At 44.3% G+C, this 72,089-nt stretch overlaps 1 protein-coding gene across 1 annotated transcript; it reads right to left on the bottom strand.

The window, feature by feature from the left end:
* Positions 1–27,911: 27,911 nt before the first annotated feature.
* On the bottom strand, positions 27,912–46,409 carry LOC146801725 (uncharacterized). The gene is made up of 3 exons (XM_085621197.1): positions 46,281–46,409; positions 38,334–38,957; positions 27,912–28,647 (listed from the first exon to the last, which is right to left on the bottom strand). The coding sequence occupies exons 1-3, from the start codon at positions 46,360–46,362 to the stop codon at positions 28,637–28,639; spliced, it is 717 nt and encodes a 238-aa protein (XP_085477323.1). The 5' UTR covers positions 46,363–46,409; the 3' UTR covers positions 27,912–28,636.
* Positions 46,410–72,089: the final 25,680 nt, after the last annotated feature.

Genomic DNA, 72,089 nt, shown 5'->3' with positions numbered 1-72,089 from the left:
TCAACAAAACCTTAGAAACCTTCACAAACCTTTCAACCTGCCGATACCATTTAACTGTTTTTTCTCTTAACTTTGGAAAATCATTAGTAAATGACAAAATATCTTGTTGAGTCCATGGGACATGTACATATCCCCCTCCTGGAACTTCACTCATTGGACACAATCTTTATGCCTTTGCTGATTCTTTCAATAAAAATTCATATGTTGTTCGACTTGCCTGTGCTTCCTCCTTTTTCCTCATCCACCTAATTTTCCACTTGTCTAAGTCTCCCCATTTTTGTAAAATGGTCATTAACTCCGTAATCTGCAATTTTCTTCCAGACACAGTCATGTTTTCCAAATCCTTATCAATAAATTCTGCTCTATATGGCTTCTGTAGTACTTTTAATCTCCCTATTTTAATTCTATTTTCGAAGGCAAGATCTGTCAAATTCTCATGAAATATCTTTGCATTTCTAGTGATGCTTCTACAAATGAACAGTAATTCTTCCTTACAGTAAGCATTTAGCCTATCTAATCCCACGTTTTCAGCTATCATTTCTTCCATTTCCACTTTCAATTTGTAAATATCTAAAATCTTTGGTGGTTTGTCTATTCCCGGTGCCCATCTTTCTAAATCTTCTGGGGATACTATTGTTGCATTTTTAACTCCTGTAGATGTTTCTAATCGTATTTCTTTTCTTCTCGGGGTTTCCTTTATCTGTCCTCTTTTCAGCAGATCCATTAATGAAATTACTAAATCGCATTCACTGGCTTGTTCATCAATTATTATATTTTCTTTTCTAGGTTCAATTGTAGGTGTCGTTAAGACTGGTGCTTTGGGGCAGTTCACTTTATCCCCATACAATGGAACAACAGGACCTATAGTTACTGGCATAGTCAGTGCTTCAGGGTGTGTATTCAATTGGGTTATCTTCTGTATCAGTTCTTCTCTATTTTTATTTATTGCTTCTCTTTCCTTTTCCTGAAGTACCCTTTCATTTATTAGATCATGTATAACCTGTGGAACCAAAGGTGACCCCAAGATAGGGGCACTCGGAATAGTTCTACTAGGTCCTTCCTGATATAGTGGTGGAATTTTCATAAGAATGTCCTCCATAAATTCATCTTCCGATTCCCCACAACCTGTCATTGTTAAATGCTTTGTTTTCCCTGTGCACTTGCCCTCCTGACTGTTCCTCAGCCATTAATACAGGATACAGTCCTTCTGTGACCATTTCTTGTCTCCATTGTTTCATCTGACTTTCTCGTGATTTGTGCATCTGTTTAGGGAAAAATCCTCTATAACTTCTACTACTTCTGCATCTATGACTCAGTTTCCCATTCTTCTAGATGCCTCATACTGTGTTAATCTAGGTCTGGGTTCTAATTCATTCATCGGCATTCTCAAATTATGAAGGATTCTCCAATTGAACGTACTATTTTCTGGGAAAGCTAACACTCCATCACTTTTGGTGTATTCTATCCAATTTTCTAACCACACACAGGTATGGTAGCCTCTCTCCATCATCTTAAATGATGCAGGTGTCTTCGGTGGTGGAATAAGAATTCCCTCTCTAGTCTTAATGGGTTTATCTTTCTTGAAGTAATTTTAAATTTTCTGCATAAACAACATCTTTCTCTTTTCTCCGTACATTTTGGGTGAGGATCTTTTTATATATTCGTCTCTGGCGAATCCTAAATATCTTCTGTCTGGGCGATTCCTTATTAATGCTGGATCATATCTCCACATACAAACTCCACTGTACAATACTATTACAGCTTTTATTTTTGACAACCAATTAGATTCTTTCTCACACTTAGGGTTTCACCAATCCTAGCACATCTTCTATTCTTTCGACCAATCAAACTCGGACTCACGCTATTCGTTTAACCAATACTAGTGCAGCCTTTTTGTGACGTCAGTGCAAATCCGGCAACTGATCTTCCCTTCACAAGGTAACACGAAAACTTATTTTCTTACAACTTTGCATCAAATTTTCATTGATAGCAACGTAAAAACATTCGCTACTCTGTCTGGTCCACTAAAACCAAAGAATAGTTTATTTCTGTTGCTGCTGCTTACTTTTCATATACTGCAAGTAAAATCTTCTGCTTACCCTTCACTCAAGCTCAGATGTACCTGTTACTCCTTCTGTGATACCCTTTCTAGGTGATATAGGACCAAAGATTCCCCAGCGAACTCTTTTGCTATCAATCACTCTCACTTTTATATGAAAATAATACCTAATTTTGCACTGCCAGCCCTACATAGCTTCTCAGCGCTATTCCAACAGACGAGTAACCTCACTGCAGTGTGGCTTCCATTTACTACCCGCTACTCATTTTCCCGGGAATTTCCAGACAACATAAAACAAATACAAACAGGTTTGTTAAAACATAATCAATAACTCAACAATCAATACTAATCACCAAACTAGTCAATAATAACCATAGCTCTGCTACCAGAAAACTGATCCAGCGGGTTACCAGCCACAGATATTCAAATACCATATACTCTCCTGGGCCCATAAACACACACTTTCACTTAGGCTAGTAAATACCGCTGGGGGTCAATGTGTGTAAATGCTTTTTGTAGTCTAAGTTACCTGTCATTCTTAACTAATCTTTCACTGATCAAAAAGTTCTTTCCTCTAGTCAATGGACCTATTAGTTGGAACTAGTTGATGGTGAAATAACATAAATTGAATTACCTTTCTGGTTTTGAAATAACCACAGACTCGGGAAAGATTTGAAATGTTTATCTAATGAATTACATGAGAGCCAACATCAAATACAGTACGAACTCCGTTTTCCCAAGGAAGGAAGAATCAATTAGTCCAATAATCAATCATCTATATTAAACGAGATTTTCAATGACAGTAGTCAGAAAAGGAGAGGATAGAGCGAGAGCAGTACAATGACATACTACACAGAAGTATATTTACCTAGAATGGTGTGGAAACCACTTGGCCAAGGATCTGGAAGGGTCCCCTGGGAAAGATCAGGCGACAAAGGCTTCAGGACAAGAATCAGGACAGGCTATATGACCTCTTCTAGATCCGACGCCTGAGTCGCACCCCTCTCTGACACTATCTTCCTCCTCGATTCTTCTGCGATCTTTTTCTAATAATTGTCTTATTTCCCTCCTCGATTCTTCCACGATCTTCTTCTAATTAATTGGCTTAAATTCTAAGTCTGCAGATCTATTCTTCTTCAGCATTCATTCAGCTCTCGGACAGCATCTCAGTCTCTCAGCATTCTGGTCTCAAGCTCTCATCTAACTAACTAAAGCTACCTCAATTATACCTTTCTAATGGTATGTACCACCCCTTAATGTTTCAACCTTATGAAACTCCTAATTCTGATTGGACAGGCAAGGGGGATGATCATCACACCATGCTAAGTTTCAATAATTCTCTTTGGTTCTTTGTTTAATGTTCTCACCCATTAATTTATTTTCCCAAGCTTTATTTCCCACCCGTATTCACATCGTTATCAACAACAATGTATACATGTGGCATTTGTTTCTATTCAACATTGAGGATGATCATCAGGTTCCCAGGACATGTAGCAAAGATGGCCTTGGACGGGATTTAAAAATGACACCATGACTTCTGGCTTGGTAATACTGCGCCTGTGTGAAAGTCACGTGATGTATGGACTTCTGTCTTATCTGGAGGCCCAAATACGAACTAGTAGAGAGGTAAAAAATAAACATATTAAATTCAAATTCAAAATAAAATGATTTCACTGTATACCACCTATCTCTACTCTAACCCCATTTACTTATAATAGCTCTCCCCGCATTAGCATTTAGTAAATAGCATGTTTTAGTTTCAGCAAAGCAGATGCTTAACATGTGAGCTCTCAAGCGACCATTTTAGATGCGATTGCGCAGGTGCAGAAAATTACCTCCAAGTATTATTCTGTCATCCTGCGTAGATGCAATTGACGCATGCGCAGTATAGTTTCCAGCGGTAGCAGCCATTTTAAGATTTACACGGGTTACTTCTTAGTAAGAAACATGGGCAAGCGTCATCTTGCTAAAATATAGAATGTGGTGCATATTAGTTTACACAATACTCAATTAATACAGTGTTACGAGTTATATGAGAGGATTGCATCCGAGCAAGTTTCTTTTATACAAGTCTTTGCTCCATCACATCAAAGCAGTCCTATTAGGTTCAACAAAGCAGTTTTGTGGAGTACACAACTGGCCTCAGCAGCAGGAAGTCCTAAGAGAGTTCTTTTGCAGGTCTAGACAGTGAACAGAAGATTGGGTCGGTGGATACCCTTTCTATACATGGTGCCTTCTTTGAAGTAGGAGAATTTTCCAGAGGTTTTTCTTTAAAGTGTTTGTAATTTCCTGGCTGACCTGCCCTGGCTACAAGCTGACTGCATGAACAATGCAGTGGTGAAAAGTCCTTTGTGTGAAGGCAGGACACAGCCCCATGAGTTGCAAGCGGGGCTGTGCACAGCTGCCCCCTTCCCATCCTGCCAGTTTATTGCCCATTCAGTCATGCCTAATCCCTCCATTGTGTGACTGCCTGGGAGGAATAAACAAAGTTTGACTGCTATCTACACTCAGTCATGTGACCTACGACAGGCTGCAGGCACCAAATAGCAAGGGCAGAAAACTTTCTAAAAGTGCATTTAAAATTGCAATTTAAAATCTGACTTTACCATTGAAGAGGATTTTAATTTACAATTTCATAGATAAAAAACATGGAATGCTTACCTGTTTCTGATCAAACTTATTAAATGTATGCTATAACATTAATAAGACACACAACTGATGGATGGAATGCAGAACAAATCAAAACTTTCACCCCAGTTAAAAGATCTGGGTTAAATCCATCATTATTTTGCTCACCATGCCACCCCAGTTTGGACCTGGCCATATGCAAATCAGTCTTGACCCTGTGCCTCATGGGTGCAGGGTCAAGACTGATTTGCATATGGCTGGGTCCAAGCTGGAATGGCATGGTGAGCAAAAAAACGATGGATTTAGGCCAAGATCTCTGCACGGAGTGAATGTATGACATTGTTCTGCATTCTGTCCATCAATTGTTCCTTTTGCATTTGTCACCCCTAGTGGGATGGGTATGGCCAGACTTGGGTCCTGTGTTCTCCATGCCACTGGAGTCCAGCTATCCTGGCTGATGAGGAGTGAAATCCCGAAACCGGACGTAGGATGCTTGTTTCCAGTCCAGGGAGGACCTAGCCTGGCAGTTCGGGCTGACTGTTCCCATTGGGCGCCGGGTCAAGACTGATTTGCATATGGCTGGGTCCAAACTGGAATGGCATGGTGAGCAAAAAAAGATGGATTTAGGCCCAGATCTGTGTACGTGGGTTAATGTTTCACATTGTTCTGCATTCTGTCCATCAATTTTTCTTTTTGCATTTCTCACCCCGAGTGGGATGGGTATGCCCAGACGTGCTCTCCATGCCACTGGAGTCAAGCAATCTTGGCTGATGAGGGTTAAAACCCCAAAACCGGTCGTAGGATGCTTGTTTACAGATCAGGGAGGACCTGGCCTGCAGTTCGGGCTGGGCTGGGCTGTTCCCATTGGGTGCAGGGTCAAGACTGATTTCCATATTTCCATACGGCTGGGTCCAAACTGGAATGGCATGGTGAGCAAAAAAACGATGGATTTAGACCCAGACCTGTGTACTGGGGTGAATGTATGACACTGTTCTGCATTCTGTCCATCAATTGGTCTTTTTGCATTTGTCACCCCGAGTGGGATGGGTATGCCCAGACTTAGGTCCCGTGCTCTCCATACCACTGGAGCCAAGCTTTCCTGGCTGATGAGGGGTGAAGCCCCGAAACCGGTCCTAGGATGCTTGTTTCCAGTCCAGGGAGGACCTGGCCTGGCAGTTCGGGCTGGACTGTTCCCATGGGCGCAGGGTCAAGACTGATTTGTACATGGCTGGGTCACAACCTGGAATGGCATGGTGAGCAAAAAAATATGGATTTAGGTCCAGATCTCTGTACTGGGGTGAATGTATGAAATTGTTCTGCATTCTGTCCGTCAATTGTTCTTTTTGCAAACCATTAATAAGAAGCAGCAGTAAAGCGCTGTCAAGAATCGCACTAAATAAAAACAATCAGGCAGATCGCCATAAAATGTATTTGATAATTACTGACAAAGGAACTTGCAGCACAGTGAGAGCGCTGTCAAGACTTGCACTAAATAAAAACTAAAGGTGGCAATGAGGCAGAATGCTATGAGACACATTTGAAAAATACTGGAAAGAAATCGGCAGCCATGGTGAGAGCACACCCAAAAAAAATTGAGAAGCCACCTTACAGCTCAATTTTAAACTATGTGAGACAAAATTGAGGATATAAGTAATTGAACAGAACATGATAATCCCTAAACAGAGTGTACAATGGAAAAAAGTAAAACAAACGGACCTCAAATTAAAGAGGTCGAAACGCGTCGACTTTCTTCCTAAAACAAAGAGAGTTGTAAAGATTAAATATATTTCCTAAATGGCAACCAAAGGACTGTGACAGGTGCCTTATACAAATTAGTGGTTGTTACAACCCTTTAGCAGTGCGATGATTGAATAGTCTCTCCAAAAAACATTAATTGATTTTAAACTCTCTTCTTTATTGATGAATAATACAAGACTGGTTTTGGGGTTCATTTTGTCTGAGTGTAAATATATGTTTTGAAAAACAGGTCTTCATTTTGTAAAATAGTTGTGTTATGTGTAGTTTATGTCTCTTAAATGGGTCACATGAAGTGTTGAATTGATCAAAAGCCTAAAGAGCTAGGCAATCTCTGTTTTGTAGATCTAATGACTAAGATATATGAAAAAAAAGCTTTTGAAAGACAGAAGAGATTTGAAAATAAAAGTCAAGGTCCAAGGAAATTAATATCCTGAACCTAAAAATAACAAATCTATTGTGAATAATTTCAGCTAAGGCAAAAAAGTTATGTATACTTGTAACGTGGCCTAGCCTTGAGCTGAATTAAAGGACCAATCCTTATATGTTGAAATTTTCTGAAAGTGACATTTTCAAAATTGAAATTTAAAATCTGACTTTGCTATTAAAGAGAATTTTAATTGACAATTTCATAGATATAAAATTAGGCCTGGGCGGTGAACTCCGCTCCGTTTGCGGAGTTATCTCACAGAGTGCAGAAAACTCCGCTTCAAATAGTGCAGCAGAGTTTTTTCCCCGCTTGCACACGCGAATGGGAAGTTCGTGAGTGCGAGCTGCAGCTCGGGTAGAATTTCTACTTGAGCTGCATGAAGACCAGCGCGAACAGCAGTTCGCACTACACTCCGCCACTTGCAGAACTTCGCAGAGTTTTTTTGTAACTTTGCCGAGTTCCGCTTAGTAAAACTCTGCGAACTACGCCCAGACTTATATAAAACATGGAATGCTTACTTGTTCCCAATCAAAGTTGCACTTAACAATTGTAATAAGGCAACCTAGTGTTATGCTATAGGACAGGTAGGCCTCACAGTAGCAAAAAAGGCATGTAGGGGTTTTTCACTACCAGGACATATGAAATGTAAAAGTGCATGCCCAAACGTTTAAGTACTATGCACCCTTCCCTAGGGGCTACCCAGGGCCTACCTTATGGGTGACATCATATGCAATAAAAGCAGAGTTTAAGGCTTGACAAGGGGTTATATTGCTAAGTCAAATTGGCATTTTAAACCTGCGATCAGGCTGCAATTGCAGGCCCGGAACATGTTTTAAGACGCTACTTAAGTGGGTGACACAATAAGTGCTGCAGGCCCACTAGCAGCATAAAACTTACAGAACCTGGGTATATTGTATACCAGTTTACTAGTGACGTATAGCAAATAAAGATGCTAATCAGGTATAAGCCAATGTTACCATGCTTAGGAGAGAGAGCACAAGCACTTTAGCACTGGTTAGCAGTGGTAAAGTATACACAGAGGTAAAGTGCACAAATTCCTAAAGCCCACAAAAATTAATTCAGCAAATATTAGAGGGGTGAAGGCAAAAGATTTGGGGGTGAACTTGCAGAGAGGGTCAAGTCCAACACCCAGTCTGCAGGACAAGCCTGTGACATGTTTTGCAGAGCTACTTTAGTACGTAGCACAATGAGTGCTACAGCCCATTAGTAGCATTTGATTTACAGGCCATGAATACATGTAGTACCATATACTAGGGACCTATAAGTAAATTACCTGTCCCAATTAGGAATATGCCATTTTTTACCATGTTTAAAGGGATGGCACAATCACTTCCGGTTATCTGGAGAAAAGTGTGCTGAGTCCTCGGGCTAACAAAAACAGGCTCAGCAAGCAGAAATCTGGGAGAACATGACACAAAAGATGGTCATTTCCAACATACAATGAGTTCAAGAATAGATTTTTATTGACTAAGTTATGAGAAACAATATGGGGCCGATTCCGATCCTGGAAAAACGCTGTACAAATCGTGGTATGGAGCGTTTTCCCCTTACAACTCGTACTTGCAAGGAGTCCCCTACAACCTAGGAAGTACGATCCGTACAAATAGATGCTCTCCATACACAGTATAAAAAAGACCATCCAACTCGTATATACAAGCGATTCCGATTCGGATTGCCCTGTACGCGACGTTCACATGTATTCCCGACAGCAGTTTACAACCCGTCAAGTACGATTCGTACAAACGGCACTCCGTACGGCTCTTTTTTTACAGGAGCCAAAAAGTGCCGGGAAAACATTGTACGCCCCGAAAACAGTACGAGACGGACCCCCCATGTATGCGTCGTACACCCCATGAATACAGGGGTACGGTGCGTATGTACGGTGCATACCGATGACACAGAAAGTGGGGTACGGTGCGTATATACGCGCTGAAGGGGCACTGGTCGTGTACGCACCGTACCCCAAAATCGCTTGTGTACGCACCGTACCCGAAAAAAGTGCGTATGTACGGTGCGGACCCCAAAATCGCGTATGTACGGTGCGTACAAGCGCGATGTTGGGGTACGCTCCATACACACACCTCAAATGTGGGGGGACCCCTGTACGCCTCATACCCCTATACAACCCGTACCCCGGTACGAGTCGTACCCCCAGAACGATTCATACCAGGGTACGAGGCGTATAGGGGTTCGCTTCGTAGCCCGGTACGAGTCGTTCCCCGTATACAGGCCATTTTCCATACAAATTGCATGCTGACAACCCGGTACGAATCGTACTTGACGGGTTGTACGGCCTTTTTACAAATTGTATGGTCTTATTTACAAGTCCGTGTCGTACAGCTTTTCCCGATCCGATTTGTAAGGATCGGGCCGATCTGTATGTATTTTTCCCGTACGAATCGTACGACACGGGTTGGAAGGGACTTGTACGATTTGTATGGAAAAAAATACGGATCCGATTTGTGTGGAAAATAAAAGTCCAGGATCAGAATCGGCCCCTATATGTTAAACAACCATTGGAAAAGTCAATAGGTCTGGGTTTAATGTGTGATTGTATGCAGTTTAGGCACTTTAAAGTCAGACAAATAAACAGACACTTGTATTTGTTTAAGGCTTCCTTGTCTTTGATTCAGTCCTGTTTTTGTTTCTTTATCAAATAAAGGTTGATAAAGGTTGGACTGCGAGGATTTTTCATTATAGAATTTCTTAAGATTCTATGAGCTAGAACTACAAGAAGTACAGTAAAGACTTCTTTCAGCCAAACCTCCTTTTGACATTGGAATAAAAAGAAGACATCTTGAAGACAAGAGAACCTTCAACAACAGGGCACCTTTTCTGCACTAATGAGAAGGTCCTGGGAGGGAAAGGCTGGCAGGTGGAACAATGAGAGGCTGGCAGGGGAAACAAACAGCACACAGGCATAAGAAGGAGAGGCAGGATGGATGAACATGAGAGAGTAGTGAGGAAACATTGAAGCATACATGGGGATGGGGTAGAAGCACTGTTGGAAACGGGTAGCGTGGTGCAGAGCGGGTGGGCCAAACTCTGGAGGAAATGTGTAAAGCATCCACGCAGTACACACAGGCGACACACAAGGCACACTCCAAAAAGAGACGCTACACCAGTTTGTGTAAGAATAACTCTTGTATTGTCAAAATAACAAGGTATTAATAGCAATCTCTATACTGCGCCAACTGGCGCTCGGTCAAAAGTTACAGGGGGGAATTATATACATGGCAGGGCCAATCGGGCCCCTGCCAAAACCATTGCGACGTACAGATAAAATGAATGTACGTGAGGAATAAAGCTACAGTCCATCGGCCTCAAACCTGCAATAAAATCATCATGGCATAATATTAAGCATTAGGCCGGAACATCTGTAATAAAACATCAGGACATCACCCTAAGTGTAAACGGCATGAACACCCCCGAGGCATGAAAGCCATAAGGGGACAACATTAGGCACCCACCTGTGGACATAAACATAGCAGGCAGGAAGCATTCTTCATTAGGGTAAAACGCCACGCAACATCACATCAGGCATTAACAGAGGCATAAGGCATTACTCTCGAGCCTGAACCTGTGGACCCAAAAATTAGGCTGAGCTCCTGCGGCAGAACACCAACGCTGTGGCCCTAGGGAAAGGAACCCCTTCGCATTATAACCACAGGCATTTTGGAGACATCATGGCATAAAAAAAAACAATATGCATCTCATTAGGCGTAAAAGCACATTATGCCGTTCAACATTATGCATGACCCTGCGACTATCAGGCATACATCCGGGCAACCCGCCTACACATGCCCCAGGACGTTGCAGTGGCCCACTGTCCTGGGGGGCAGCTGAAGACAGTATCTCAGGCCAGTCCGGGGAACATGGCAGCCCCTCCTCTGGGACTCTGACGGGTAGGAAATGCCTCCAAAGCAAGTACGGGCCCCACGGGGCCCTCCGGGCAGTCACAGGGGGCGGGCACCGACTGTATGCCCCGACTTCACCCCTCAAGTGCGCCCCACAAGGTCCCCAAAACGTGGCCGCTGCCCTCTCCCAAGCGGGGCAGCGGGGAAGCCCACACAACCCCTTCGGTCCCTTTCAGAAGTATCACCGGGGGTGGGCACCTACAATGTGCCCCGTTGCCCCCTCCGTGCCACAGGTTCCCCCAATGCCCCACTCACCGGGCTCTTGGGGTCTCCGCTCCTTAGGCCACACTCAGGTCCCTCTGGCGGCAGCTCCGGTGACCTGCACAGGGACACGGCGAACCCCTGGAGGACTCTTCTCTCCCCCGGCTGGGGAGGCTTCCACGGCCCACCGGGGATGCAGCAGAAATCCCAGGCGGTGGGGGCAGGCGGCGACAATGTGCCTCGGGCCCCCCCGCCTCACTCCTGGGCAGCTGTGCTTGCGGGGCTCTCTTCACCTCGCGAGAACCCCATCCACCAAGACACCGTTCGGATCTTCACCCGGGCCCCCTCCTGGGACCCGGGACTCTTAGGCACGGCTCGCGGGGCTCTCCCTTGCTCTCGGGAGCCCCGCCGATGACAGTTCCTCACTGGGCTTCACCCGGGCCCTCCCTCCGGGGACCCGGGACTTCGTATGGGGCCGGCGGCCTCCGCACTCTTCCCCTCACCACCGTGGGGCTCTCCCAGACTCCCGGGAGCCCCGCTCGACCAGGCAATCTCTTCCAGTCTCGGCTCCGCCCACGCCAGGCAATCCGCAGACCTTCCGGGTCGACGCAGGCAGCGCGGCGGCTCTTCCTAGATTCGAAGTGCGGGGTGGGCTCCCGCCTTCAGTTCAAGTACACTCGCCCTCCTGGCATCTCAAACGCGGGGTAGGCACCCGCTAATCAATGATGCACGCAGCGGGCTAGGCACCCGCTGTGAGTTTTCAATCAGCACAAGGGCGGCATTACCGTGGGGTTGGCACCCGCAGTAGTTAGCAAAGCGCCTCCATTACACGGGGTTGGCTCCCGCGGCGCTTTTAAGTTCATATAGTTCCTCCTGGCCACACAGCACTACTGGGGCCGTAGATATAGCGCTTCCCAGGCGCTAGGCAGACTAGAGTCCATTCAGCGCAGCACCCACCAAATCTAGCGCTCACCTTGCGCAGGGAGCTTGATCATAGCGCTCTCTTTCTGCAAGGACTGCCGTCAGGGTCCCACGAGGCGCTTGCTGGTTCCTGCCCCCTTGGTTGAGGGTTTCTTGAGGGGGGGGTTGAGTTGGTGGCTAAAGGCAGGTTAATCAGTCTCTAACGGTCGTCCCTGGGTTCTCTTCCCACAGGGCCAGATCAGTGGGCTAGTCCAGTGTTCCTCACTCCACTTAGAAGGCAGCACCTAAGCCCTGTCACTCCCAGGGGTATAGGTCCCTAACTAGGCCCTACCGCTTAAAACTCCTGCGTAGGTTCCCCCAGGTCTGCGTCGCCCCAACTATAGCTTGCCCTCCCCCTGTGGACAGTAAGCTCAGGGCCCAGCACCCAGGCCCATGTGGCGGTAACCCCTGGCAGCAGGTCCCCTCTCTCTCAGGTCCACCCTCTGACTGAGCACATGGCAGCCCAGCTCCGCCCTTTACGCCCCTCACCCCACTACCAGACAGTGCCAGAAGCTTCTAGAAGCGTCTGGGGGAACTGGTTCTAACTGGCCTAGGGGGAAGGGTAGAGCACCCTGGGTTTGCTGGGAAATAACCACTAGACTGTTAACCCAGCTCAGTCAGGCGGCACAACCACACAGCCATGGCATCCATTTTAACAGCTCAGGTTTAAAGTGGGGAAACTCAGTCTGCGTGCACCATCGCACAGCATTCAATCTTCGCATTTATTTAACATGGAGTTTCCCATCAAAGCAAAAAATTCAGGGAAAAGGGCCAAGTCCAACAAGCACGAGGGACAAATAGGAAGGGATGGCAGAAAGGAGAAATGAAGAACGAGATATGGGAGCTGGCAAGCAGACAGAGAAGCCTATAGTTGCTAAATAGGTTGTTCATGCAATTCAATAGAAGTAGTGAACTGGAATCGGAAACATACACCCTAACATTCAATAGTGCCTGGTAAGAGAGAAATACTCCTCTCGGATGAGCTAAGATGCGATTAACAAAATCGTAGAGATTGGCTGAAAAAAGGCTGGTCAAAGAAACTAATGGTTGAAGGGATTGGACCCAAAGCTTGTATTACATATATTGTAATCTAACAGTCTTTTAGAAACTGCTCTGTCAATCCAGATCCAAAAAGAAATCTCCAGTGCACTAGGAGTCGCAGGCTACGAATCAGTGTCTGCCACTTTTGCTTGACCACGGGCTGGACAACATTTGTCATTTTCATATTCTAATTGATACAGGATATGTAATGGGGTCAAGTGCCAAGACTATAAGTTGAGCACATTCTGGTAACTTCAAAATCAAGCAAGGCTTGCCATTGTGGAGGCACAAGGAAAATATTAGTGCCAGTCAAGATCTTTTCTCTGTGGAACCACAATTCCACCTAATTCAATCTAAATCAGTTTCCAGGTCATTCCTTTTCATAAACACTACAAAGGTAGAAGTCAACTTCATAAAACCATTTGCTGTCCTGGCCAGAAGTGCTGCGTCATCTGCATAGAGAAGTGCAGGCATGGGCGTATTATCAATTTGCGGCACATCACCCCCACTTTCCCAAAGGCCTTTTCTAGATCATTGATTTACAGCAAGAATAATATAGGTGCAAGTACACACGCCACGTTGAACAGTAAATGAGGACGTGCACTCACCATGGTCCCCAAACTTTACAGCAGTTGATAAGTCCAAGTGGAGATGTCTTAGAAAGGCAGCCAAGTCTACCTGGAGGCCCAGAGAGACTAGGATGTCCAATAGTTTAGACCTGTTGACACAATCAAAGCCACTCGTTAAGTCCATAAATGCCGTCTGGAAAGAACTGTCTTTTGCAGATTTATATTTGGAGACAAGAAGATGTAGATTTAGACAATTCAGATCGCACCCATATCTCTTCTTCAAGATCTAGGACTACATTCTACATCACAATCCAGCATCGTTGCACCTGAGTGCCCAGCTTCTTCTTCTTAGAGTATGATCTCCTCAGCATCCTGCTGAAAAATCATTATCATTCAAGCTACTAGAGCAACTTCCACCACCAAAGTCTATTACCTCAAATAAAAACACTTCTGCATGTGTACCTCTCCTCAAAGCATCGATCCTCCTAAGATGCATCCTCATAAAGGCCTGTTTTGCCTTCCTCACCGAGCTGAGCCAGGCTTAAATCATTTATATTTTACAGTGCATCTGGCAGCTGTTTCTAGCACCAGATCTGAGACAGCCTCCTTTGGAAGTTCATTGGGGAGTCAGCCAAAAAATGCACAATACAAAGTTCTATGTTGATGAACGTTGTGCAACAGCAGGACTACTTATGGTGCTACAGAGCCAGATGTTGTAGGCATGAGTTAACCCCGGGGTATTCCAGTAAGGCTGAAGATAGTGCAGAATTGGGATCAAGTAAGTATATATTACATTGTAGAGTAATTGGAAAGGTGGTGTTGGGAGAATCGGTATAGCATATTTGAATGTAGTAAGCAAACTGGAATGAGATGTGTCATGTTCATATTAACTTTTTCAATTATTTGACCTTTCTTTATGCTGTGACATTTTAAGCTCAGTTTTATTTTCTTACCTACATATATGTATTTTAGAAACTTCTAGCTGCCTCTTGAAATGTGCCCTGTGCATCAGTGCTTGAAATGGTGTGATTAACAATTCAAGAAAGATGGTTGCAGGAGAGAAACTGGTTGGTGCTATGCCCTGCTAGATGTTAGAATTCTTCAATAAAATGTCTGTTTTACCTCACTTGAACGTTACATCATTTCTTTGATTGCAACAGTGGTGATGTACTAGCTTTGTAGCTCATACTGCAAAATCTGCATTTACCAATCTCATCTATACATCATTAATGTCTCAGGGTCTTAATTAGTGTTAGGTGGATGGGATACTCTGTCACACACACACACAGCAGATGTCCCTTCAACCATATTACAAGTGCATTAGAGCCTATGGCACCTGTTGTACGGGATACCTATCAAGTTTTGTCGGAGTATGCCATCCGCCAAATTCTAAATATGGCCCCATGTGAAATATTCAGGAAAACTGCCATTGATATTGTGTCTGTTCATAGAGACTGTTGAAGCTGCTTATTTTTCTGTCATTGGTATTTACATCATTGCTTTCATGACCAGTTGGAAATCAGCTCTGCAAAAAGTTTCAAACCAGTCCCACACTGCAATGGGTTCATCTAGAATGGGCTCAAGGGTAGGGGTTGTCAAGGTTGGACCTTGGCAGCCCATCCACCTCTGAAAACTGCCCCTAAACTGTGGTTATATTTTATGAAGTCCTTATTACAATGCCCAGTCAAAATTGTTGATGCAATCCTTTTCTGTCCTTCATTATTACCTATGACAATTCCATTTTTATCACACACATTTTAATCTCTCTAACTGTAACATAACCATTCCCCAACGATAAACCCCAACAGCTCTGAAATACCCCTAATGCTACCCTTCCCTGAACCTTAAAAAGTCCTTAATGCTACCCATACTTCAATCCTAAAAGCCCCTACATACTCAAGAATGCTACTAGTCCCTGAATACAGTTAACCCATTTTTACGCCTTAGCGTTACCTTACCCTGAACAGTAAAAACCCCTTAATACCCCTCAATAATAATCTTGCCTGAACCCTAAAAGTCCCTTATTATTTCTCAACACTATTTTTCCCTGAACCTAAATACCCCTTGATTCCCCATATTGCTATCATTTAATAAACCCTAAAAAAGTCTTAGTACTCCTTAACACTATCCTTCCCTGAACCCTAAAACCCATTAATAACCTTTTATGATACATATCCTCAAACTGTAAAAACCCTGAACTACCCCTTCATATTACCCATTCCTGAACCCTAAAAAATCCTTACTAACATTTAAAGCTACTCTTCTCTGAACCTAAAAACCCCTTACTTCCCCTTATTTCTACCTTCCTGAGGATCCAAAGACAACCCTTACTACCAATTCATGCTACTCTTTCCTGAAAAACAAAATGCCTTAATACCTCATGCTACCATCCCTGAACCCTAAGAACTCCGAACCACCTCTTAGTTCCACCATTTCCTAAACCCTAAAAACCTCTTACTACCCTTGTATGCAACCATCCTGGTACCCTAAAAACCCCTTACTATGCCTTATTGCTGCTCATTTCTGAATCCTAAAAAGTCTTCAGCAGTCCCCCGCCGCCTTCCCTACCTCAGTGCAAATGCTCCTATATTTTAGCAGTAGTAAGACCCACACCACTCCTCCCAATAGACTTACCAATTTTTGGGGAGCTAGAACTTTTATCATTCTATGCTACAACATTTTTCAAATTTTGTTTTTCAGTCTACTTTTTTCCCATTATATCTTTACTGCAAACCCACTCTGCAGCCTACCCGGAAAATATAAAGGGGTTGATTACGTTGCAGAATAGCAAATGTGGCTCCGGTTGGTGTTTGTCGCAAATTTTACAGTGATATGCAATCCATGAACTTTCTTCTGTTCCTCTTCCCTGAATGTTTTGTTCTCTAAGTTTCTTCGGGTCTTTGGAGGCAGGAAATCCCCTAGATTAAAGCCATGACCAAACCTCCTAATCGTTATTGAAAAAATATGATTCCTTTCCCTGCAATATCCTCAGTGCAGTAGGATAAAACAGCCTATTTAAAATCCAGCTGTCTCAGATGCGTGTTTCACTTCCATAAAAGAGAACCTTTGTCTCTGGACTGCTACAGTATAATCTGGGAAAATAAAAACTTTACTTTTGCCCAACTCCCAGTGACCCATTGCCTTGAGATTTGAGTACATGATCTCTGTCCCTGAAATTTAACAGATGAGCCACCACTAGTCTCGGATGGGATTATAGGTGCCGCTGGCCTTCCTGGCACTCTGTGCACTCTTTCTATGAAGAAATATTTGGGAATCCTGCCTTCCAAAACTATAGCTGTTGCCCAGTCCTCCAGGAACTGTTCTATATATGCACCATTTGTTTTTCCAGAATACTAACTACCCAAAGGCATCTTCAGCCCTTTCATGTAGATGTTTAACAAGCTCTTAAGTTACAAGTGTAGATGGTTAACTGAGGGTTGCATTTCTGCTTTTGTGGATTCATGTTCAGTGACCCTGTGTGCTAATTTTCTGTGGTCTGCTTTCAGACAGTCAACAACGAATGCCACAAAGTCTATCCTTGTCACTGGAGTATTTCTAGTATCGAGGATAGCATGCACAATTTTATCAACCATATTTGTGTGTTTTTCCAAAGAAGATTCAACTTGCTGCAAGCATCACCCTGGTTCCCACTTGCTTCGTTCACAACATCACCAGTTTCTCTTAACGACATTGTCTTTAATATTTTGGGGTTTAAATATCCCAACAATGTCTAAAGGTCATAAGATGTGGATGAAATCTCTCTGATAAACATATTGCCACTTAAATACCATTCTTTTGCCCATGTCAAAGCACTGCCTCCATCAACCTAAGTGGAAGCAAAGCAGAAAGGCTCTCTTCAACAATTGACGAGAGTAGCCTCAATTGCAGTCTCACAAAGCATCATAGAAATCAACTTGGTGCCCATTCCTGGGGTCACTAATCTTAGAAAAGTGTTGACCAATTGATTGCATTATTGATTCACTGAGCCAGAATGATTTTATTCCAGGGAGGAACACATTTTTAAATATTAGGGGGCCGATTCCGATCCTGGAAAAGCCGGGTACGAATCGTCGGACGGAGCGTTTTCTCCGTCCGACTCGTACCCGGGAAAAATACCTTACAAACATGCAAGTACGATTCGTATGGAAACATAATTTCCAAACGAATCGCAAAAACCACCGACCCACAAAACACATACCCACAATTCCGATCCGGGACACCGCGGACGTGACGTACGGACGGAGTCAGGCAGCGTTTCATGAACCAGCAAGTACGATCCGTGCCCACGTCACTCCGCACGGATTATATTTTACGGCAGCCAAAAACTGCCGGGAAATCAGGACGACGCGCAGAAGGAGCACCTGTACGCGCCGTACACCCAGCCCCCCGCATGTATGCGCCATACCCCCAGCCCCCCGTATGTACGCACTGTACCCCCAGCCCCCCATATGTACGTGCCGTACCCCCAGCCCCCCGTATGTAGCGCCGTACCCCCAGCCCCCCGTATGTACGTGCCGTACCCCCAGCCTCCTGTATGTACGCATCGTACCCCCAGCCCCCCGTATGTACGCGCCGTACCCCCAGCCCCCCGTATGTACGCGCCGTACCCCCAGCCCCCCCGTAGGTACGGAGCGTACCCCCACCCCACCCTGTAGGTACGGAGCATACCCCCACCCCACCCCGTATGTATGCGCCGTACCCCCACCCGTGTAGGTACGGAGCGTACCCCCACCCCACCCCGTAGGTACGGAGCCTACCCCCCCCCGTAGGTACGGAGCGTACCCCCACCCCCGTAGGTACGGAGCGTTCCCCCACCCCCGTAGGTACGGTGCGACCCCAGCGCATAGCGCTGGGGGTCCGCACCGTACCTACAGGGGTGGGGGTATGCTCCGTATCTACACGGGGTGGGGTGGGGGTACGGCGCGTACATGGGGGGTGCTGGGGGTACGGCGCGTACTTGGGGGGGTGGACTGGGGGGGGTGTTCGGCGCGTATGTGGGCACATGTTTGTACGTCTCCATGGTTGCTATGGGAGTTCGCTCCGTACGGTGTTTTTTCCATACGGTTGTGCATTCGGACGATCGGGACGGATCGTACTTGCGCGCTCGGACTTCAGTTTACCGATTCGTACGTAAAACTGTCCGGGGACGTGTCGGACACTTTTTCCGACCCGAGGACGTGTCGGGGAATTTTCCCAATGCGATTCGTATGGATTTTTCAACATACGAATCGTACTTGCCAGTTTGTACGGGACTTGTACGATTCATACGTAAATAAATCCGGATACGATTCGTACGGGGAATATTTTTATCGGATCGGAATCGGCACCCAGATGTTTATTCCATATTATGATTGTATCCCTGCAGAGGGTCCTACTTCTTGGATTGCCTTTTATTGGAAAAGGCACTTGATACACTAAGCTTAAATACTCAAGTACTCAGTTAAATGGGTATAGGAGTAGACTATGTGAGAGTCATATCTTTGCCATAGCCATATTCCTCCCCAATGGCTAGGGTCTACACTGGCCACATGTTCTCAGAACTCTGGCTGTTTGAGAGAGTAACCAGGCAGGGATGCCCTTTACCCCACATTTTCTTTGCTATATCTATAGAGCCACTGGCTTGTTTATTACACTATAAGGGCTGGGACTAGAGAATTGAATTGAACATCACATACTATATAGGCATGCCCCCTGAATATCGAACCCATAATATTAGAGGGAAAGAATATTGAGGACGAAGTATCGAAAACAAATATCAACAGGTAAGTAAGTCTAGGTTTTTTCTATACCTATCTCCACATACATGTATTCATCTGGTATTTTCAAGGTGCGTAGATGAGGAGTTAGAAATAATAAATCCATACTACCCTATATACACTTATCTTTCTATATATTGTTCCCCAATATTCTGTCCTCGATATTCTCTAGCAACACAAAAAGATGATTGGCGGAATGCTGAACATTGTCAAACATTCACTTTAAGTCACAGACCTGTGTTAAATCCATTGGTTTTTTGTTTACCATGCCATCTCAGTTTGGACCCAGCCATATTCACATCAGTCTTGACCCAGCTCCCCATAGGAACGGTCCAGGCTGAACTTCCAGGCCAGGTTCTCCCTGAACTGGAAGACAAGCCTCCTGGGACTGGTTTTGGGGTATCACCCCTCATCACCCATGCTAGCTTGAAACCAGTGGCATATCGAGCATGGAACCCATGCCAGTGCATATCCTTCCCACTTAGGGCAACTATAGCAACACAAAAAGATAATGGCTGGAATATTGAACTTTGCCAAACATTCACCCCCAGTCGCAGATCCGGATTAAATTCATTGTTTTTTTGCTCACCAGGCCACCCCAGGTAGGACCTAGCCATATGCAAATCAGTCTTGACCCTGCTCCCCATGGGAACGAACTGTCCAGCCCAAACCGCCATGCCATGTCCTCCCTGGACCAGAAAACAAGCATTTTGGGACCAGTTACAGGGTATTACCCCTCATCAGCCAGGCTAGATTGAATACAGTGGCAGAGCGAGCACAGGGCCCACATCTGGGCATACCCGTTTTCCTTAAGGCTACTATAGCAACATAAAAAGATTAGGGACGGAATACTGAACATTGTCAAACATTCAACCCCAGTCACAGATCTGGGTTAAATCAATTGTTTTATTGCTCACCATGTTACCACAGTTTGGACACCTACGTCCTTGTCAACTATGAGCTATTGTTTTTCAATGACACCTTTTTCTAGCCACTTATGTCTTCAAGTATGTAAAATTTGTATCTACATTTCCCATTATTAGAATATGATGATCTTGATGTCTTTTTGCTATTTAAATTGTATTGGGTTATGTTATTTACTTTAAATGTATAGTGCTCGAAAATAACTCACATTTCTCTGGGGATTGCCTGCTGCTTGTGCTGTAGGTACCAGGGGATGAGCAGATATTCTCTAAGAACTTTGCTTGACCTTACTAGATTGGGTTTTTTAAATTGATAGGGCCCACATCTCCCAAATTAATAACACAATTACAATTCTTGTGGTGTCTCTCGCCATGTCTCTTTGATGATTTCAACCTTGCTTCAGTGTCTAATATCTTCTATCACACATATCTCTGTGTTTCCAACTCTAAAGTTGATAGAACTTTGAGTTTGCCTGGAGCTGAAACACAATGTCATATATGAAATGTATGTCAAAAGTATTCCGTGCTATTGTGCTTGTCTTACTGCAGACAACTACCTTCTACGGTAAAGGATTACTTTCTTTGATTCAAAGTAAATTCAAGATGATGATTTCATAAATTTCAGTGTAGCAAATACGCATTGGAATTATAGAGTTCACCTGGCAAAAAGCAATCACCTTCTGAATCTATAATGATACATTCATACAATATGTATTTTCAAAAAGAAACATTTTCAAAGTCTTTCAAGGGATGAGGATACTTTATGCTCCTCAAGCTGTATAACAAGGTGTGCATAAATATGATTTTATAAATCATTAGATGTACAAACATAAATGGTTTTCTATGAACACTTTTCTATACCCAGATCAGTTTTCATTGATTCTAAGAATGATTTATTAAGCAGTTTAGCAGGTTTTCCTTAACTGTGACAACGTGGCTCTGGCTGCAGCAACAGTGAATTGGAATTGCCTAACAAGAATGTTCTGGGCCATTAGGAACTTATACTCGGGTCGCTGCCACTCACAAACCTAGTGGGAGTCCTGTGGCTTCACGGGACATGCAGATCTCTTGATTGAACACAGTCTGGCGTAGAGTGCCCGGCAGAGATGCAAAGCCTTTCTCTAAGTGGGATGCAAACCCTCCCTCCTAGTGGCACCAACACTGCCAGCATTTTCCCCTCCTGAATGTAGACACTACCTGGCAGTTCAGAGTATCCCTTTACTGCTCTCGTCAAGTGGGAAGAGGTGAGAGCAGGCCATGAATCATCACATTTCCCCATGATACCCATTATTATTATTATTAGGAGCTTATAAAGCGCATTTATACCCAAGGGTGTCCTGGTGCTGCACACCGACTCCCTGGAGCACGAGGGGTCTATTCCCTAAATAGCCAAGTCTTCAGCCCCTTTCTAAAAGAGAGGAGCTCCTCGGCATTCCTGATATGTGCCGGCAGGCCGTTCCAGGCTTTCGCGGCTCAGTAGGAGAAACTATTTCCTCCCCAACTGGCCTTTTTTATTCGCGGCACCGCAACTAGTCTGCCTTCGGAAGAGCGCAGCGCTTCTCCAGGCACATACCAATCGAAGCACCTACTCAAAAACTATGGGCCACTGCCCTTCAATGCTTTGAAAACAGAGCACAGAGCCTTAAATTGAGCTTGCCTTGATGCAGGCAGCCAGTGCAGCTGCCGGAGTCCCTCTCGTACGGCACATGGCACAGGTCCCCTCCTCTAGGCGTTGATTCACCTTGGTGTTGGGCTGCCTCTCGGGCTATCTGCTGACCACCTCAATCTTCTAGAATCAGAATCCTGTGGTGTCTCTCGCTGTCTCCTTTAGATAATCCTAAAACCCTGTTCCTGGGATGGACTGTCTTACAGCCTGGTCTTGCCTGTTCAGGCCTTTTCTTTCATCTATTATCCGACTCTGCTCTGGGCAGGCTTCCGTCCCTAGAGTAGGATTTACCCAGCCTAGTCTCTGACATGGGTCTACATCTTGCCATCACACATTCTGTTGCTGTTACCCATAAACTATGGATAGCTCTTCCGCCTTTCCCTCCTGAACTGTGGCTTCCCACTCCTACTGCGGCATGTAATCCCCACATTCCATGAGGCTCAAAGGATTAAGGGGCCTGAGGGTCTAGAGAGATACATCCGCCATCTTCAGTCTATTTGACTTTTGTGCAATATTCTCTTCTCTGATATACCTCATATGGAATGTAGTTACTTGTGATGAACACACAATATGAACTGCCAACTACAGCTTTGCTGTGCACACAAAGAGGAAAAGAGCATTGGATTGTGCCATCTTTGTTTATATCGGTGATGCTTATACAATATCTGACACATATTACACTGTCTAGACTGTGCACATAGGTACAGAAGTGATATTTGGACAATTCAACTTTAATGAGTTCTATGATGTGCACACTCTTCTGCTTGATATATTGTAACCAGGGGCATATGAAATTGCTTAATTCCTTTCATACATTGCATTTGTAATTCTGGAGGGAATTATGGTTCTACAGGTGTTCAGTGTGGGCCGTAATCTGTACTAAAATCATGTGCGAGGCATGCCATCAATTTGAAAAGGCATTGGAGATACCTGCTCAATGTGCTGGTCATACAGTTTTGAGAGTCATACAGTGAACATTTGATCGTCCTATTGCAGAGTATAATGCTCCATCATACATCCAGTTTTTACAAGACATTTTCCGCTCAAATTTAGCCTCTCGCAAGAGAAAATGACCATAAGCATGAGCGGAAGCTAGGAGTGACCTGCAGAAACCAATAACGTTCTTTCTCCGAGTAATATTAAAAAACTCCCATGTACTACTATAGAATCTAAGCAGTGGCGTAGCAAATGGGCGGGACTGGGGGTGGTGTGCCCCTGGCGGCACAGGTTTTGGGGGTGGCGGTCCCCCCTCTCTTCCCTGCGACCGTCATGGGGTGCTAAACTCAGGGATCGCCAGCACTTCCCCCCGCCGCTCTTACCTGTGGCCGTCGTGGGGCGGCAAACTCAGGGATCGCCAGCACTTCCCCCCGCCGCTCTTACCTGTGGCCGTCGTGGGGCGGCAAACTCAGGGATCGCCAGCACTTCCCCCCGCCGCTCTTACCTGTGGCTGTCGTGGGGTGCCAAACTCAGGGGTTGCCAGCACTTCCCCCCGCCGCTCTTACCTGAGGCTGTCGTGGGGTGCCAAACTCAGGGGTTGCCAGCACTTCCCCCCGCCGCTCTTACCTGAGGCTGTCGTGGGGTGCTAAACTCAGGGATCGCCAGCACTTCCCCCCGCCGCTCTTACCTGTGGCTGTCGCAGGGCGTCAGAGGCACGGCCCGCCACGAGCTGCATAAGGTCAACCACGCCACTGAATTTAAGAGACACTATGTAGGGGCACTTTCAATGTTTTGTATGTTTTGTCTTCATAATGCCTCAGTGGGACACCCCCCGGAAATGCAATGGTTGTGAAACCAGTTTTGGGGCAATATTTTTATTAGCTACTTTTTGAAATGTCTGTGATAAGCTGAAGATTTTTCTCTCAGTATGAATTGAAAGAAAGGAAACATCCCATCAAACAAACACAACGAGGCTTGCCAATCCATGTCTGGCAAGATTGGCTTACATGGTCAGGTACCATGATGAAGAAAGATGCTATTAAAAAGGTGGACTCTCCTGAGTGGTTTTCGCCTGCTGTTTATGCATAAAAGGGGGAAGAGCGGCTTGTATACAGGCACTGCAGTCTTACATGGTTGTAGATTCACCTGGTTTACTTAATGTTATTGGGGTGAGTATCTTTGTTGAAGGAGGCGTCTGTGCTTTCGACTCTCTGTTTCAAAGCTGCTTACCATCAGATTGAATTGCTTACACATTTCAGGGCACTTGAACTTTCATGGCTCCTAATGGGTCATTTCAAATAAAAACTTGCTATTAGGACTTGCTTCAACAGAATCCGCTTTCAGAGGGCAACGGGCTATATTGCACGGATATGGGCTCACATGGTAAATGTTTCAGGATGACATTTCGGTTTATTCTCCACATGAACAGTCACACTTCAAAATTTCGAGTGAAGTTTGCACCAGACTACGAAGAAAAAGGCTCACAGTCAGAGTGGAAAGGTGCTGTTTGTCTCAGGTGGAGTATCATGGGGACGCATTTTCAGAAATACGCATTATATACATAAATTGGCATTAGTAGTCACCCCTCCTGAGAAATTTCTCTTGTTTGCATGGTTATGAATGTATTATAGTAAATCTATGAAAACGTTACCAAAAGTCTGGAATTCATTGCATATTATTTTACAAAAAGGGTCTGAAAACCTATGGGGAAAATTGCATTTGAAAAAGTGTATTGTTCTCTGGATACATTATAAACCCTTGGTGTGGAGTATTTGTCTGGGGAGGTGGGGTGTCTTCAACTTAGGTATTGTCAGATTGAGTTCAAGGTTGCAAGATTAGCTGAAGGTCACTCGTGTCCCTGTAAGAGACACAATGCTGCTCATTGTCCGTCGAGCCCTCCGTATGTTGATGCCAGCATGAATGCCGCTAATGAAGAGGAGCCGGGTATAGCTGCCAGCTAAAGAGATGTAAATACATCAGCAAAAGGGTGGCTTGAAGATGAATGTCATGAAGATCTGTTGGACTATGCCAAGGACCTCCTTGAGAGCTGGCCTGATGTCTGATCGATGAGTAATGAGCTGCATGCATTCGCCCAAGGATCACAAGCACTTTGTGTTGCTGAGTTTACTCACAAATGGGTAACTGATTGTACAGTGTGTGCTTGTAGTGGCAAGGTGTTTAAAGATGAGATTGTTCCAAAGTTGCATGTGACTTGGCCCCAGTGTGATTAGAAGAAAGCCGCTTTTCACAGTTCAGGTCCTTTATCAATCCTGCCTCAGAAGTTTTCTCTTTCTTTGGTCATAAATTATTATCAATCAATACCACCAGAAGTTAGGTTTGTTCAAAGGAATTCCACACCAATCACGTTAGAATTCTTTAACGATTTGCTCAAGCAATTGCAACAGATAATGGTGGTAAACTGGTTTCAATCAAGGGAGAGGATTCATACAATATTAGAATGTCAAACTTATTACTGCAGTTATATCATTTAGAATCCACTCTCTTCACACCTGCTGTGCACATTTAAAAATCAGTCTGTAGTGTATTTGAGTAAATACAGAACAGATGTGTTTACACTTATTGAATATATTCACATTATAGTGATGATAGCTTGATTTTGTAGGGTTCATAGCGTTATATTGTGCTTCCATTTTGATTGACAAGTTAATGTAGCTTGTCAATAGTCCGTAGCCATATGTTACGAATCTTGAATCTGTCAGCATGCTGCGCGTTCAGTTATTTGCAGGTGCGTTCTCAAGCCCCTCCTTAGCCAGAGAAAGGCTCATTATTTTGTCCTAGACTGATAGTAATGCACAGAGATGAGAAGTTGGCAGCAGGGACTGAGGAATGATGATTAGTGGGGTCTCCTGCACCCAGTGTACCAGGAAGATGCGACACTCAAGGATGAGCGGATGTGGGCCTAATTTAGGGGGTTTCCATCTCCCGGAAAATGCCACCACGGAATTGGTTCTGAAGTTTGGGAGCAAGATAGGGATGTCCTGAAACTTTCGATTGTGATTTTAATCAGCGTTCCTTAGCAGTCAGACTGATTCTTGATTAGGAAGAGGGCAGACCTCTCCACCTTTCTAAATCCCTGAGTATAAAGCTTCATGCTAAACCCTCTCTCTGCTTTCTGTTCGTCTACTGGGGTTCACAGGATGCTGACACCGTCCTCTTTCCCCTTTAAAAAAAACTCCCCTTTACACTTTCATTTCTTGCTTTAGCTAGAGCTACTTTCTTTATGGAACACTCAATGTGGATAATTTGCATTCTTTACATATTGATTATTTCTATTCTGTGCTTTATATAATTTCGTCTGAGAGTGCACTAGCACCTTAACTTCCTGCCTGTCATGATATATTCTAATAATCCTTGTGAATCTGGATGATTCTAACGAACCAATAATCTGAAAATAAACCTTCATAGTTGCAGACCAACCTCTCTGTCTCTCTCTTAGAATTGCATGGGTTTATTGCAAAGCTAATGACTCCTGAATGCTAACTCTCCCTCAACGCGTCAAGCCACCTGCCAAAGGTCCATACACCGGCGGGGGTTCCTGTTTGATGACTGTGCAAAGAGACCACTGAGGTTGAGAGATCCCGCTCCATCAATATGAGCCATATTTCAATGGGCAGGTTGGGCACTTCAACAGAGTTTTACAATATTGCATACAGAGTTCTGTATTACACTGCAAGACTTCATCCTAAAGGAAATAGTGGTTGTATAGGAGGACACTGCACTGTATGGAGAGGGTATCTTTGAACTCCGTAGTGGAGTAGCTCCTGCTTGAAATATTTTTCCTTGATGTTTGAATGTGATTGTAGAAAGTGGAGCTCGGAAAGCAAACGTGGTGGTAGAAGATTGAAGATTGAATGTCATCCAAACAGATGACATTCAAGAAGTAATAGGCGAAGAAGAAACAGGTTGCTGTGCCTAAAGTTTCTGATAGGAATCGTTGGGAGATTGAATGCCTGAGGATTCAGTAAAGGAACCTCTCAATTTGGTAAACCTTTCAAAGTTGTTAAAGTCAATTGTTAATAGTGGTGGAAAGGTAAATGCACCTGCCAATGTAAGGAAGTGTGAAATTGGTGAGTAAATGCTGTGAACCAATCTTTGTTGCATGTCAACATGGGCTGCAGAGTGAGTACAAAATATCATTGAGAATGATGATACAGATAGTGACCTGCATGCTCATAAAATGGAAGGGAGGCTCTCAATAACAAGACATACCACATATGAATGAAATGTATTCTCTCTTCTATGAAACATGGGAGGATTCTACTGGGGCCAGGGGAAAACATAGTGTTGGAGCCAGGAAACCTTTCTGGAGATTGTTGAAGTGATATATTTATAACTCGTATTGCTTAGATATTCGTGTTTCCATAATATTGTTTTCCTTTATGGGAAATATATGTTGTATTCCTGTTCATCATTTCTGTTATTTTATGTTCCATTGCTCTATATTGTTATTCACATATGAGTATTTAGCTTCTTAAATTGTCTGGCCATCTCTTGAAAAGTGCTTTTGTGCATCTGTCCCGGTTGAGGTTGTGTCCTTCTAGACATCTACATTACAAGTCAACCCAGCCACATAATTTGGTTCACCATTTCCACATGATTGAACTGGCCTTGCCCATAACTCTCTAATAAAGCTTCTTTCTTCCCTGACTTGCAACAACCATCACTTTTCCTATTGTACCAAGATGGATACCTGAGGAATGACTGAACCGCTCCCTCGTGTACCACTATTCATTTTGTAGATCATACACGTTTTGGGGAAGAGTGTACCTAAATGAGCACCTGAACCATGACGAATTATTGGTTTGATGGTAATGTTAGCCAGTTATTTATAAAATATTCTTCATAGTTGTGATAAAATACTTAATTAGTTAAAAGGTGTAAATAGGTTCATCAAGTAAGAGTTTCAGTAGAAAATTGCCTCACAGAGCAGACTCATAATCAGGATTTTCATTAAATATGAGTTTCTCCAGAAGGAAGACCAGGATGCATTATCATTCCCATTAAATCACAGAGACACAGAAACGAAGATAAGACTTAGCAATGTATGTTGTATTTGTCTTATGCCGATGGCTACAGTCAAAGTGCAATTTGAACAGATGGAAGCAAACAAGCATTGAAGGAACACAGATGTCTGATGGATCTGATGAAATAATACATGAATGTTGACTTGGTGTTGACTCATGGACATTGATTCACCAAGATGGAACTAACATAACGTGTGCTCTGTCTCCAGAGGATATCACAAGGTTGATCTCCTCTTCTAGCCTTAGTTCCACAAGTCCCTAATGTCTTCTGGTGAGGGGCTACAGGAAGAGTTATGAAGATGCAATGCAGAAGTAAAGAAGACTCTACAAGCCTTGCTTGCATTCTGTTCCTGTTGCTGGTTTCATAACTTCTAACATTGGAGCTAGCATTAGCAGGATTAACTAAAGGTTAACCAGAGGTAGGAGCTGCTACTTCTACCTACCCCTAGAAGATGTCCATGTGGTGTTTCCAATTGCTTTTGAATGACACAAGTGTGATTGTTGTGTAGCAAAAAGCAGATTGACTATTACGTTGCAGAAGATATGGTGCAGCATGCGGCTGATAGCAAGCGAGTAAATGCCCAACGCTAAGATCCGGAATCTCCTTAGCACCACAAACGAGTCCTCGTGGCAGTGAGTCTGCAGCGCTTGATGTCTGTGCATGTAGGATACGTCTCGGTGATTGGTTTGTCTTCGGCAGAAGAGTACAAGTCCAGTGAAGGTGTTTCTCTAAAAACATTCTGAAAAATATAACAAAAGATCAACATTGGGCTTTGGTCCATACTGAGACTGTTGTTGCTCATCTAGCAGCCACAATTAGTAAAACATTTATTTTAGGTGTTTGATGTAGCACAGAATGAGCTCTCAGAAGCAGTGAGCCACAGTACACAGTTACCATGCTGCGTTACTGTACATAGTACTGTGCGTAGTGCATATGAGAACAAATTACAGAAGTGACGAGTGGTGGAGAGGGAGCATGTAAGTGGGACAATACTTCACCATTTGCTAATGTTTTTAGATCGCAAATGACACAAATTTATGTCTTAAAGCACAGGTAGGTGAAGTGATGTGACTAGAATTATACAGTTGTTTTGGTCAGGTCCCAAACCGACATAATCAAAGCACCCGACATCCAAGTTCAATAGTTGAACTTTAGGCCAGAGATATTACTAGAAGGTTATTTTCAATTAAACTTCCAGATAAATACATTGAGGAAGCTGAAACCCTTCCTTCCAGTCGATGACTTCAAGTTGGCAGTGCAAGCGCTAGTCATCCCTCCTGTGGATTACGGTAGTGTCTCCCTTTGTGGCCTCCCTAAAGCGACAACTGCACCCCTAAGAGCCTCAATAAATGCTGCAGCGAGACTCATCACTGGCTCGAAAAGAAGTTCACACATCTCCCCTGACTTAAAAGCCTTGAATTGGCTACCGCTTGAAGCCAGGATCCACCTAAAAATAGCATGCATGACGCATAATGCCTTACATCATAATACTCCCAGTTACCTCACACAGAAATTAACGATCTCTGGTGGCCTAAGATCCTCAAGGAGTGCCGTTAACCTATTATTGAAACCTCAAAGGTTCGACAAGAAGAAAACATACAAATGATCCTTCTCGGGGATGGCCCCCAGAATCTGGAACACTCTACCCCCCAAAACCAGACTGCATGCCTCTACCACATCTTTCAAAAAGGAAGTCAAAGCTATTCTCATGGCAAACTTCACATGAACACAATCCTATACGCACCGACTTTTACAGATCCTGTACGTTTATGCCCTTCTATTTTAACCCCTTCTGTGCCCATGACGAGATAGTCTCGTCATGGAGCGCGGTTGCGCTGTGCCCATGACGAGACTATCTCGTCATGGACCCCGCCCGCTAACGAAAGGGCCGGCACAGGAGGGGGAAAGGGCGGGGCACTCAAGGGGTTAATGTGCCAAACACCCCCCTCGCCCCGGACTTTTCACATTTGTGGATGCTTTCCCGGTATCTACCCTGCTGCTGTTTGTACAATATGTTGTTTATTTGACTGCTACCTCCTTTTATCATGTTTGCTAACTTAAATTTATATTAATGTAAAGCGCTCTGATATCTGCAAGGATCTTGTTCGCGCTCTATAAAACTCTCACAATAAATAAATAAATAAACAGAGTGGTTACTACTGGAGTTAATATATGTGTTGGTTTAATGACTACGTTGGTTGATTATTCACATCCAATTTTCACGTACAGTACTCACACTTAGCAGTACTTCTAGGAACTAGTGCTGAATTACTACTTTTTGGAATGTACTAGTATCACACTAGTATGCCTAGAAATTTGTATCCGGGGTGCAGATGTAAATGTATGTATGGTGCCAAAAGTGACTTTGTGAAACGAGCATATACTATGATATTATATGTGATTTAATTAAGAAAAGTTGGATATCACCACACGACAGACGACAAACAATGATGAGTGAAAATCACCTGGCACAGGTCTATTGAAAAGCAGTCATCATTTGTCAACAAGAGGTCTTTGAAACCCTTTTCATTGCAGTGACACAAAAGCATTTAGCACATGAAGCATTATAGACATGGGGTCTAGTCACAAACTAAAGTTTGTAGGACATTGAGTAGTTCCACAATAGTACCACTACTGTACTCCAAAACGCTAGTCACAATCTTACGTGCTGCAGTTATGCCCCTCCCCCCTATCTTTTTCTGCTCCGACTGCAGAGTCTCTGCCCAGGTAGTATACGTTTTAGAGTTTTGGTAGTAAATGTGGGAGAGACAAAGGGAAGTGGCTGTAAAATGGGGGCGACCTATGAGGGAGTAAAAAGAAGCTTGGGGGTTCCTCTGTAGACCTGTATTAAATAATTTAGCATCAGATGACCTAGCTGTCGCTGGGTGATTTTGGACGCTTACTAAAATTTAAAATCTGGTTTCAGACCAGAGTATGAAAAGGCGTGATTTGCATTGTTTTCAAGGCACGTACGGTATTCACGACAAATCTGCTCTGGTATACTGATTGGTAGTGCCTGTAATTGGTGTTCAGTGCCTTCATGATGCATTACATGGGGAGCTAGGCTGTAGGAATATAAGCATATAGCATTCCTGAACTTTTTGAAATTTTTGCCTGTTCATCATCCATTGAAATCCCTACCCTCCCCCCCACCCGGCCTCACCACTCTTACCTGCACGGGATAGTTGGACACTTTGTTTAAATTTGTGTCAGTTTTCATTTTTGCTAGAAACCAAAGAGTAGTGTATTGTTTATATGTGTCATGGGAATCGTTACCTTTAAAGAAATAACATAAAGATCTCACAATGCCAGAAAACCCCAAATGTTATATTTTTAATATTACAAAACAAAAAATCAGAGGATGCTGTACAGCATTGCTAAAACCATTGGCACAGTCATTGGGGCCAAAAGTCTATTGGCTTTGCTAATGCTTGTTCCCTGAGCTGCTTTACATCTTCAGAAATGAATGCCAAGGTTGATGCAGTATCTTCCAGCATTGCTGCAATGGCATCTTTATTTACATGCACTCTTTCGACAAATTGAGTGGATATCCTTCGCAATGTCACTGATCACCATCTTCATTTCCAAGTTGTCAGCTTTTTCAGTGAATACGCTGCACTGCTTGCCCAGCAGCTCTGACTTGCACTGTAGAAGCTCCTCCTCCACAAGCGCAGATGCCTCCCCCTTTTTTGCTGCCATCATGACTCACTGCCTAACGCGCCGCTTTAATTGTGACTTTGTTAGACCCGCCTTCATGCTAGAATGAACGGAGGTTGCGTTGCGACTTCTCCAATTTAGTCTTCATAGTATCAACTTACTCTTGTGTTCAACTAATATGGTCCTGAACTCTGAGTACCATAGTAGATCGCTGAGATCTCTCTCCGGGGGCCACATACCAGCTGTGCTTGTTAGGATCTCATTTTGGATAGGCCTCTAGGAAGTTCTACCCCTGAGAAGCAGTTTCCCCGTAGGCAGTAAAGGTTAGAAAATCTGTCAACTTAAAGGGAATCTTCTATATGTCCCACCTTATGGGATACCACAGGTTAGCTGTACGTTGGTTCATAGTTATTCCTTTGCCTTGATGCTCGAATTCTTACCTCTTGTCTCTAGTCCTCAGTTAGTTAGTTGTGGTACCACAAGTGTAGAGTAATATGCATCTGTCCACCTTTGCGGGCACCCTCCTGCCAGCAGCTCTCCCCTCGCCAGGCAGCCTACATCTCCAAGCAGGGCCAGTGGCTTAGCTCAATATCTGGTGTCCACACATTCCAAAATCACAGTCACTATCACCTGTCACTGTAGCATCCTTCATCCTCTGCCTCTCATCCCACCCTGCCCATGGGACTCACCCACTCTTCCCTTGCTTTTGGGTTGTGACATCACTGTCACAGTAGCGTTGCAGGTTGCCGTTTCAGGTAGACAACAGGCGCTAGTGAAGGCCACTGTGGTAGCTGGAACCCCACTACCCTCACACTGTGGATGCTAACTGCCTTTTTTGTTACCCTAATTAATATATGGCAGATTCATCATATCGATGCCTTTTTTTACCATTTGAATATAATTGTATGTCGCGATTGAGTAGAGTATGTTGTTTTGGAATGTTTGAAAGTATGATTGTTGTTTCCTGGATGAGAGTTGTGGGACAGAAACTTGATAGCCTTTTTGAATCGTGGATTGATGCATTGTAAAATATATCTGTACATATAACAAAATGTTATCTAAAAACATAGAAAAATAAATGTAATTGATTTGCTTTATCAAAATCTAGCGTAGTTGTAATTGTGTCCGCTTTCCCTTGATTTCTATGTTTACCTGCTGCGAGGGCTTGTTATTATCATTAGGACCCATATTAGGGCCTTTTTTTAATCATTTTTGGCAGGTATCATATTTTCTGGTTGTTTCACATGGCATTCATGCCCAGAGCTTCTCTATTGGACCAGGGCTGCCCCCACCTCTCATTGCTTGAGCTTGAAGATCTCCTTCCTCAAAAATACATTTTTGATGGTGGTTCCATCTCCACTCTGGTTCCCACAATCTGGAACAAACTCCTTGTCAAACCGAGGAAGCTGTTCCTCCTAAACTTCAGAAGAAGCCCAGAGGTCTGTCTCTTTAACCAACAGTCTCAAGGACTGTTAATATCTGCTTTTGTTTCCTCTTCTGCCTAGTGCAAACAGAAGCAACAGGTGAGTGTATCTACTATGTATCTGTTATAAGTAGGCTGCAGAGTGACATAATGAAATAGGTGATGTCTTTACCTTTCCCAATATTTCTGCTAGTAACCTAAGTAAGGATAGTATCCCTTTAATAATCTATTGCATGTCTAGCAGATTTTTGTTATGGCTCAATTTATAAAGAATTAGTCAAGTTTATTTCTTCTGTCGTGTCAGAGTTTAACAAGTGTTTCTGAACATGTACCATTCATGTTGCCCTAAAATAATATTGGATTATTGTTGGAAGTTGAGCTACTGTTTGAGGGGGGTGAAACCCTACTGAAGCACTATTAGACCTGTTTGCCTTAGGGTGGTCTTCCAAACGTTTTGCCGACTCCTCCATTTTTGCTGATCTCGTTTTTGTTGGCTTTGGGACTCATTGCCCTTTACCGTTGCTAACCAGCACTTAAGTACATGGTAACATTGGCTTGCACCCAATCAGCACATTTAATTTGCTTGTAAGTCCCTAGTAAAGTGGTAATACCTGTGCCCAAGGCTGGTAAATTAAATGCTACTAGTGGGCCTGAAGCACTGATTGTGCCACCCATCTAAGTAGCCCTACAAACATGTCTCGGGCCTGCCATTGCAGCCTGTGTGTGCAGTTTAAACTGCCATTTCGACCTTGCAAACAAAACGTTTTGCCAGGCCTAAACCTTCCTTTTTAATACATGTATATCACCCCTTGAGTAGGCCATAAGCAGCCCATAGGGCAGAGTGCAGTGTATTAAAATAGGTAGACACGTAGTGAAAAACTCTTACATTCATTTTTGACTATAGCAAGGCCTACCTATCCCATAGCATAACATTGAGTTAACTTATTACAATAAATAATAACTTTCAATTGGGAGCAGACAGGTAGGAATATCGAATTTGGTGTTTAAAGAATTGAAATTTAAAACCCTCTTTAATAGTGCAGTCAGATTTTAAGTCACGATTCTGAAAATGCCTCTTTTAGAAAGCTGGCATTTTCTTGTTAACCATTTGGTGCCTGCAGCCTGTTTCCTGGGTCACAGAACCAGGTGTAGCTGGCAGTTTGTATGTGTATATTACTCCCAGACAGTGAGACAAATAGGGAATAGGTGTTGGCAGGATGGGACTTCTCTGTCTTGATGGGGGGGTGAAGCTGTCACCTATCACACTTGCACATCACAAAGCCCTGCCTGACCACATTCACAAGGGGTTTGACAATAGTCAATTGTGACCAAAATAAGCTAGTGCCATGGCAGGGAGGCTGGAAAGTGCAAACACATCTGGGATGGAAACCTCCTGAACTGCTCCTATTTAAATGTGGGCACCTGGTATATATAGTGGACCCTCAGGCCCAACTCTTCAATACAACTCTGGGCCTGTGGAAGATTTAGGACTGCTGTGATGCTCTGCAAGAAGGACTGCTACTCTGTTGCCCTATTGTCCTACTGCACTGCTGCCTAAGTGAAAGAACTAGACCTGCCTCTTGAACCCAGGGCCACCTGAGTGACTCCAAGGGTAAGCTGGCTGGCCTCCTGATCAGACCCAGACAGCAAAAACTCCGACCACCTTTAACTGGACTATATCTACTGTGAGTCCCACCCCCAAGTGGTGCCACCCGTGTCTGGGACCCTTGAAATTGGGCCTGAAGGTGCTCTGCAAACCTAGCTGCGGTCCTGTGCTCGGAACCAATGTAGAGCAATGCAACTCCATGCAGCTCTGCTTCAGTACCGCCACAGAGAGAAGCATCCCTGATGCCAAAACTAGCATCACAGTCCTCAGCTTCCTTGGAATTGCTATTGTGCAACGCATCCTCGAGGCAAGCATTCGCATCGCAAGCCCCTCATCGATGGCATCCTCGACAGTGGCACAGAACTCTGCCTTGCAGCCCTGCAGCTTCTTCGGAACCCTGGTGTGCTATGCATTCTCGACGCAGGACTTCGAATCACAAGCCCCTCGTCAGTGGCATCCTCGATGATGATGATGCGGGACTCCGCATCGTAACCTTGCAGCTCCTCGAAACCACTGCTGTGCGATGCATCCTCAATGCAGGATCTCTCAATGCTCCTCAGCCAGGATTTAAGGCACTTTGTTCAGAGGGTGTCATTTGGTCTCTGTATATGGCTTGCGCTCCATCACAGTTGGCATGAACCTGTGACTTTGTCGCGGTCCAGCATGATCAGGTCACCACAGTTGGCACTTTTTGCTTTTAGGCACTATTTTTACTTAAACTTTGAAATTGCTTATCTCCAGTTCTACTGATTGGAATTTTGTCGTTTTGGCCCCTAATATTTTATTAAATTGCAATCTATTTTTTTAATTAGTACAGTATTTATGCCTCTTCTCTTTAGCACAACCTTCTCAAAGTCACATGCATGTTTGCCCTTATCTCTATAATGTATTTCTGTAAAGTGCACATAACTAATTTCAAAGATCAAACTTCTCCATTTTTGGAACACTACCTAATATGCACTAGCTCATCTATTAACCACACCAAACATCAGCTTGAACTCACATATCCCCCTTTCCTCAATAATGGTCACACCTAATTCCTATTACTTTAATCTACCACAAAGAAACTGAAGAATGGAATGGTTTGCATGAACACAAAATACTACTCCCAATACCAAAAATAACCAATTACACTGTATTTACCAGTAAACTTCGATTCTGGAAATGCATGCTGCCTGACATAAAGCACTTCAACACCTCACCAGGGGTAGTTAGCACATTAAAAATGCAAATACAACTGTGGCAAATGAGGGCCAGAATCACAGAACTCTCGAGTTTCCCTGTTCCATGTTTGAGTAGCTCTTCCAGTTCAGGTTTTAACTTGAATTCTGTGACTTATAGTCTCAATTATTCAATTATAAAATCAGGACTAGAAGTCCCAGAATGTAAAATTAAAAAACTGGATGGGATGTGCTACTCGTGCATGGACTTGTGAAACTTGAGAGTGCTGGGATTGGTAAAAGCAAAAAGAACAATTGATGGACAGAATGCAGAACAATGTCATACATTCACCCCAGTACAGAGATCTGGGCATAAATCCATGGTGTTTTTGCTCACCATGCCATTCCAGTTTGGACCCAGCCATATGCAAATCAGTCTTGACCCTGCTCCCAATGGGAACAGTCCAGCCCGAACTGCCAGGCCAGGTCCTCCCTGGACTGGAAACAAGCATCCTAGGACCGGTTTCGTGCTTTCAGCCCTCATCAGCCAGGATAGTTGACTTCAGTGGCATGGAGAGCACAGGACCCACATCTAGGCATACCCGTCCCACTCGGGGTGACAAATGCAAAAAGAACATTTGATGGACAGAATGCAGAACAATGTCATACATTCACCCCAGTGCAGACATCTGGGCATAAATCCATCGTTTTTTTGCTCACCATGCCATACCAGTTTGGACCCAGCCATGTGCAAATCAGCCTTGACCCTGCTCCCAATGCGAACTGTCCAGCCCGACCTTCCAGGCCAGGTCCTCCCTGGACTGGAAACAAGCATCCTAGGACAGGTTTCGGGCTTTCAGCCGTCAACAGCCAGGATAGCTTGACTTCAGTGGCATGGAGAGCACAGGACCCACATCTAGGCATACCCGTCCCACTTAGGATGACAAATGCAAAAAGAACAATTGATGGACAGAATGCAGAACAATGTCATACATTCACCCCAGTACAGTGATCTGAGCATAAATCCATGGTGGTTTTGCTCACCATGTCATTCCAGTTTGGACTCAACCATATGCAAATCAGTCTTGACCCTGCTCCCAATGGGAGCAGTCCAGCCCGAACTGCCAGGCCAGGTCTTCCCTGGACTGGAAACAAGCATCCTAGGACCGGTTTCGGGCTTTGAGCCCTCATCAGCCAGGATAGCTTGACTTCAGTGGCATAGAGAGCACGGGACCCACATCCAGTCATACCCGTCCCACTCGGTGTGACAAATGCAAAAAGAACAATTGATGGACAGAATGCAGAACAATGTCATACATTCACCCCAGTACAGAGATCTGGGCATAAATCCATTGTTTTTTTGCTCAGCATGTCATTCAAGTTTGGACCCAGCCATATGCAAATCAGTCTTGACCCTGTTCCCAATGGGAACAGTCCAGGGCTCAATGTGCCACTGGAATCAAACTATCCTGGCTGAAGAGGGGTGAAACCCCGAAACCGGTCCTAGGATGCTTGTTTCCGGTCCAGGGAGGACATGGCTTGGCAATTCGGGTTGGACTGTTCCCATGAGGCACAGGGTCAAGACTGATTTGCATATGGCCAGGTCTAAACTGGGGTGGCATGGGGAGCAAAAGAATGATGGATTTAACCCAGATCTCTTGACTGAGGGTGGATGTTGTGATTTGTTCTGCAATCCGTCCATCAAGTGTGTTTGGGGATTGGCAAAAGGCTACTCACAGGGAAAGGAAAGGGGAATTCACAGAGGTTTTTGTTTGGTGTGTATCATGTAAGTATGCTTCTTTCTTTCCTTTATGTGTAAATTCAGAAGTATACTTTGTACTGTTATTAATGTGTGCATGGGCTTACTGCGGTGCTGAAAACAGTTGTGTGAGATTTTCCATAGCCTCTGGACCTGTGCTTCACTGATGTGGCGTGGGACCCTAAAAACAATCACGATTTGATAAGAAATAAATTAAGTGTTTAGGATTAAATGCATTGATGATTGGAGTAACAAAATAGTTTTGCAATAAACTCTGCTCTTACTGAGTCTGCTGACAGCTCAGTAAATATATAAAGGCCTCCATCAATTGCTTTCAAAAGGAAATACATTTGCTTGAAGCACACATTTCACACTATTAATCAGTGCAAGTTGCACTTCACATTTGTTGTCGTAGCTGGAATAATAAATAGAAGAGTATATTACACTTTAAACTAGTTTTAGGAAGAAGATGTAAGAGTGTATGTCACCCTAGATGAAGAGACTCTTTGGCGCCCGGCTTTCCATGGATATTGAGAATAGTTGCTGTTTGTAGTCCAGAGATGGACCCCTTTGCAGGCTGTGCCCTGTGCATCTGCCTACATGTAAAGTGGCACAGATCTAGCCCTACTTGCAAGTTGTGTTACACTACCTTAAGTTAGATTATCAGTAGTCAATCAACAAAATGTCATCAATCACTAAAGTTTTTTAATTAGAATATTGTTAACCAATGTGCAAGGACAGGCCAGGATTCAGTGGGACACATTACCCCAAAGATCAATTCTCGTGACTCAAAATGTCAAAAATGTGGTCAAAACATTACCTTCGTCTGGTTGTTGATGACCCGGACCACGTGGAGGAGGTCCTGGAGGGGGAGCACCTGGACCAGATGGATCATAACCGGGAGGCCCAGGAGGAAAACCAGGAGGAGGGCCAGGACGGTAACCAGGTGGAGGACCGGGAGGAAATCCAGGAGGAGGGCCAGGACGAAAACCAGGAGGAGGGCCAGGACGGTAACCAGGTGGAGGACCGGGAGGAAATCCAGGAGGAGGGCCAGGAGGGCCAGGTCGAAAACCAGGAGGAGGGCCAGGACGGAAACCAGGAGGAGGGCCAGGTGGAAAACCGGGAGGAGGGCCAGGACGGAAACCAGGAGGTGGAGGAGGAGGACCAGGTGGAGGGGGACCAGGTTGAGGGGGACCGGGTGGTGGTGGAGGTGGTGGGGGAGGAGGTGGAGGAGGCGGTGGAGGTGGTGGTGCTGGGGGTGCTGGTGCTTTAGACGGTGGAGCTGGAGGAGCTGGTGTCTGAAGAGCAGAAGGTTTAAAGCACCAGATTGCATTGGAGATGCTTGAATCAAAACAGCATCCATTACTCTGGCATTCTTCTGCGGAGATTCCTGGAGGACCACAATTTATTCGTGCTCGTGGATGGACATAGCACCTGGCTCCATCTGTTTATCACAAAATAAAATAGAAGTAAAAAACAATATTGAGCTATAAGGAATGCGCTCACATGTTTTGGACTGATTCTGAACACATACAGGTTCCCTAGTATAACTCTGGACCCCTATTCGCTCAATGCACAGCAAAGGATGAGACGATTTTAGGGATGTCATCACTGTACCACCTGAATTATAACACCAGATGGCCCACAGCTGCTCACAGCTGAAGGGGCTCACCATAAACATAAAGCTCTAGGAACAGGAGATGAGCTTAAGTTGATGAAGTAAGGCGTGCTCTTCATCTATTTAATTATTTGGTTCTGTTAAGAAAATATGTATATAAAAAAGTACAAATGGCCCTAAAAGCCTCAGAAATGGCCCTAAAAGCCTCAGTGTTAACTGATGGCTTTTCCACCTGCGGACTATCCAATTGGTGGAGATTCAGATCTAAGAATAGGGAAAACATAGGTTTCATCTGACTAATGTTGCGCAAAGGCTTGTCATGGCACCAATGCTGTTGGCAAAAAATTGTGTTTATCTATAGGGAACCATGGGGCATATTTACAAATATAAACTGAGCAGGGAGCTGTGCTAAATTCAGCAGTGCTACGCTCTGGCGTTTTTCAAATTCAGGGAAGCGCCGGGTTCACAAGAATACAGTGTGGCTCTGTGTTTCCCCTAGCGCTGGCACAAAGAATGCTGCTTAGCACCAGTGCAGACACCCTGCTACCATGTTGCAAGGGTTGGGTTGATTGTTTATGTGCAGGAAGGTGCACCTCTCTGCGCATAAACAATCAATAATGACGATTTGCTCTTTCCATGTTTGCTGCAGAACTCAGCGCACATGGAAAGAGCTCAAAATGAGCCATTGTAACACCTGATAGTCCATGGCGTTAGAATGACACTATTTTTGGCTCTGCCTTGTACATCTGGGCAAATGCAAAAACAACAGTTGATGGACAGAATGCAAAACAATGTCATACATTCACCCCAGTACAGAGATCTGGACATAAATCCATCGTTTTCTTTGCTCACCATGCCATTCCAGTTTGAGCCCAACCATATGCAAATCAGTCTTGACCCTGTGTCTCATGGGAACAGTCCAGCCCGAACTGCCAAGCCAGGTCCTCCCTGGACTGGAAACAATCATCCTAAAACCGGTTTCGGGGTTTCACCCCTAATCAGCCAGGATAGCTTGATTCCTGTGGCATGGAGAGCACGGAACCACGTCTGGGCATACCCGTCCTACTCAGGGTGACAAACGCAAAAACAACAGTTGATGGACAGAATGCAGAACAATCTCATATATTCATTCACCCCAGTACAGAGAGCTGGACCTAAATCGATTGTTGTTTTTGCTCACCATGCCATTCTAGTTTGAACCCAGCCATATGCAAATCAGTCTTGACCCTGTGCCTCATGGGAACAGTCCAGTCCGAACTGCCAAGCCAGGTCCTCCCTGGACTGGAAACAAGCATCCTTGGACCGGTTTCGGGGTTTCACCCCTCATCAGCCAACGTTTGAGAACGATGGATTGAACCCAGATCTTTTGACTGGGGGAGAATGTTTGCATTGTCAGCATTCCGTCCATCATTTGTTTGCTGTAACACTTTTCGCCCTAAGTGGGATGGGTATAACTAGACGTGGGTCCCTTGCTCACTGTGCCACTGGATTCAAGCTAGCCTGGCTGAAGAAGGGTGACATACCCTGAAACTGGTCCCAGGATGCTTGTTTCCGGTTCAGGGAGGACCTGGCCTTGCAGTTCGGTCTGGACTGTTCCCATGGGGCACAGGGTCAAGACTGATTTGCATATGGCTGGGTCCAAACTGGGGTGGCGTAGTGGGCAAAAGAACTATGGATTTATCCCAGATCTTTTGACTGGGGGAGAATGTTTGCATTGTCAGCATTCCGTCCATCATTTGTTTGCTGTAACACTTTTCGCCCTAAGTGGGATGGGTATGCTCAGACCTGGGATCCTTGCTCACTGTGCCACTGGAATCAAGCTATCCTGGCTGATGAGGGGTGAAATCCCAAAACCGGTCCGAGGATGCTTGTTTACAGTCCAGGAAAGACCTGGCCTGGCAGTTCGGTCTGGACTGTTCCCATGGGGCACAGGGTCAAGACTGATTTGCATATGGCTGGGTCCAAACTGGGGTGGCGTAGTGGGCAAAAGAACAATGGATTTAACCCAATGTTTTGACTGGGGGAGAATGTTTGCATTGTCAGCATTCCGTCCATCATTTGTTTGCTGTAACAAATTGTACATCTGGGCAGCATCAAAAAGCAATGAGTGGTGCAGTGGAATGCCCACAGTAACACCCATTGTACGCCCCTGTGCCGCATAGTACTTTGGTGGAAAGGGTATATTTACAAGGTGGCATTAAGCATGTTAAGTGGCTTTGCTCCCCCTTGAAAATATGGGAAATGGTGCTATGCCACCGGCGTGTCAAGAAAAGTACTGCATGGGTGGTGAAAGGGGCTTGTACAGGTTCTATAGGAAATTGGATTCTTAAATTCTCTAGGAAAGAGGTTGCATTCTTGGTGTGAGCTATGTCTTAGCTCATAAGAAGTCCAAACAATCTACTTCCAAAAACGTGTACAGTTTCCTGTTAAAAAGTCCAAGCTCGTCCATGGTAGCTTGAAAGAAGCACCAATAGTTTAATCAGAGAAAACTGCATGTGATATATGACAAATACCATCATTACAATAATACTTTAAAAGTATAACATTCTCAGACCAACTTTGTTCAAAAGAACTGAATGAATAATCGAATGGCATAAAAAAGGACATAAATCTAGTGCGGAGATTAGGGATAAAAAAAAAAGACTGAAATGCTTTTTAAATATAAAGGCAATATTTAGTAGTAACATTAAAACCAATGTACTGACTAAGGCCCTGATTTATATCAGGGTGGAAGGTTCGCCATGGGGATGGAGTAAATTACGCCGTCCACATGTCGGAGGGGGCACACGTCTAATTCATAAATGGCAGTCAAAACACTGCCAGGAACTGTTGTCATGCCGGTTCCTGTCAATGTATTTGACTGAGCCCTGTAGCACAGAGTATTCTTTTTGTCTTTAGAAGAAGAAAAACCCCAAACTGAGTTTTTCTTTTTGTAAAGAAACATAGTAATCCCCACCACCCCCAACCGTGGGAATCTTTTCCCATTGCGGGTAGAGCATGATTACAGTGTTAGTGTCCCTCACCGCCAGGTTTTGCCTGACAGTGAAACACAGTAAAAAAAAAGATCACATGTCCACCTCAATTGGGCGGGCAGACCCGTATCCATTTGTCCGATGGCTCATACTCCGCAGGGCCATCGGATAAGTTTGCCCATGGCAAAGGCAGAGTTGTCTCCGCCGTGGCCAAACTGAAGGTCTGCCCATAGATAGGTCGGTCAATCGAACCACTATGTAGGTGGGGATGGAACAAAGCCCCAACCACAATGGAGTTCCCTTCCCACCAACATATAAATCAGGCTCTGAGTCTCAAAATTGGTCAGTAGTGGGTAGCACTGCATTTGTTTTTGGCTCTGAAAGGAGCAATGCCCATGGAAAATCAGTTTAAATGAAAATAGTTTGAGACATGTTTGTGCTCTTCAAATTTAGTAGCAAAATGTTTATTTTTTTTAAAACTACTTATGAAAAAGGCATAGTTTTACAGGGCGTGATCTTTAAAAACCAGTTGACAGTTCCCAGTTGCAATACATCCCACAACTCCTGGTGATGTTTGTAACTTCTTCCCTAGGCCTCTGAAAGATTATTTCAGGGAAGTGGTCGGATACACAAGGTCCTGCTTGGAATTGAAGAAAGGGCTTCTCACCAAAAGCAGTAAAAATCACAGTCGATTGTCGAATTACCACTGTTTTTTCCAAGTAGACCCAGCTGTCTCTTTTCTCAGAACCTTGCACATTTCCCAGAATTGAAGGCAGCAGAAATGATACCCTCTTCTGCTTTTGGGATCAGAAAGAAGCAGCTCCCTTAGCACTTGAGGTGGCTTCCACATTCAGGAGAGCCGGGCTAAATCTTTTGAGTCCTCTCTACAGCCCTTCACTCCGAATATGCAAGTCCATTCAATCAGGGAGTCCTCTCTTCTCGGTCTTTTTCAGCTTTCTACTGGGATTGTTGTTGTAACAGTTTTTAAGTGATAAACCAAGCTGCCATAGACAAATGTTCCTAAGCTAACCCAGCTAAACTATTTGCACATTACATTCCCTGCCTTTCCTGTCCTGCACTGTCACTCAGTTTCTGTCTCACGAAGCTGCTTGTAGTTTTCACTGGCTTTTATAGAGCATACACCACTAAGCACAAGGTAGCATGGAAACTCGGGGAAAAACGAAATTGGCACCTCCCATGTGCAAGAAAATAGAAAACATAACATTATTTTAATGCATATCTAAAGCATGTTACTCCACAACTAATAACTGGAGCCATAGTGGAGAAGCGTGGTCTAAATTGGAGGGGGGGAGGGGTAGACTAAACAATACCAAATTCCTAGACAACCCTATATTCATTTGAAGTCCTCCGAGTTTTTATTTCAGTTGTTCCCACTAGATTAAAACTCAGTTATGAAAGAAAGTCCCCATCACCTGCAGACAGGAAGAGTAACATCATATAGAATCCACATTTCATCAGTATTGAAGGAGACGCAGTCATGGGACTCTAGCTTCAGCACTGGCACCACCATCTCAGGACCACAGAAAGTCTTGTGATGCCTCCACTTGTGTGAAGCAGTAGCCAGCAAGCTTTGGCTCCAGCCATGCCAGGACCCACAGCGATGCGTCAAAGCCGTCTGCAACAAGCTCATTTAAACTGGCTGCAGTTCTTGTCTCCCAGTGTTTTTGTCTCTGCTCAAGTATGGAAACAAATGTGTTTCCAGAGAGTTAACCCCTTCGGTGCCACGCCCTTTCCCCCTCCTGTGCCGGGCGTTTCCCACAAGGGTGGGTTTCATGACGAGATAGTCTCGTCATGGGCACAGCGCGACCGTGCTCCATGACGAGACTATCTCGTCATGGGCACAGAAGAGGTTAAGGAGTGGGCTGTTTTGTCAGCTGCTCTTGCTATCCCTTCCCTCTGTTTAGTGCTTGTCATCTCTACCACCCGGGTCAAATCTGAGCCCAAGACCAGAGAGTGTACAAATCTCAGCTCTACACCTGACAGGTCCTCTTTGTCAATATATGATCAAGCCCTGAAGATTGTGAGGTGAATATTACTGCTGAATTCTCTAAATATTTCACCTTATTCTCAGGGTTTGAGATGGAGGCAACTCTCCTTGCATGATTCATAGACTTCTGCTGTGTCCTTCTCTTGAAGTATCCCTTCCTCCAACACTGGCATCAGTGTACATACAGTGTGACACACCTCACTCTCAGCTTTAGTTGCACAGTCTTTGACATTGTTCAGTACATCCTCCATGGTGAAAATGTGTATCTCAATTCTACGAGTCAATCTTTGCAAGTTCCTCAGTATTTATATGATCATGGACTCACCCTGTGTCAGCATAAACATTTTGGGGCATATTATCAAGGACGGCCTTAAAAATTATCGCCGGTTTAGTGGCAGAAAACTGCCGCTAAAGCGGCGATAATGGGCTTGATAATATGCCCTTGAGAATTCCAATAGAAGTCCGTGTTCTCGTGTTAACATGGGCTTCTATTGGAATTCTCACAGGCATATTATCAAGCCCATTATCGCCGCTTTAGCGGCAGTTTTCTGCTGCTAAACCGGCGATAATTTTAACGCCGTCCTTGATAATATGCCCCTTTGTGCTTTACCACATTTTGACCTGAACTATGGGGCATATCAGCAAGGCGAGGCGATAAAATTATCGCCGCTTCTGCGTCCGTTTTCGGACGAAAAGCGGCGATAATTTTATCGCCTTACTAGCAAGCTCACGCTGACGCGTGAAAACTTGCGTTAGCGTAGGAATTCCTAATGCCCAGCTTTGCATCTCTAATGAGATGCAAAGTGGGCGTTCCTGACCTGAGATGACAGGAGAAATGTCGCTAAGCGACATTTCTCCTATCATCAAGCCACACTCTATGAAGCAGAGCGGCAAGAAAAGTAGCGATAACCCCTGTTATCGCTACTTTCCTTACGCCTGCTTCCGGACTGACTTAGCTATGATATCCTATGGAAGGTGGATATCATGGCTAAGTTTGTGGGGCTCTATCATCAAGCTAACGCCACATTGCGTGAGATTATCACTGGGTTTCCAGCAATAATCTCACGTTAGGCAGTTAGCGTGAGGATTTTTATCGCTTTTGAGATAAGCGTTGCTGATAGCACGCTATCTCAGCGATAAGAAACCACGCTAGCCGGCGATAATTATCCTAGCGCTAAGTGCGCTTAGCGATAATTATCGCCGGTTGTTGCTGATATGCCCCTATGAGCCCTTTTTCCAGAACTTACTTTATATGTCTGTCTATTGAATACCGATGAGACCGCCCGAATAATAAGGGCGGGTGAAGTGAGCTCGAGCTGAGGGTCAGCAGAGGGCTGAGGTACTAGACAGGGGTGCCCTCTGTGGGTGATATTATTTGCCCTCGCCATGGAGCCCCTGGCATGCCAGCTGCGAGTGAAGGCTAGAGAGGAAGGGATTACAGCGGCAGATCATTCCTCTGTATGCTAATGATGTGCTTCTGGAAGCCAGGGATGACAATAGCGGGCAGATTCCCCAAGTGTGAGATTAAAATCCAAATTAGGGAAATGCTGCACTTTTCCCACTTTAATGGATGACAAGCAGTTTTAAGAATCTAGGGGTCCGAATATGCCACTCTCAGGATGTCCTGCTGACAGGTGACCTCCGCCATGTTCGGGAACACCTGGTGACCTCACCGTGACCTGTGACGGAAACAGATCTACTTCACTGTAAGATTACCAACCCTCCAGGTTTTACCACACGCCTGTAACACTAGCTAACGCAATGGAATGTTATATGTGAAATAAAAAAAAAATAATAATAATAATAGTAATAATAAAATGATTCCCGAAACTTGTTTATTCTTCACAACAAATATTTTCCATTTTTGCGCTATCTTTAGTACCAGCAAAACTTGGAAAAACAATGATGCCTCGGAAATCATGAAACTAAAAAGTCTATTTGTTGGATGCGTGCAAAGACAACTCAGTTAAGTCTAGTCGTTTTAACGCTGTTGTGACCCTCTGCTTCCTTTCTCTGGCAGCCATATTTAACTTATTTCTTTCAGAAATGGACTTTCAGATTCATGCAACACTAGAGAAATCTATACATCCAATAAGATATGTTTCTTCTTAAACTATCAGCTATTCCTTCAGTTACATGGGCTCCTATAGAATGCATAAATGCTCATACCTGGTGCCTGAGCTGCTATGCTGCTGCTGAGGCCCGCAGTCACCAGGGCAAGGCCCAGGAAGGCGAGGCGCCGGAGCTCCATTGTGAGGCCCTCACTCCTGCTCTGCAGCAGATATACAGGACTCTGATAAAAATCTCCCAAAAGAGTTTATTTATCCCCTCTGTGGTGTTTGTTTAATAATATGTAAGTAGGGAGGGATTTTTGGAGTCATTACTCCACCTGTGTACCTTTATGATTAAAAATGTGCCTAAAGTTAAAGGTCTACATTTCAAAGAAAGCGAACAATAACTTTGTTTGAACTTTCTAGCAATTTATCATGAGTCATCAGGGCTTACGTTTAAAACTTGAACTCTTGAAATCTCTACTTGCCTTGTGCTAACACCACCCCACACTTTCACCCCTAAACCCTAGGAACTGGTTAGGCAGGAAAAGCAGCAATGCAGCTGGAAAGTGTTTGTTTGCGTAGCACTTTTCACCCTAAGTGGGATGGGTATGCCCATACGTGGGTCCCTTGCTCACTGTGCCACTGGATTCAAGCTAGCCCGGCTGATGAAGGGTAATACCCAGAAACCGGTCCCAGGATGCTTGTTTCCGGTCCAGGGAGGAACTGGCTTGGCAGTTCGGTCTGGACTGTTCACATGAGGCAGAGGGTCAAGACTGCTTTGTATATGGCTGGGTCTAAACTGGGGTGGCATGGTGAGCAAAAAAAGATGGATTTAACCCAGATCTCTTGACTGGGGGTGAATGTATGATTTATTCAGCATTTTGTCCATCATTTGTTTGCGTAGCACTTTTCACCCTAAGTGGGATGGGTATGCCCAGACGTGGGTCCCTTGCTCACTATGCCACTGGATTCAAGCTAGCCTGGCTGATGAAGGGTAATACCCAGAAACTGATCTCAGGATGCTTGTTTCTGGTCCAGGGAGGACCTGGCTTGGCAGTCCGGTCTGGACTGTTCTCATGAAGCAGAGGGTCAAGACTTATTTACATATGGCTGGGTCTAAACTGGGGTGGCATGTTGAGCAAAAAAACCGATGGATTTAACACAGATCACTTGACTGGGGGTGAATGTATGATTTATTCAGCATTCCGTCCATCATTTGTTTGCGTAGCACTTTTCACCCTAAGTGGGATAGGTATGCCCAGACGTGGGTCCCTTACTCACTGTGTCACTAGATTCAAGCTAGCCTGGCTGATGAACGGTAATACCCAGAAACTGGTCCCAGGATGCTTGTTTCCGGTCCAGGGAGGACCTGGCTTGGCAGTTCGGTCTGGACTGTTCCCATGAGGCACAGGGTCAAGGCTGCTTTGCATATGGCTGGGTTTAAACTGGGGTGGCACGGTGAGCAAAAGAACGATGATTTAACCCAGATCTCTTGACTGGGGGTGAATGTATGATTTATTCAGCATTCCGTCCATCATTTGTTTGCATAGCACTTTTCACCCGGGTAGAGTTGGTCCTGTGGAAACTAACTCTCTCTACCCATGTAGCATATATATTTTCTATGGAAGCATCTTCGTGCATCAGTAATTTATGGACATTGCTACTATGTCTCACTCCTCACAGTCCTTACTTTGTGAGGTACCTATTTAAATGTGTACCCTGACAGACACCTTAGATATGTATGTACATATATATTTGTGAAACACAAAGGGCAATTGTATTGCCACTGAGCTATTCTAATGGCATAATGAATACATAATGGGTCTGAAGGACCGACTTGATGCTTTGGCTGTTTGGTGAGTGGGAGGGACTCGAAGTCCCAGTTCACATCACTCCTAGAACCGCCAGCACCTGTGTCGCCCTGACATCACATTCAAAACGCACGTAATCCTCCTGCAGCGCAGGACCTGCTTAGAGCTCGACCTTACTTAAGTTTACTTACATCTGAGAAAAAATAAATTCCTTACAGAATATTATGTCTGTTCTATTAGATATTTGCGTATTTGGATTCAGTCTGCACAGAAGTCTGTGTATTTAAATTGTATTTATAAATGAGCTCCAAGTGAACCCTTGTTCTCAATTGCTACATTTATACTCAAGGTCATGTGGACGTATTGGGTTGCTCTTGTTCCCATGAGTTGATCATTTGGAGGCCATCTATGATTTTGAGAACATTGAGGATCCGTATGGTAGTGGTTGAAAGGTCAATGGACTATGCTGTTGGTTGCAAGAACTGAAGAAAGCTATTATGTCTCCACCAAATTGTCAGGCCCTGGTCCCAGATGGGGTACCGGTGTCTGTTTGAATCTGAAATTGATCTCTGGGCCCCTATAATGACTCGGCACTTTAATTTGGCCAGTCGTAGCTCGCTACCCTCTAGCTGGCAACATTCAGTCATCATGGCTATGTTTAAACAAGCATTGGCATAGCCAATAGGTCTTGCCTTTGGGACCTTATAAGTATTTAGCCATGAAGCACGTATGTTATCCTGACTGCTACAACATCTACTGTTCTTAAATTGTTTGATACATTTCACCTTCGGACGGATGGTACTGAAACCCTAACTGCATGTGAGGAGGAAAAGAAAATTAATTTTGTAAGAGGCTGTGAAGTGTACATCTTGCTCACACAGCACCTAGGTACATATGCAGGACACTGACGTGGGGTCGCATGCAGAAAAGGACGCTCTAGAAATAATGACATAGAATAAAAAAAAACTATATTATCTGAGACAGGGAGGAGCGGTCAGGCACGGGACATAAACAACACAGCTGCAAATACCACCTACTGGCACTGAGAGGGGACATTGGATGAAGAACGGATGAAGAGAATAGAGGAGAGGACAGGAGAGAAGCGAGGGGTGAGATAGCAAAGAGGGAAAGGTCTGGAGAAGAAGAGAACTGATAGAGGCGAGAGTAGGAAAGACAATAACAGAAAGGTGAGAGGCAGTGGTGAATGAAGGAGAGGTAAGAATGGAACGACTGTGTGAAAGGAGGAAGGGAAAGGACGGGGACAGATGGTGAATGGAAGAGAGTGAAGGCGGGGAATGGGGTGGGGCGAGACATAATAAAGTAGGGAGAGGAAAATAGGGAGAAAGTGAAGGTGCAGGACGGCGCAAGGATGGGTGTGTCAGACAGTGAAGTGAAAAGAAGACACATGGAATAGCAGAGAATGGGAGGAGAGAGGAGACAGTAAATGGCAACGGAAAGATGAATCGGGGACTGTGAGGAGCTGCGCAGAGGGGGGGGTGATAGGAGCACACAGACATAGGAGGGGGTCTCACTGCTAATCTGGTTTGATTCTGTTGTGGGCCAGCCTGAGGCCTGTCTAGCTCTTGAGCAGGACTAAAGTGACGCAGGGGGACAGCCAGGGTCATAGGTCCACCCATAACATGGTTGGGGACACCAGCCTTCAAGTTCAAATGTTCAAAGTCTGTCTGATGACAGCAGAAGGAGCGCACGGGAGTTCAGGCAGCCGACGATGTTGTTCGCCAAAGGCAGGCAGGCTCTATTGGAAACTGATGTGGGAAGGGACCCGGATTTTCTCTGCACACTTATGCTCATTGCCAACATGTGTGTGTTTTCTTATTCCGTCTGTATGTATGCTCATTTCTCATTCTCACTGTGTGTGTGTGTGTTTTCTTACTCCGTCTGTGTGTGTTCATTTCTCACTCTGAACACGTGTGTTTCCTTACTCCGTCTGTGTGTGTGTGTGTTCATTTCTCATTCTGAACACATGTGTGTTTGTGTATGTTTACTTTTAATTCTCAGTGTGTGTAGGTTTGAGTGTTTGTGATGTGATTGTGTGTGTGATATCTGTGATTGTTTGTGTGATTGTGTGTGTGTACATTGTGTGTGTGTGTGTGACGTATGGGTGTGTGATTGTGTGTGTGTACATTGTGTGTGTGTGTGATGAGTGATGTGTGTGTGTACATTGTGTGTGTGTGAGATGTGTGACTGCGTGTGTGTGTGTGTGTGTGTGTGTGTGTGGTGTGCGGTGTGTGTGTACATTATATGTGATGCGTGATGTGTTTGTGTGTGTACATTGTGTGTGTGTGATGAGTGATGTGTGTGTACATTGTGTGTGTGATGCATGTTTGTGTGTGTGTGGTGTGTGTGTAAATTGTATGTGATGCATGATGTGTGTGTGTGATTATGTATGTACATTGTGTGTGTACATTGTGGGTGTGCTGTATGTGTGTGTAATTGTGTGTGTGTACATTGTGTGTGTGTGATGAGTGATGTGTGTGTGCACATTGTGTGTGTGATGTGTGTTTACATTGTGTGTGTGTGATGCGTGATTGTGTATGTGTGGTGTGTGTGTATTGTACAGTGTGTGTGCGTGTGTGTGTGTGTGTGAGCACACTCACATGCTCGTTTTTTGGGATTGGCATGTCCAGGCAGCTTTGGCGTAGGAATATTTGAAGGACTTTGGTGGGCAGCTTCAGGATACATTATTTTCAAGGCGAAGTTCAAACATCTTTTTGGGGTTCAGGAAGATGTGAACGAACATTCTGATGCCTGTAGCCTGACGTCATCCATGCGTGGAAGAGCTTGGCTGAGATGTGTGCGGAGCAGTGTCCGTTTTCAGAAGGATCTGAGCGCAACCTGTGGAGAGCTTTGAAGTGACAGCCATGGAACAGCAGAACGGCAAGGAACAAAGAAACGGAATTAAGCTTTAAAAACAAGCGCGATACGCGAAAGTGAAAGCAACCGCGTTTGGAACAAGTGCACGCTGTGCTTAATGAGCCACGACGAGGGAGGAAAGCCACTGCTCGCTCCCGATAGCATTAGGCCGTGGGAGAGAACTTTTAGCAGCAGGCACAGTGTGGGGCCACTGCTGGCCAATTGCGTACTGTCTTTCTTAGAAAGACAGCAGGCAAAGCCCAATAGCAAGTGATTAAAAAAAAGCACACGCAAAAGCATCTATTTGGAATTTAAAAGCCCTAACTAAATGTCTCGCAGCGCAATGCATGCGCGCTGGCTCAGGCGAGACCTAAAAAAGGACTAGAATTGCCCCCTCCGTTACCAACCTATCTCTCTGGTGGACAGGGAGGCCGAAATATTCAGTGGGGTGCTATTAGACCGCCTTACTTTATGGGGCAAAGACAGCAACATTTTATCAGCTTTTCAACATGGATGCGGGGTTGGGACTGTCGAACAGAATCTGAATCTCTATTTGTTGATGCACCACAGTTAAGGCGGGAGGAAGCAGTTAATTTGGTCGTCATGGACCTCAGCGTTTGATAGGGTCAACAGATCTAAGCTCTGGACTGTGCTGTGGTGCATGGAAGTCGACTCAGTGATGGTCACCTTCTTGCATGAGCTGCCAAAGGGAATTACTGCCTTTGTGAGATGTGGGTCGAATGGAGAATGTACAACCCCATTAGTCTGAAGAGACGGGTGCACCAGAAGTGCATCCTTGACGCTTTCTCTTCATGCTTTATATTAATGGTTTGAAGTCAGTTTTAACCAATAGATGGATGGATATACCGAGTATGGGCAGACGCTCTTTGCCCTCTCTCTTATGTAAGGACGACGCTTAATAGCATGCACAGCCAAGGGCTTCCAGCTTCTTTTAGACCTGTTTGTCCCTTTTATGGACGGCTTTGACCTGTGGACTAATTATACTAAGTCCCAAGGCATGGTTATTGGCCCTAGAAATACCAGCAGCAGAAAATGTATGATTAAGGGTAATCCTATTAACACAGTTGAGTGCTTTACTTATTTGGGGATCCTATTGGATTCCCATCTTTCATGGTAACCTCTGCAGAAAAACAATGTCATGTTGTTTAAAAGGGCTACCAATGGCATCGTTCATTTCTAGGCACTTAGGCCACACTCATGTATAGACAACACTCAAAGTTTACCAGGCCAAGTTTATGTCAGCAGTTAGTTTTGGATGTGACATCTGGGGATACTCATCCATTGCCCACTACAGGTATTTGAGAACGTCTTCTTGGGAGGTCTCCTAAATGTCCCTAGAGAACTAGTGAGATTGTGCATGAGTAACTGGGCCTGGGATACAATTTGTATTGGCTTATGTCCCTTGCTCTCATGGTTATCCATCTGGCTGAATGAGGATTTACAACTCAATAGAATATAGTACGTGACTGTTTAAAACTTGGCAACATGTCCCGTAACCCCTTGTTTGCATATAATAGAAGCAATTTTGCTGCACTGGGTTGTCCAGAACATTTTCCGGCTCCATGGTGAAAGGGGATATTGTCTGTGCCTTACTCTCCAGGGAGGCAGCAGAGAGAGAGGCCTCCACTCTGAGCAAGCCTACAATGCACCAACTTGTCTTTATCAAATTGGCTATTGGGATGGAACTTTACTTGAATCTGGGGATGACTAGCTACCACCACAGGTTGTTAACCTGATTTAGCTTAGAGATGTGTTTCATCAGCTGTCGCTTCCAAAGGGGGCTGGACTACAGTATCGGAGTTATAGGTGTGTACTGTGACAATATTTCCATCCCCTATACTTTACATATCGTTATGATTTGTCCCAGATTCCATAATTCACATTATCAGTTTATCCGCCCGCTACTCCAGCCTTTTAAGTTTTTTTTGTTTTTAGTTGTTTTCTGTTTTCAAAACTTTTATTAGAAACAATCGTTGTTGAACACAGATTGTGCCTACAACCCTAACTGGGCTGGCAGCGTAAATGCATACAATGACACGAGAGTATCGAACAGATAGATACACAGCAAGTCGCCTACAACCTCTTCGGGCTGGCTGCGTTGAGATAACCACTACCAATGTTATGATGAAACTGCAAAAGGACATCTATATGTTTAGAGCTTAGGACGGATTGTCATCACAAATAACATTACACGTTATGCATGTATGTCCCCAGTTATATCCAGCTGGACTAGATGAGTCCATGAAGCACGACCGTCATATCGAGGGAGTGCCTGTCCCTGTTCAGTCCCTGACATGGCTGCTAGTCAAGAGCATTGTGTAGCTCAGTGTGTGTCGGTCCCTATGGTCAGGGTAGCGTTGAAAGATAACACTAACATCAACCAAAGTCTATACAAATCGTACCATGATATGTGGTGTGGGGTGCCCCGAAAATGTTGCAGGGTCCAGCCTGTGAGGGGGAAAGCAGGCACCAACAGCGCTTGGAATATTCCATGGAGGCTAAGAGGGCACACGCTTTAGTCGCATGTAAAGAGCTGGAGAGTTCTAAGCTTTGGGGGGCTAAATCAAGTAAATTCGATGCGCATAAGACAAGATATCAATGGCTGCCATATGTTGTGAATTTTGATTCTGTATTTGCTAAGCTGTGGGAAAGTCTCTCCATCGCTAGGATGCGCCATACCCTAGTGAACCATTGAGCTACAGAGGGAGTTGAGGTTTGTTTCCATGCACATTCTATAAGTTGTCGCGCCGCCAGAAGTAAATGGCTTATGAGGGCCAATCAGTGCTGGTCATTGGGGTTATGTTTGGGGGACGTACAACTAAGATTATTGTGTGTTGCAGGTGTGGGAGCGGCAACCCAATGACACCCTTAATGGGTCTAAAAACTTCCTTCCAGAATGTAGTTATCACCTGGCATGTCCACCATATGTAATACCTTCAGCCTTCCCGCAGCACCAGCAGAGGCTGGGGAACGTGTCATATTTAACAGGCAGGTGTGTGGGTGTATAGTACCATTCGAGCATTAGTGTATATGCAGTCTCGTGGAGGCGACACTGCGGTAGGTTTTGGGAATGTCTCGCCATAGTGTATCCCACTGTTTGGGGGCAATTCCCCCAGTGGTTCCATCATTCCAGGCAGTATGATATTTATGAGTGGAATTTGGGGTTGAGTGCGGTAGCACCTGATCGGTTTTATAGATCAATCCCCTAGTGCCAGCACAGGCCCGCACCAGTTTCTCAAAGAGACTAAAGGGGCTAGCCGCTGACACACGGATCTCAGGATGGGATAACTAATGTCTTAACTGGAGGTATTGAAGCTGTGCCGTGAGAGGGAGTGCAAACCTGGCCCTGCAGTCATCAAAGGTCTTCATGACACCCCACTAATCAAAGGTCTTCATGACACCCCCACTAATAAGTCTTGTATGGGCCGAGAATCCCCGTGCCTCCAGTTACTTTATGCGAGTGCTGGCAAACCCAACAGAAACTCCAGATTGCGTTTGATAGGGGTGTTCGGGGACAGAAATGTAGTTAGTCCCTTCTTTCCAGCAATTCTGTCCCAGATGTCCAATACTGTCTTAGTTGGGGTGTCGACATATGCGCTCTGGGAACTGGCGTGCTTAGGCAGCCAGGCCAGGTCCCCCAGAGGCCGGCATGCCACTGCCGGTCAATGTGGAAGCAGTGCTTCTCACTTTCATGCACCACCCATTCATATATATACCTTAAATGTTCCGCCCAAATAGTATTCCAGTAAATTTGGGCATGCTAGGCTTCCTCTATCTCGTGGTCGCATCAACAGTGAATGCGCTATGCAAGGTCGTTTCCCATTCCACTTAAAAGCCTGTGGATCCCCCTGGAGACACTGTATATCCACCTGTGGGATTGGTGTGGGCAGCGTCTGGAATAACACAAGACATGCAGTAGGATATTCATTTTGATAATGTTGTTACGCCCTACCAGGAGATGTAGAAGGGTTTCCACCACTGGAGATCCACCAGGACTGAACGACGGAGAACGGTCCAGTTAACATGGGACCATGAAGAGAGCGTGGGAGTGACATGAAGGTCCAGATATTTGATGGAGTCTAGTGACCATTAAAAGAGGGTCATACTCTGCAGCACTTTACACTCTGGAGCCGGAACGTTAATGTTAAGGACAAAAAACTTGGACATATCAATGAAGCCGGAAACGGCTTCAAAAGTCTGTAGGCTTTTAACTACACAGGGGAGCGAGAGTTCAGGCTGAGACTAGGTGAGCAGATCATCTGCGAGCAAAAGGATTTTATGGGTTTGGCCATCAAAACGAATGCCATCCAACACACGCACCCATATGGCCAGGGGCTCCACTGCCAGCACAAATAGGAGGAGCGAAAATGGACTCTCCTGTCGTGTGCCACGGTGTAGCGATATCGGTATAGTCGGCTTAACCCTCCCATACCCCTCAAAAACCGATACGAGGCTTTAGCCAACCTCGAAGAGGTAGATTGACTTACCTACCCCAAGGGTTCATTATTAACCCCCGTTGAATCATCTTTTCATGTCTCTTCTACACTTTTTAATGAGCCAGGAATCCAAGCTCCTGAAGCCAGTGTTGTTACTTGTACCAATCATCTCATTGCCCCGGACTCTCCATACCTTGCCAGCCTTTCGGCTGACTCTGAGATTATATCGGGGAAGTTATTGTCCTGGAATATTGCAGGGCTGACTTCTAAATTGGAGTGCGATGATTGGTTAGGTTTTATCAACAATTTTGATGTATGTTTATTTCAGGAAACCTGGTCATGTGAACCATCCTTTGTGCAGGGTTATTTAAATTACTTTGTTCCTGCATTAAAGGGCCCAAAGGGGAGGCCTATGGGGGGTTTAACTATCTGGGTTCGCCAGAGTTTAAAGCTCCTTATTAAAGTTATAGACACCAACCATAGAGATATCCAACTCGTTAGGATAAATTTAAATAAACTTGGGAACTTGGATATTTATAACATCTATGTAAGGTGTAATAAGGGAGAGAGGACCGAGGTTTTATCAACCTTGGGTTGTCTTCTTGATACTCATTCCTTAAATCATAATATTGTTATAGCGGGAGACTTTAACAGAACATTCAAACCCTTAATTAGTGATGATGACCTCTTTGGTGATGAAGAGGACCGACAATGGGGAATCCCTAAACTGGAGCTCAACCCGGTCGTGCGGTGGACTGAAGATGTGATTAGCTTAAATGCTCTATGTTATGAAAAGGGTCTAAGAGCCCTAAATGGAAGGACTTGCAGTGATAAGAACGGGACAAGCACATTTGATAATGGGCGATATAATAGCAGGATTGACTACGTCTTATGTAGTCTTAAACTGTGGCCCCTGACTAGCGACATGGAAGTTGCCTGGCGAATAGAGAGTGACCACAACCCCCTGTTCGTAACCCACAAATGGTGGCCCCATACCATCCAGTCCTCTGGTCACACCGAGCTGATCCCCCCCAAGATTATTCCCACCAATGATATGCGAAGATTAAGGTGGGAAAACATAGAGGCTAATCAACAGATCATTGCTAACATCAGCGACCAGGTTGACCAAGCAATATTGGCCATAGAGCACTCTAAATTAATTAGCTCCGGCATGGACAATATATTAGAAATTCATAATTGTCTTTTTTCTACAATCAAAGCTCATTTTCTTATACCAGTGAAAAATAAAGGAGCTAGAGCCCCAAAACTTGCAAAATGGTATAATGATCAGTGTAGGGCTGCACGACTTGCTTTAGGTAAAGCCATTAAAGGCGGGCAGTTAATTGCAATAAAATCCGCCAGAAAAGATTATAAAACCAGTATTTTAATGGCAAAAAAAGCCTGGGATTGGCACCACTGGTCTGAGCTAAAGGCTGCCAGTGACAAGAAGGACTCTCGGGTTTCTGGCATATTGTTAAATGGGGTAGCTCAGGTTTGCCCGACCCCCCATGCAATAATGTTCCACAGGAAGAATGGGTAAAATTTTTCAAAAATCAGTATGCAGAGCCCAACATTATTGAACTAAGGCCAGACACCAGTGTAAACCAGTTTCAAGATCACTTCTTTAACACTGATGAAATTATGATGGCCATTAACCCAGTAGCCCCGGGCCGTGCTCCCGGTCTTGATGGCGTTCCAGCTGATGTATTTATAAATGATAAAGAACGCTGGTGCAAGTATATCCGTCTTCTTGTAAATGCTATTGCATCGGGTGCTGCGGTACCAACCTCTTGGCAGGGTGCCGTAATCATTCCTATCTACAAGAAAGGTGATCGATCACAGCCGGGCAATTACAGACCGATAAGCCTAATTGATACTATTCAAAAGGTTGTCCGACGAGTGATTGCCAACAGGCTTCTTGACTGGGCGGAGGAGTTTAATGCTCTATCACCCTTCCAGGCAGGTTTCCGAAGGCTCACAAGCACGGTGGACCAGGTTTTTCGCTTTACTATGCTGCAATGGCGGACTGTTGTTTTAGGCGAGGGCAGCTTGTATGCGGCTTTTGTAGACCTGCGGGCTGCCTTCGACCTCCTTCCCCGCTCTAAGCTTTGGCTGGTCCTTAAGAAGCAGGGTCTACCTGATGACCTATTATCTTTGATAATGAGACTCCACGAATTTAATTTTGCAAGAATACAATGGGGAGGATTAGGCTCGGTTACAGTGGACTTCCCAGTTGAGCGGGGAGTCCGACAAGGTTGTTCAATGCCCCCTGTACTTTTCACTTTGTATATTAATGAGGTTGTAGACCGCATGCTTTCTGCTCAAGTGGATGCTCCGTTTTTAGCCGGGATCAAGATCCCCATTTTAATGTTTGCAGACGATACGCTTATTTTATCTAAAACCCCTAGTGGCTTGCAGCGTGCTTTATCTATTTTTGACCAATTTTGTGGGGAGTATGGATTAGAAATTAATTCAGCTAAAACAAAACTTATGTCCTTTAACCCCCATCGTAATTTTAAAACTAAAATTACTCTAAATGACCGCCCGCTAGAAGTTGTGAATTCTTTCACATACCTAGGCATGCATATTTCTAGCGATAAAAGTTGGCGCCGTCATATCGACATTGCCTCACTTAGACACAGGCAATTGTCTGGTGCTATCTGTGCTGAGCACAGGAAATCCTTAACTAAACCAATCAAACCCGCCCTACAGGTCTATGAAGCAAAGGCCCTAGGCTCCGCCCTTTATGGTGCTGAGCTCTGGGGCTTTGAGAAAGTGGTTGTGCTTCAATCTTCTGAAAATAAATTCTTTAGGGCTATAACGAGTGTTCCTAAAAGCACCCCTCTGCTCCCCCTTAAATATGACCTGGGTAGAAGAGCAGTTTCAGATCTGGTTAAGCTTCGCCCAATCTTATACTGGCGTAGGATATGGACGACTCCTGTGCTCTCTCACTATGCCGAGGGTTTTCTAGACATAATAAGAACCGATGTATTCCACAAAATTGGACGGTTAAAAACGCTTAAGATAACCTTGACTGAGCTTGGTCTGCGCTCACTTTGGGAAGACCCGAAGAGTGCAATTTTCCCCACAACATGTGTTCTAAAAGATATCTATTGGGAGATGGTCGCCTCTCGGCATTGGAGTAGCTCCAGTGCGGGGTCTATGACTGGAGAATTCTTGGAGGCTAAGTTATACCCCTGTTTAGAACCATTTTGGGACATCATAAATAAGCCGGGTGAAAGAAAACTCCTTTTTCAACTTAGAGCAGGCGCTCTTCCCCTTAGATATCTGACAGTTAAGTGGGATGGTGGATCTTGTGGTAGCTGCCCTATTTGTGGCTTTATTAAAGAAACAATTGGCCATTTTTTGTTTTCATGCAAAGCTTATGCTGCTCCAAGGCGCATTTGGTTGTCCCCGATGTGTAAAAATCTAGGGACCACCAGCAGCACTGTTGCTTTGCGCATTATTTGCACTAATACTTTGAGTTGGATATCAGTTGCCACTGCAAAATACCTAGGGTGGGCATGGTCGATAAGACAGAGATTTTTAGCCACTTGAATATTTGCTTGCTCGAAAGAGACTGTTAGTTATTTGACTATTCTCTTGCCTAGACAGAGACTGCTAGTTATTTGACTATTCTCTCGCTTAGATAGAGACTGCTAGTCATCTGACTATTCTCTGATATTCATCTGTCTGCATTTTAATTCATTTTTTAATCCATTTTAACTTTTTTAAATTATATAGCACTTTTAACTTCCGGGATTGATTCACTTCTACTACTTTTGTATAGAATATTATTTTGTTTAAATAGGATCAGTAACCAAGTTTGTAATTTATATTCAGTATGTTTCTATTCTGGTATCATCGATTGGAATTTAATTCTTTTTTAATGTATGAATTGCTCTTATAGTATTATTGTTTTTGCTTTTATGAATATTTTTCGAATAAAGCATACTTGACTGACTGACTGTATAGTGACTCACCCATTCACTTGGATGCAGGCAGTTGGGGCAACATACAACGCCATGACTTCTGAGATGAATTCCCACCCAAGTCCTATTTTACACAACACGGCGTGGAGATAGGACCAGTCCACCCTGTCAAATGCCTTCTCCGCGTCAAGCGTCAAGAGAGAGAAGGCAGGCGGGGATGTTCAGTCGTTTAGTTTTTTCAACTAATGAAGAGCCAGAACCTTTTGGACCTGGCGGCGCAGGGTACGCCCTCCGTCTTCTGGGTTCACCTGCTTAGTAACACAGAGACACGGGACACTCTGTCGGCGTTAGAAGATTGGATTTATTTAGCTGCAGCTAGTACAGTTATCCTAGAAGTACACAAAGTAGGTTCTCAGGAGACTGCCACTTCACTCTGTGGCGCATCAGATTAAATACTATACAATACAGAATTATTAACAGAACACACGCCCCAAGCAAAGAAGAAAAGAGCCAATAGGGTAAGTGGAAAACAAAGCAGAACCAGTAAGAAAGGTTCGAAAACAAAAAGATCAGATGACTCAAAGAGTCCTCTCCTCCAACTATGTTTGTCATCCCACCCCCGAACTGATTCATTAACAGAATACAACTGACTTGCAGGTGGTGAGATACGTTTGTATGTATTGGAGGACGGGCATGACACAAGAGAATGCTAGCAGGAGACAGTGAAGGCCAGTCGATAAGATATGATCAGGAAAGAATGGTGTGGGCCTACAGATGGTTGAAACAGGGATTAGGAAAGCCAGACACGGATTAGTGTACTCGGCTAGTCCAAACACCAGCCTCGCAAACAAGGCCGAGGATGGATTTTGACACCAAGCTATGGGAAAGGCAGAATAGACTTCGTTCGCCGTGCTGCCTGAGTGATGGCAACACAAAATGGCGGCGTGTTACAAAATGGCAGGTCGATTCGATCGTGATCGAAAATCGAAGTTCCTCAGACCCTCCTTTTGCCAGAACTCAGGCAAGATAGACTCACGTTAATCTGAGTCCACATCAATAGCCATAAGATCATCAAGCTGTTGTTGTAACATCATCCTTATGTTTTCCGTTACTTGAGGTTTGGGTCTTGAAATGCACATAGTGGCACAAAGATCACAGATAGCGGGACCACAGTGCATACAAAGGCAACAGGAAAATATGATTGTCAAGATTACTCCAAGGAATGTCAATACTTTCCAACCCCATTTGGACAGTAGTCCCCAAAACCATTCCGTTAAGGAACAATCTCCTTCGTCCTGATGAATAGACTCGGAGATCTTATGCAACTTGGAAATCGCTTGGTAGACTGTCGGAGCGTGATTAGGAATGAAAATACAACAGCTTGACCCGATAAATTTACACACTCCACCACGATCGGCAAGAATAAAGTCTAAGGCAACTCGATTTTGTAGGGTCATAAGACGATCCGCTTGTAGTTCCACCGTGATATTACTCAAGGCTCCTACAGTGATGTCTATCGTAGTCTCTACAACACGGACCAGTTGCCTTATATTTCTGCTGTTGGCCATTGGACCCCAGAAAGGAAGAAAACCTTTAAGGAAATCTCCTCCTTCTTGTCCCGTGGTGTCTTTGGAGTCAATAATTCCTCGGCTGAGACGGGTTCGGTGATAATTGGCAGAAGCAGTGTAAGTAGGAGGAAGAAGGAAAGCTATGTAGCAGGTACCAGAGAAACCCGTTGGCAACCAGGTATAAGCTCTATCATGACAAATGAAATAGGTGCCTTGAGACGGTACTAGAGGAGGTGAGCTCAGAGAGGAATAAATGTAGGTGTAGGAGCAGTTACTCTTTGGTGCAGTGTCAGAAGAACGATCATTTATTTTTAAACAGAAGTTACCTTGGTGCGGTATAGTCCAGATTGGTGAGGATTTCTCCTTTCCCATTTTATTACTAAGACTCGACATATATTGGGTGACGTTCCAATTGGTGTAGGCTTTTCTTTCATCGATAGAAATCTTGCTATTCTCCATAATTTTAGCCATAACTACCATACCCTTAATCAAAGAACTATGACTAAAATCCGGATAATTAATTTGTGAAGCAACAGACCGTCTGAATTTACTTTGATATGCATTTGAGAAAATAACAAAGAATGCCCAAGCGGAACCCTCATAGGAGAAAGGGAGAACTAAATATGGTTTTCCTTTCTCAGTAGTATGCGGCATAAGACCACATACCCAACAATCAGTTGTGTTGATCACTAATTGATGCTGGTGCAATAGCTGGACAAAGGAATTGTTGTAATACTCGGTTCTTCTGACAAGTTCATGTGAAGGAAAAGTATGAAAAAGGTGAAAGGTGTGGAGAGATAGTAGAAGAAGGCAAAGAGGAGGAAGGGGAGGTGTTTTTTGGCTGCAAAACATAAACTATCCAACCAATAATCGCCAAAACAATACATAATGATATCAAAATACATAGGGTTATACTGTAACGACTGTACATTATTTTACAAGATGCTTTCTTTATTTCATTTTTTCTCTCTTCAATACTTGGTGTAGTTTCCATTTTCACTAGTGGATGCTCACGGAAATCTTCCTCAATCACTAAAGTCACGATGCTCAACCGTCCTATGACACTGAAAGATCCTGCAGACCTATTGTCACTACTCAGGTCGAGACCTAGACTCCTACCGCGACCCTGCAACCTAAACAGAACACTACACAAGGGAGAAGAAAGTCTCAAATGTTATTTTGTCTGGGCCTAAGATTGTAGTGCTCCTTCCCAGGAACACTCCTATCTTGAAACAATGTTCTTGGTTCAGTCGTATTTAAGCGACGAGGCAATGGAATCGCTTCCTGTAAAATGTCGTCGTCCTCTTTCTCAGACAATGTCCCATTCAGGTGTGCATCGCTAAAGGGTATGAATCGTGGAACTGTTTCGCCTTCACAGTCACCAACCCCTCTACGAACCCACTGATCAAAAGGCAAGGGCAAAGGTACTTTCTTGTAGTGCACACCGTGAATCCAATTTTTCTTTCCTTCAACTTTAACTGCTGTCCTTGTCGTGAGAAGGACCATTCGGGGCTTCCGCCATCTGGGCTCCAAATTCTTCTTCCTCTGAAAATTGCGGATGCAGACCCAGTCACCTGGACGGATGGAGTGACCTGGATCTGTGGAAGCCTCCGGTAAAGCACTCTGAACCTGTCGATGAAGGACATGCAATTTAGTTGTAAGGTCATGCAAATAGTCAATCAACATTGGGTAGGGCAAATCTGAGAACTTTTTAGGACGAGGTATTCCCCATATGTTGACCGGACGGCCAAACACCACTTCGTAAGGGCTAAGTCCCAGACGAGAGTGTACTGCAGTTCTGGTGGATAGCAAAGTTAACGGCAAAGCATCAGGCCAATTAAGTCCCGTACTTGCTTGAATCTTCGCTAACTTTAACTTCAAGGTCCCATTGTAACATTCTACTAAACCTGCTGATTGGGGATGATTCGCCGCATGGAACTTTTGCTTGATTGCAAGACCTGCACAAACTTTCTGCATGACTTGGCCAACAAATTCGCTCCCATTGTCACTCCAGACAATGCGCGGCAATCCAAATCTGGGAAAGAATTCTTTTAGAAGGATTTTGGCTGTGGACAAAGCTGTGTTGTCTTTCAAAGGGTATGCTTCTATCCATCTCGAAAAGGCACATACTACCACCAGAACATATTTGAGGTTGTTGCATCGATCCATGTGACTGTAATCGATTTGCCACACTTCAAATGGGTATGTCGGAGGAGCAAAGTGACCTGCTGGAGTGGGGGTTCCCTTTCCTGGATTATACATCAGACAAACAATACAATGCTTTACTACGTTGTCTGCACATTTCGGGATATTCTCATTTTGCCAAACTGGAGCTAGAAGTTTACAAATGCCTTTTGCACTAAGGTGAGCTGGACCATGAGCCATAGTAACCACTGGGAGTACATAAGCATCTGGTAACAACCAACGTTGATGTTCGGATAATTCTTCCCAACAACCCATCTCATCTAACATTCCCGTACTTTCTCTCCACTTGCTCAGCTCTCTTTCTGTAGCCTCTTTCTGAATAGTTTTCACGCTTTCCCCGTTATTCTCACACATTCCTCTCTCTCTGACCCAATTCGCAGGACCTGCCATATACATTCAACTCATTCAATCTTTCGCTGTTTTCTTTGCTGTTTCATCAGCAAATTCATTTCCTCGTCCAATATCATCCGTAATCTTCTTGTGAGCACTACACTTCACTATCGCTATTTGGAAAGGTAAAGTAAGTGACTCAAGGAGATCAGTCACTAACTGACCATGTTGTATCTTAGGGCCATATGTAGGTGGCATACATTTACCGATTCTTAAATACCGAATTTTACCGATTTTATCGGTAAAGTGTATGTAGGTAATAATTCGGTAAATGTTACCGAATCGGAGTAAGTCGGTAATTACCGAATCGGTATTTACCGATTCGGTAATGAGGTAATTCCCATTGATTGAATCAATGGGAAGGTATGCCTCATTACTGAATCGGTAAATACCGATTCGGTAATGGGGGGAGGCATCATCATGGGTGGCAGGGTGTCACATTGACACCCTGTTGCACCCCTGATTCGTCCATGTGTGCACATGTGGCGCACATACATGCCTTAGGGGCATGTATGTCTGCCACATTGCACACTTCACAGGGCAAAAAAATGCATTTTCACACCTAATCGTCATTTACCACCAACTATTAGTTGGTGGTAAATAACGAATCCCCACACCCACCACACAGTCCCCCTACATCTCATTTCTGTATTCGGTATTTACCAAATCGGTAAAATTACCGATTCGGTAATTTTACCGATTCGGTAAATTACCGAATACAGGAATTATCCCCCTACATAGAAAAAGCCTAAATACCGGTCGGTAACGGTATATTTACCGAAAATCGGCCGTTACCGACCGGTATTGGGCTACCTACATGAGGCCCTTAGTGCCATGTGAAGTTAGGTAACCCCTCTCTTTCCAGAGACGCCCAAAATTGAACGCGACACCAAAGGCATACTGACTGTCAGTGTACACGTTCACTCTTTTCCCTTTTGATAGTACACAAGCTCCACAAATTTAATTTTGCAAGAATACAATGGGGAGGATTAGGCTCGGTTACAGTGGACTTCCCAGTTGAGCGGGGAGTCCGACAAGGTTGTTCAATGCCGCCTGTACTTTTCACTTTGTATATTAATGAGGTTGTAGACCGCATGCTTTCTGCTCAAGTGGATGCTCCGTTTTTAGCCGGGATCAAGATCCCCATTTTAATGTTTGCAGACGATACGCTTATTTTATCTAAAACCCCTAGTGGCTTGCAGCGTGCTTTATCTATTTTTGACCAATTTTGTGGGGAGTATGGATTAGAAATTAATTCAGCTAAAACAAAACTTATGTCCTTTAACCCCCATCGTAATTTTAAAACTAAAATTACTCTAAATGACCGCCCGCTAGAAGTTGTGAATTCTTTCACATACCTAGGCATGCATATTTCTAGCGATAAAAGTTGGCGCCGTCATATCGACATTGCCTCACTTAGACACAGGCAATTGTCTGGTGCTATCTGTGCTGAGCACAGGAAATCCTTAACTAAACCAATCAAACCCGCCCTACAGGTCTATGAAGCAAAGGCCCGAGGCTCCGCCCTTTATGGTGCTGAGCTCTGGGGCTTTGAGAAAGTGGTTGTGCTTCAATCTTCTGAAAATAAATTCTTTAGGGCTATAACGGGTGTTCCTAAAAGCACCCCTCTGCTCCCCCTTAAATATGACCTGGGTAGAAGAGCAGTTTCAGATCTGGTTAAGCTTCGCCCAATCTTATACTGGCGTAGGATATGGACGACTCCTGTGCTCTCTCACTATGCCGAGGGTTTTCTAGACATAATAAGAACTGATGTATTCCACAAAATTGGACGGTTAAAAACGCTTAAGATAACCTTGACTGAGCTTGGTCTGCGCTCACTTTGGGAAGACCCGGAGAGTGCAATTTTCCCCACAACATGTGTTCTAAAAGATATCTATTGGGAGATGGTCGCCTCTCGGCATTGGAGTAGCTCCAGTGCGGGGTCTATGACTGGAGAATTCTTGGAGGCTAAGTTATACCCCTGTTTAGAACCATTTTGGGACATCATAAATAAGCCGGGTGAAAGAAAACTCCTTTTTCAACTTAGAGCAGGCGCTCTTCCCCTTAGATATCTGACAGTTAAGTGGGATGGTGGATCTTGTGGTAGCTGCCCTATTTGTGGCTTTATTAAAGAAACAATTGGCCATTTTTTGTTTTCATGCAAAGCTTATGCTGCTCCAAGGCGCATTTGGTTGTCCCCGATGTGTAAAAATCTAGGGACCACCAGCAGCACTGTTGCTTTGCGCATTATTTGCACTAATACTTTGAGTTGGATATCAGTTGCCACTGCAAAATACCTAGGGTGGGCATGGTCGATAAGACAGAGATTTTTAGCCACTTGAATATTTGCTTGCTCGAAAGAGACTGCTAGTTATTTGACTATTCTCTTGCCTAGAGAGAGACTGCTAGTTATTTGACTATTCTCTCGCTTAGATAGAGACTGCTAGTCATCTGACTATTCTCTGATATTCATCTGTCTGCATTTTAATTCATTTTTTAATCCATTTTAACTTTTTTAAATTATATAGCACTTTTAACTTCCGGGATTGATTCACTTCTACTACTTTTGTATAGAATATTATTTTGTTTAAATAGGATCAGTAACCAAGTTTGTAATTTATATTCAGTATGTTTCTATTCTGGTATCATCGATTGGAATTTAATTCTTTTTTAATGTATGAATTGCTCTTATAGTATTATTGTTTTTGCTTTTATGAATATTTTTCGAATAAAGCATACTTGACTGACTGACTGTATAGTGACTCACCCATTCACTTGGATGCAGGCAGTTGGGGCAACATACAACGCCATGACTTCTGAGATGAATTCCCACCCAAGTCCTATTTTACACAACACGGCGTGGAGATAGGACCAGTCCACCCTGTCAAATGCCTTCTCCGCGTCAAGCGTCAAGAGAGAGAAGGCAGGCGGGGATGTTCAGTCGTTTAGTTTTTTCAACTAATGAAGAGCCAGAACCTTTTGGACCTGGCGGCGCAGGGTACGCCCTCCGTCTTCTGGGTTCACCTGCTTCGTAACACAGAGACACGGGACACTCTGTCGGCGTTAGAAGATTGGATTTATTTAGCTGCAGCTAGTACAGTTATCCTAGAAGTACACAAAGTAGGTTCTCAGGAGACTGCCACTTCACTCTGTGGCGCATCAGATTAAATACTATACAATACAGAATTATTAACAGAACACACGCCCCAAGCAAAGAAGAAAAGAGCCAATAGGGTAAGTGGAAAACAAAGCAGAACCAGTAAGAAAGGTTCGAAAACAAAAAGATCAGATGACTCAAAGAGTCCTCTCCTCCAACTATGTTTGTCATCCCACCCCCGAACTGATTCATTAACAGAATACAACTGACTTGCAGGTGGTGAGATACGTTTGTATGTATTGGAGGACGGGCATGACACAAGAGAATGCTAGCAGGAGACAGTGAAGGCCAGTCGATAAGATATGATCAGGAAAGAATGGTGTGGGCCTACAGATGGTTGAAACAGGGATTAGGAAAGCCAGACACGGATTAGTGTACTCGGCTAGTCCAAACACCAGCCTCGCAAACAAGGCCGAGGATGGATTTTGACACCAAGCTATGGGAAAGGCAGAATAGACTTCGTTCGCCGTGCTGCCTGAGTGATGGCAACACAAAATGGCGGCGTGTTACAAAATGGCAGGTCGATTCGATCGTGATCGAAAATCGAAGTTCCTCAGACCCTCCTTTTGCCAGAACTCAGGCAAGATAGACTCACGTTAATCTGAGTCCACATCAATAGCCATAAGATCATCAAGCTGTTGTTGTAACATCATCCTTATGTTTTCCGTTACTTGAGGTTTGGGTCTTGAAATGCACATAGTGGCACAAAGATCACAGATAGCGGGACCACAGTGCATACAAAGGCAACAGGAAAATATGATTGTCAAGATTACTCCAAGGAATGTCAATACTTTCCAACCCCATTTGGACAGTAGTCCCCAAAACCATTCCGTTAAGGAACAATCTCCTTCGTCCTGATGAATAGACTCGGAGATCTTATGCAACTTGGAAATCGCTTGGTAGACTGTCGGAGCGTGATTAGGAATGAAAATACAACAGCTTGACCCGATCAATTTACACACTCCACCACGATCGGCAAGAATAAAGTCTAAGGCAACTCGATTTTGTAGGGTCATAAGACGATCCGCTTGTAGTTCCACCGTGATATTACTCAAGGCTCCTACAGTGATGTCTATCGTAGTCTCTACAACACGGACCAGTTGCCTTATATTTCTGCTGTTGGCCATTGGACCCCAGAAAGGAAGAAAACCTTTAAGGAAATCTCCTCCTTCTTGTCCCGTGGTGTCTTTGGAGTCAATAATTCCTCGGCTGAGACGGGTTCGGTGATAATTGGCAGAAGCAGTGTAAGTAGGAGGAAGAAGGAAAGCTATGTAGCAGGTACCAGAGAAACCCGTTGGCAACCAGGTATAAGCTCTATCATGACAAATGAAATAGGTGCCTTGAGACGGTACAAGAGGAGGTGAGCTCAGAGAGGAATAAATGTAGGTGTAGGAGCAGTTACTCTTTGGTGCAGTGTCAGAAGAACGATCATTTATTTTTAAACAGAAGTTACCTTGGTGCGGTATAGTCCAGATTGGTGAGGATTTCTCCTTTCCCATTTTATTACTAAGACTCGACATATATTGGGTGACGTTCCAATTGGTGTAGGCTTTTCTTTCATCGATAGAAATCTTGCTATTCTCCATAATTTTAGCCATAACTACCATACCCTTAATCAAAGAACTATGACTAAAATCCGGATAATTAATTTGTGAAGCAACAGACCGTCTGAATTTACTTTGATATGCATTTGAGAAAATAACAAAGAATGCCCAAGCGGAACCCTCATAGGAGAAAGGGAGAACTAAATATGGTATTCCTTTCTCAGTAGTATGCGGCATAAGACCACATACCCAACAATCAGTTGTGTTGATCACTAATTGATGCTGGTGCAATAGCTGGACAAAGGAATTGTTGTAATACTCGGTTCTTCTGACAAGTTCATGTGAAGGAAAAGTATGAAAAAGGTGAAAGGTGTGGAGAGATAGTAGAAGAAGGCAAAGAGGAGGAAGGGGAGGTGTTTTTTGGCTGCAAAACATAAACTATCCAACCAATAATCGCCTAAACAATACATAATGATATCAAAATACATAGGGTTATACTGTAACGACTGTACATTATTTTACAAGATGCTTTCTTTATTTCATTTTTTCTCTCTTCAATACTTGGTGTAGTTTCCATTTTCACTAGTGGATGCTCACGGAAATCTTCCTCAATCACTAAAGTCACGATGCTCAACCGTCCTATGACACTGAAAGATCCTGCAGACCTATTGTCACTACTCAGGTCGAGACCTAGACTCCTACCGCGACCCTGCAACCTAAACAGAACACTACACAAGGGAGAAGAAAGTCTCAAATGTTATTTTGTCTGGGCCTAAGATTGTAGTGCTCCTTCCCAGGAACACTCCTATCTTGAAACAATGTTCTTGGTTCAGTCGTATTTAAGCGACGAGGCAATGGAATCGCTTCCTGTAAAATGTCGTCGTCCTCTTTCTCAGACAATGTCCCATTCAGGTGTGCATCGCTAAAGGGTATGAATCGTGGAACTGTTTCGCCTTCACAGTCACCAACCCCTCTACGAACCCACTGATCAAAAGGCAAGGGCAAAGGTACTTTCTTGCAGTGCACACCGTGAATCCAATTTTTCTTTCCTTCAACTTTAACTGCTGTCCTTGTCGTGAGAAGGACCATTCGGGGCTTCCGCCATCTGGGCTCCAAATTCTTCTTCCTCTGAAAATTGCGGATGCAGACCCAGTCACCTGGACGGATGGAGTGACCTGGATCTGTGGAAGCCTCCGGTAAAGCACTCTGAACCTGTCGATGAAGGACATGCAATTTAGTTGTAAGGTCATGCAAATAGTCAATCAACATTGGGTAGGGCAAATCTGAGAACTTTTTAGGACGAGGTATTCCCCATATGTTGACCGGACGGCCAAACACCACTTCGTAAGGGCTAAGTCCCAGACGAGAGTGTACTGCAGTTCTGGTGGATAGCAAAGTTAACGGCAAAGCATCAGGCCAATTAAGTCCCGTACTTGCTTGAATCTTCGCTAACTTTAACTTCAAGGTCCCATTGTAACATTCTACTAAACCTGCTGATTGGGGATGATTCGCCGCATGGAACTTTTGCTTGATTGCAAGACCTGCACAAACTTTCTGCATGACTTGGCCAACAAATTCGCTCCCATTGTCACTCCAGACAATGCGCGGCAATCCAAATCTGGGAAAGAATTCTTTTAGAAGGATTTTGGCTGTGGACAAAGCTGTGTTGTCTTTCAAAGGGTATGCTTCTATCCATCTCGAAAAGGCACATACTACCACCAGAACATATTTGAGGTTGTTGCATCGATCCATGTGACTGTAATCGATTTGCCACACTTCAAATGGGTATGTCGGAGGAGCAAAGTGACCTGCTGGAGTGGGGGTTCCCTTTCCTGGATTATACATCAGACAAACAATACAATGCTTTACTACGTTGTCTGCACATTTCGGGATATTCTCATTTTGCCAAACTGGAGCTAGAAGTTTACAAATGCCTTTTGCACTAAGGTGAGCTGGACCATGAGCCATAGTAACCACTGGGAGTACATAAGCATCTGGTAACAACCAACGTTGATGTTCGGATAATTCTTCCCAACAACCCATCTCATCTAACATTCCCGTACTTTCTCTCCACTTGCTCAGCTCTCTTTCTGTAGCCTCTTTCTGAATAGTTTTCACGCTTTCCCCGTTATTCTCACACATTCCTCTCTCTCTGACCCAATTCGCAGGACCTGCCATATACATTCGACTCATTCAATCTTTCGCTGTTTTCTTTGCTGTTTCATCAGCAAATGCATTTCCCCGTCCAATTTCATCCGTAATCTTCTTGTGAGCACTACACTTCACTATCGCTATTTGGAAAGGTAAAGTAAGTGACTCAAGGAGATCAGTCACTAACTGACCATGTTGTATCTTAGGGCCATATGTAGGTGGCATACACTTTACCGATTCTTAAATACCGAATTTTACCAATTTTATCGGTAAAGTGTATGTAGGTAATAATTCGGTAAATGTTACCGAATCGGAGTAAGTCGGTAATTACCGAATCGGTATTTACCGATTCGGTAATGAGGTAATTCCCATTGATTGAATCAATGGGAAGGTATGCCTCATTACTGAATCGGTAAATACCGATTCGGTAATGGGGGGAGGCATCATCATGGGTGGCAGGGTGTCACATTGACACCCTGTTGCACCCCTGATTCATCCATGTGTGCACATGTGGCGCACATACATGCCCTAGGGGCATGTATGTCTGCCACATTGCACACTTCACAGGGCAAAAAAATGCATTTTCACACCTAATCGTCATTTACCACCAACTATTAGTTGGTGGTAAATAACGAATCCCCACACCCACCACACAGTCCCCCTACATCTCATTTCTGTATTCGGTATTTACCGAATCGGTAAAATTACCGATTCGGTAATTTTACCGATTCGGTAAATTACTGAATACAGGAATTATCCCCCTACATAGCAAAAGCCTAAATACCGGTCGGTAACGGTATATTTACCGAAAATCGGCCGTTACCGACCGGTATTGGGCTACCTACATGAGGCCCTTAGTGCCATGTGAAGTTAGGTAACCCCTCTCTTTCCAGAGACGCCCAAAATTGAACGCGACACCAAAGGCATACTGACTGTCAGTGTACACGTTCACTCTTTTCCCTTTTGATAGTACACAAGCTCCACGAATTTAATTTTGCAAGAATACAATGGGGGGGATTAGGCTCGGTTACAGTGGACTTCCCAGTTGAGCGGGGAGTCCGACAAGGTTGTTCAATGCCCCCTGTACTTTTCACTTTGTATATTAATGAGGTTGTAGACCGCATGCTTTCTGCTCAAGTGGATGCTCCGTTTTTAGCCGGGATCAAGATCCCCATTTTAATGTTTGCAGACGATACGCTTATTTTATCTAAAACCCCTAGTGGCTTGCAGCGTGCTTTATCTATTTTTGACCAATTTTGTGGGGAGTATGGATTAGAAATTAATTCAGCTAAAACAAAACTTATGTCCTTTAACCCCCATCGTAATTTTAAAACTAAAATTACTCTAAATGACCGCCCGCTAGAAGTTGTGAATTCTTTCACATACCTAGGCATGCATATTTCTAGCAATAAAAGTTGGCGCCGTCATATCGACATTGCCTCACTTAGACACAGGCAATTGTCTGGTGCTATCTGTGCTGAGCACAGGAAATCCTTAACTAAACCAATCAAACCCGCCCTACAGGTCTATGAAGCAAAGGCCCGAGGCTCCGCCCTTTATGGTGCTGAGCTCTGGGGCTTTGAGAAAGTGGTTGTGCTTCAATCTTCTGAAAATAAATTCTTTAGGGCTATAACGGGTGTTCCTAAAAGCACCCCTCTGCTCCCCCTTAAATATGACCTGGGTAGAAGAGCAGTTTCAGATCTGGTTAAGCTTCGCCCAATCTTATACTGGCGTAGGATATGGACGACTCCTGTGCTCTCTCACTATGCCGAGGGTTTTCTAGACATAATAAGAACTGATGTATTCCACAAAATTGGACGGTTAAAAACGCTTAA

This window comes from Triturus cristatus, chromosome 8 (genome assembly GCF_964204655.1).
Source record: "Triturus cristatus chromosome 8, aTriCri1.1, whole genome shotgun sequence".
NCBI classification, from domain to species: domain Eukaryota; kingdom Metazoa; phylum Chordata; class Amphibia; order Caudata; family Salamandridae; genus Triturus; species Triturus cristatus.
Note: the sequence above shows the minus strand (reverse complement) of the source record. Positions and strands in the feature narration are given on the sequence as shown.

Bases quoted from the DNA above. Each gene is read 5' to 3' on its own strand.
- LOC146801725 (XM_085621197.1), bottom strand. From the start codon at position 46,362: ATGGAGCTCCGGCGCCTCGCCTTCCTGGGCCTTGCCCTGGTGACTGCG. The intron at 38,958-46,280 runs GTATGAGCATTT...TGTGATAAACAG, and splicing joins CATAGCAGCTCAGGCACCAG to ATGGAGCCAGGTGCTATGTC.